The sequence below is a fragment of the Pithys albifrons genome, chromosome 8 (assembly GCF_047495875.1).
Source record: "Pithys albifrons albifrons isolate INPA30051 chromosome 8, PitAlb_v1, whole genome shotgun sequence".
NCBI classification, from domain to species: Eukaryota; Metazoa; Chordata; class Aves; order Passeriformes; family Thamnophilidae; genus Pithys; species Pithys albifrons.
Genome location: NC_092465.1, coordinates 40,769,865 through 40,839,266, shown reverse-complemented (window position 1 = coordinate 40,839,266; position 69,402 = coordinate 40,769,865). Strand labels below are relative to the sequence as shown.

At 52.6% G+C, this 69,402-nt stretch overlaps 2 protein-coding genes and 1 long non-coding RNA gene across 5 annotated transcripts; 1 reads left to right on the top strand and 2 right to left on the bottom strand.

The window, feature by feature from the left end:
• Window positions 1–4,890: 4,890 nt before the first annotated feature.
• Window positions 4,891–8,384, bottom strand: LOC139675071 (uncharacterized). Of its 2 annotated transcripts, XR_011698417.1 has the most exons (3): window positions 8,204–8,384; window positions 5,711–7,989; window positions 4,891–5,636 (listed from the first exon to the last, which is right to left on the bottom strand). It is a non-coding gene; the product is annotated as an uncharacterized lncRNA (long non-coding RNA). The 2 variants fall into 2 exon arrangements; XR_011698416.1 differs by having other exon boundaries at window positions 4,891–7,989.
• Window positions 8,385–15,177: 6,793 nt separating this feature from the next.
• On the bottom strand, window positions 15,178–45,340 carry NDUFA10 (NADH:ubiquinone oxidoreductase subunit A10). Of its 2 annotated transcripts, none has more exons than XM_071562377.1 (10): window positions 45,215–45,340; window positions 43,943–44,111; window positions 43,124–43,339; window positions 42,464–42,550; window positions 40,638–40,759; window positions 39,803–39,882; window positions 36,348–36,402; window positions 31,921–32,006; window positions 24,918–25,026; window positions 15,178–15,577 (listed from the first exon to the last, which is right to left on the bottom strand). In XM_071562377.1, exons 1-10 carry the CDS (start codon window positions 45,302–45,304, stop codon window positions 15,509–15,511), a joined length of 1,083 nt encoding a protein of 360 aa, XP_071418478.1. In that variant the 5' UTR covers window positions 45,305–45,340; the 3' UTR covers window positions 15,178–15,508. The 2 variants fall into 2 exon arrangements, with proteins under 2 accessions (XP_071418478.1, XP_071418479.1); XM_071562378.1 differs by lacking the exon at window positions 45,215–45,340 and adding an exon at window positions 45,024–45,046.
• Window positions 45,341–48,519: 3,179 nt separating this feature from the next.
• LOC139675150 (uncharacterized) lies at window positions 48,520–69,296 on the top strand. The gene is made up of 10 exons (XM_071562432.1): window positions 48,520–48,602; window positions 51,349–51,536; window positions 58,920–59,038; window positions 61,019–61,108; window positions 62,618–62,708; window positions 62,805–62,947; window positions 63,082–63,272; window positions 63,616–63,725; window positions 64,481–64,622; window positions 65,587–69,296. Exons 1-10 carry the CDS (start codon window positions 48,562–48,564, stop codon window positions 67,490–67,492), a joined length of 3,021 nt encoding a protein of 1,006 aa, XP_071418533.1. The 5' UTR covers window positions 48,520–48,561; the 3' UTR covers window positions 67,493–69,296.
• Window positions 69,297–69,402: the final 106 nt, after the last annotated feature.

Here is a 69,402-nt window from a genome sequence, read left to right as displayed (position 1 = left end):
TGGAAGCTGTGGGGTAGGAGAGACTTTGTGGACATCTCTCTTCATGGGGCTCCTCCTCTACATCTGTCCACATTTCCCTTTCATTTTCCTTCCCACCATGCCATTAAGAACATTCCTAACATGTGCCAGCCTGGAATGTGTTGTAATGACCGTTTTTTTCTTCTGTTTCAGTTTAAACAATTGTTTTTATTGAGCTCCTAAAATGCAACCAAGCCCATCAGGAACAGATTTGAAGAGGAAAAGTTGAGTTCAGACTCTGGTAAACTTCCATTAGGGCTCAGGGCAGGAGGGCAGCCGTGGCTTCAACTGCCCTTCCTTGTGCCAGGCAGAAGCCTGGCAGATTTCTCTCTCTAGGAAGAAGGAGAAGGGGGTTCCTGGGCACTTGGGAACTTGCCTTGCTCAAGGTCTCGTTCATTTTTGTGTTTTTCTGGGGGCTGCTGGCCCCAAGGGGCTCAGCCTGTGGTCTGAGTGAGAGCTACTGGGTGAACTGGGAGAGTGATCCTTCTCCAGAGTCAGCAAAAGCCAGTGTCACATGTGAGGCTCCTTCCAGGGAGAAACTTGTGGATTCCTCATCCATGGCAGTGTCCAAGGCAAGGCTGGACAGGGCTTGGAGCAACCTGGGCTGGTGGAAGGTGGCCCTGCCCATGGCAGGGGGTGGGTCTGGATGGGCTTTAAAGGTCCCTTCCACCCAAACTATCCCAGGATTCTGAAATTTCTATGGCATTTCCCCACCTCAGTGCCTGAGGCTAACCTAAGGCTGCAGACCCTGGGTTTAATTCCCACCAAACAGGCTTGAGGTGGGACCCAAATCCCTGTGAAGGAGCTGGAGGCACCTGCACCATTCCGGGAAAGGTGAGGCTGAGGACACACTCGGGGTATCCCCACAACTCCCTGCCCAACCCATCGGAGGATCTCTGCAGGATAAAAATACCTGGGAAATGACACATGGAAAACACAAACCTGGCACAGGTGGGCACTCCGCCTGGATGTTTCACTGCCCTGGCAGTGCCAGCAGGCAGAGATGAGCCCTGAGCAGCAGTCCCAGCCCCTGGAGCCCAGCAGAGACTCCCACTGCCCTGGAGCCGCAGGCAATTGAGGTGGGGCTGCATTTCCATCCTAATACCATCAACATTTTTCCCAACTGCTGCAATGAGGATGAATCCTTCTGTTTCCTTGGATTAGGTCAGCCCAGAGGCTCTGCTGAAGCACCAGAGAGCTGAGCTGGGCAGAAAGGGGAGAGCTTTCTCTGCTGAGAGAAACTGCAGCAGCAGCACAGAGGGGAGAGGTGCTCTGACATATTTTGGGGATTAGCACGGGTTGAGATGGAGTCCCAGCCCTGTGACATCCTTAATCCAGATTAGGCATCTCCCTGGGGGAAAATCCCAAGGAACCACCCCACTTTTCAGCTCCATAGCGGGATTTTTTTTTCCTCCTTGCCCTGTTTGGGTGAGAAATAACAGTCTGTAATCAGGACAGAGCAGCTTCTACTGCATTTCACAGCTCAGCCTGCAGTTGCCTGGATGCCCCCGGGGGATGGGGAGGTGCCCTACATGGCTCTCACTGGGGGCTTCTCTCTTTGCCCCTTAAACAGGAGTGGTTACTCATGCCGGGCTCTGCCAGCCCCAGTTCCAGCTTGGGGGACTACACTTTCTGTGCTGCAAACATCAGCCCAGCTGTGCTGCCAGAGCTCTCCTCACCTCACATTCCCCACTCCTGCCCATTTTCCAGAGCCTGTACTGGACCAAGCACTCCTGCCCTGCCAGGAGACAGGTCCCACCTCCCAGAGGATGAGCTGGGAAGGTAAATCTCGTGTGTTTTTCTTTGCTTCAGATGAGCACTCCCCTCATTTCCCCTGGAAAGCGAGCACACGTGGGGCTATTTTTACCCTGGTTTATTTTTAGTCTGTCTTTGCTGCGCCGCCTCTCACGTGGCTGCGCTCAGAGGGACGGCAGCGGCTGCAAGGGCACATCCTCCCTCTGCAGCAGGCAGGGCTGGGAGCAAAGCTGCTGCCAGGAATCACAGCACAGAATCCCTCAGCCCAGCCCTGCTGCCCACACCACCCCATGCCAGAGGTGCCCCCACCCAAACATGCTCCCATCCCACCGGTGCTGCCCCTCAGGACACACCGGGCAGAGCCTTCTCCCTGGTCCTGCCTTATTGAGGGGCTGGAGCGGGGCCAGAGAAGAGCAACGAGGCTGGAGAAGGGACTGGAGCACAAGTGCTGTGGGGAGAGGCTGAGGGAGCTGGGGCTGTTTAGCCTGGAGAAGAGGAGGCTCAGAGGTGACCTCAGCACTGTCTAGAACTGCCTGAAGGGAAGTTCTGGCCAGGTGGGGGTTGGTCTCTTCTCCCAGGCACTCAGCAATAGGACAAGGGGGCACGATGGGCTCAAGCTCTGCCAGGGCAAATTGAAGTTGGAGAGCAGAAAAGACTTCTTTGCAGAGAGAGTGCTCAGGCATTGGAATGGGCTGCCCAGAGAGGGGGTGGATTCCCCATCCCTGGAGGTTTTTCAACTGAGCTTGGCCGTGGCACTGAGTGCCAGGATCTGGTAAAGGGACTGGAGTTGGACCAAGGGTTGGACTTGATGATCCCGGAGGTCTCTTCCAACCCAATCCATTCTATGATTCTATGATTCAAACAAGGCAGGCAGCTGGGAGAGGGGATGGGAGGACCAGGAGCTGCTTTGGCCAGGGATGGGAACAGCCCTGGCCAGGGAGGACAGTGCAGCCCGGGGATGTTTGTGTTTGGGATGAGCAATGGGCAAAGGTCTGGGCTTCCCTCCTTAGGGGAAATGTAAACACAGCCTGAGCCTTGGTGTTTTTCCCAGGGGGGAATCGCTGCTTCCCAGCAGCACGAGAAGCCTCCCCAGGGCCTGTGTGGTCCAGGCAGAGCAGCTGGGCTGGGAGAGGCGCTTGGGACTGCGGATGGGGAGGGGGAAGCGGAGGCAGAGGGGGTTGGACCTCACTCAAGAGACTCTTGTGTCCCAGAGTTGCCTCTCACCCTGCCATCAGCTCCCAGAGCATCTTCCCAAGGCTCCTGCTGACTTCCAGAAGGGAAAACATGGCCTCTCCACCCCACTATCCTGGAGAAGATCTCCATGCCATGGTACCCACAGTGCCACTCTGCCCCAGTGCCCACCTGCAGCATGCACTGGCAAGTCCCCTGTTACCATGGCAATGCTGTCAAGGTTCAGTTCCTTTCCTCCATCCTTCCCATTGATCCTCCATACCTCAGGAAGGGCTGGGATGCAGCTCTGCCCTGGTCACATCACATGAAGTCCTTGCTGGGGGATAACAGCGTTGGATCTCCTGTCACCACGGAGGGAAAGTGGAATCTGTGAGCAGGTACTGAGAAATCCTCTGCTGTCTCTTCTCATTAGACTTAATCACAGGGAAAAACCCAAAAGGCCTGAAGCATTTTTGTTAAGTGACAGGGATTTTTTTTGTGTGTGTGTGTTATTATTTCAGAGGACAAGCTCCCCATGCAGAGGGAACAGCAGTGAGTGCAGCTCCTGGTCACTGCTGGGCCCCCACCCCTAACCCACCTCTCTGGAGGCAGCAGGGCAGAGCCCCCAGCACCACCTTTCCATGGATGGCCCTGCCCTGCGAGTGCAGCCCCCCCGCCCCCATCCCCAGCCTCCTGGGCAACCAGGAAGCCCCTCAGGAACCTCTCCCTGGGGCCACAGTCCCTTTTCAGCCAGGTGCTGTTTCATGGAATCACGGCATCATTAAGGCTGCCAAAAGCCCTGTGCTAAGATCATTAAGGCCAAGCACCAACCCAGCCCTGCCAAGTCCAGGTGGCACATCTATCCATCTTTTGGGCACTTCCAGGAGTGGGGACTCCACCACTGGCCTGGGCAGCCCCTTCCAAACCCTGACAGCCCTTCTGGTGAAGAACTTTTCCCCAATATCCAACTTGCCCCTGCCCTGGCCCAGCCTGAGGCCATTCCCTCTCCTCCTGTCCCTGTTCCCTGAGAAAGTCCCCCCTGAGCCTCCCTTTTCCTGGTGGCCTCCATCCAGCTTCTCCATAGCAACATCTAGACATTCAATATAGATGCATCCCGACGCTGCCTTTGCTAAATGCCACCTCTCCCTACCACAGAGAAGCATTTTCAGGGACAATCCTAGCTTGATCCCAGCCTGGGTTGTTCATGTTCATGCAATGACAGCAGCTCACCTTTAGCTGCCATTTCCAGGCCCTGACATTGCCCCAATCCTTGGGTACCCCAGTCCTTTCATCCTGCAGATTGATAGGACAGGGGTGAGAGACCTAAACAGGCTCCAAGAAAGCTGGAGAGGGACTTTGAACATGGGCATGGAGTGACAGGACAAGAGAGAATGGTTCCCACTGACAGAGGGCAGGGTTAGATGGGACATTGGGAGGAAATTCATCCCTGCATTAAACAGAGAGCTCAGTCCTTTGGAGCCCCTTCTCCCAGCTGGAATCCATCATGGAATGGGGAGTGGGTGCCTGGAGGGCTGTCCTGCCCCAGGGGAGCCCTGCTTGGGGTTGTTCTCCTTGCCCTCCTTGATTTACCAGAGTGGTGCTTTGGCTGGGGCTGCTGCTGAGCTGATGTTGGGACACGGTTCCAGGAAAGGCAAAGCCATTAATCAAAGTGCTCCCAGCTCCCAGTTCAAGGTAGGTGAAGTACCAATAAATATCGAACAAAGCAAGTGAATCAGACTCCAAAGTAGCTTCATAAATAAAAGACTATTAAAAAAAAATCTGCAGATGCCCGTGCCAACCCTTCTAGAGACCCAGTCCAGGTCTCAATCACAGCTGAGAGTGCCCAGCTCCCCCCTCCCAGGCTGACATCCCAGAGGAGGAAGGTCCAAGGCACACCGTGGGCTGCACAGACCTGGGTCAATGGAAAGGGAAGTGCTGACTGGCAAAGAAACGAGCTGCTAATTTATTGAAATGCTTTGGAAAATAATTGCATTTGGAAGCCTTCAGCTGTCCTGGGTTTGTGCCCTCGTCCAGGACTGGGACTTCAAGAGATGCGACATAAAACGGAGTGGAAAAGCAAAGAGATCTTTGAAGTTGGGGCAGAAGAGCATGCAATCAAATGGAGCCAAACTTCCCCACCCCACACAGGCAGATCTCTGCAGACCCTGTAGACGAGCAAACAGGGAACAAATCAGGTCTGTTTGTTTTCACGGGGGTGAGAAACACCTCCTAACCTGGCAGCATCTCCTGTTCCTTCAGACAACTCCCTCCCAGCAAGCAGGACACAGGGATGGGACCCTGGGAGGGCAGTGACCGCTCCATCTGCTCTCCTGGCATGTGGGGTGGGTCACAGCCCACAGGGAGGTCCTGCCCCACGGCTTTCTCCGATTTCAGGGCTCACCAGTTGTCACCAACAACCTCCCCAGTGGGCTCCTGCTGTCCTCCATCCAGAGTGGGAGGAGGGGGCTGGACTAGGGAGGGCTGTGGAGGTGCTGAGGTGAACTCCAGCAGAGCTCTGGTCTCTGAAGTGCCTTGGTCAGAGCTGTTTTTGCCAGAGCTATTTTGGCAGCATCCTTGTGGATCTGGAAGATCCTTGTGGCACAAGCTATGGAGGAACAGGTTGCTTTCAGCTTTCTTCTGCAGCAGTGACAAGGAACATGTGATTCCTACTGTGGTTACAAAGTGTTAGGGGGCTGCAAGACAAAAAAAGAAAAATGAAGCAAACAAAACAAAGCCCCAAAGATCAAAGGAGGAGTTGCAGTTTTACCTGGATGCTTCTGAGTCATTTGCTTCTGATGGCGGTGAGTGAGTTTTGACAGGTTTGGGTCCTGGAACACCAAAGAGAGGAGAGCAGAGCCCAAAGGCAATGATGGTGTCTCGTGGGTGACACACATGGAGCTGTCCTTGTGTGGCATTTCCCAGGTGAGTTGATGGGGACATTGTCACTCCTGGGGAAAGGGCTCCTCATGCTGGTGCCATGGCTGGTCCTCCAGCCATTACAGAAGGGTTTGGAAGAGACCTTAGAGACCATCTGCTCCCACCCCTGCCATGGGCAGGGACACATTCCACTGCTCTACATTGCTCCAAGTCCCATCCAGCCTGGCCTTGGACATTCCAGAGATGGGGAACAGACACAGCCTGATGAAAAGCCAAGGGGAGAGAGCAGCCCTGGGAAGGCTGAGGAGAGAGAGACCACAATCCCAGACTCACCATCCCCTGCCCCTGCTCTGCCAGGGCTTCCCAAGAGCTCTCACAGCACTTGCACTGAGGGAAGGCAGGGGACAGGCAGGGTCACTACTCCAGCAGCACAAAGAGGGGCTCAGAGCCCTTCCCAGCAGAGCTGCTTGGCCTCCCTCCCCCTCCAAGTGGGTCTACTCGGTGCCACCATCCCCATCTTCCTCTTGGGCCATCCCCTGGATGAAGGTCTTTGCACAAAGCAGAGTAATTGCCCTGCCTTGGAGGGCTCTTGTGAAAATCAGCACATTGAGCAGAGAGCATCTCTGAGGTCCCTGGTGCCCAGTGGATGGGGCCATCCTGGTCCCAGGGACAGAGCTCGTATTCAGGCCCTGCAAACAACGGGGCATTCAGCAGCAATGAAGGGACAGTAAATTCAGAAAGGATGAAAAAAAAGGCATCTTTTCACACAATTTGCCTCAAGGAACTCAGTGTCATATGATGGGGCCAAGGGCAGAGACTTGTGGGATCAAACAACTGCTGAGCCAACCGTGGGGACAGGATTATCCAGAGCAAGAAACAAATGACATGAGACATGGGAAGACTCAAGGAGGGAGGCACATGTAAGCACCAGAATCCACTTGGGCTGTTCTGTCCATGGAGGATCACACTGGAGAAGACTTCCCAAGGAGACACCACCTTTTCTGGGAATGGTTTTTAGGGAACAGCCTGGGTGAGGGCTATAGGACTTCCTGCAACTTTTCCTGAGAATCCTGGCACCAGCTGATGAGCCAGGAAGAATCCTTTGCTAGCCACAGTGGCAACCAGCACTCTCACCACAAGGGTCGCTCTCAGGATCCTCTCCTTCCAGCCACACCTGGAAGATTTTCCTTGCACCCACCTCATATTGTTACTGGGAAGATCTTGGCTCCTCGTCTCTGCACCTGCTCTGCAAGGAGCTGCAGCCATCACTCCAACCATAGAAACATGGAATGGTTTGGGTTAGAAGGACCTTAAAGCCCATCTCATTCCAACCCCCTGCCACGGGCAGGGACACTTCACATGATCCCAGGTTGCTCCAAGACCCATCCAACCTTGCCTGGGACACTTCCAGGGTTGGAGTCCACAATCTCTCTGTGCAGCCAGGTGCTGAATCAGGTGGGAGGGCACTTGCAGCTCCAGCCCAAATCCCACCTCTTTGGATGGCACCAGCAGGGCTGGCTCAAGGTCAAGGCCTGGTTCAGTCCTTCCCTAATGCCATAAATGGACCTGCAGCATAGTAGGGTTGATTGTCAAAACCAGGAGGAGGTGGGAAAACATGAAGACAGGAATACACAGTCAGTTAGGATGAAACTTGGCCTTGGGAAGCTCAACCCTCCTTCTCTGTACCATTTTATATCAAAGGTTTGATCTCTTGCTTGAGGTGCAATGCTGAGATTTCTTCAATAGAAGTATAGTTGGCAAGAGGGATAGAGAGTTGTGCTGGGAACTTGGAATAAAACATGTTGTTTCCTTTCAAACTGCAGAGGGAGAAGGCAGGGAAAGGTTTAGAGTAGAGGAAGAGCAGGTGCAGTAAAATATTACCTCCAAAACCAAAAATGCCAATAAAAGCCTCAAAACACCTTCAATTATTGAAGTTTCTCCATTAGTATTCACAGTATGTTAATTGTTCCCTTGGGTACCAGGGATGCAGACTTGAGAGCACAACCTGGAGAGGATTTGGGATGCTGCTGGAACTTTCCTTGATGGATTGAGCCATCCCAGCACGTTCCCAGGCTGAGGCTTTCCAGGCTGCACCATCTGCTGCTGCAGAGCTGGGGAAGCGACGGGAGGTCCCACCATCCAACTCTGCAGGTCGTTCTTCCTTCCAGGCTGGTCAGATAAATGTTTTGAGAGGACACATTAAATCCGTGGCTGTTTTCTCCAGAGAACTATCAGGCTGATTTTATTTGGCCAGAGCACGGTCCCGGGGTCAGCCGGTCAGCTTCCATTAGGGCTGGGATGTGCGTCAGTGCACAGAAAGCTCTTGGCTCTGCCACTGCTCCTCGGATTGCTTTGGGAGGGATCTGAGCATGAACTCACTCACTTGGCCTGGCTGAGGGTGATGGGGCTGCGGCTGCAGCGGCTCCAGTGGGCTCCAAATCAAGTGGCTTTCCTGGGAAGGGCAGCTCCATCACGGCACTGCCCGGTCTCCCTGTTCCCTTGTCCCACCGGGATGCACCACTCCCTCTCCCTGTTCCCTTGTCCCACCGGGATGCACCACTCCCTCTCCCTGTTCCCTTGTCCCACCGGGATGCACCACTCCCTCTCCCTGTTCCCTTGTCCCACCGGGATGCACCATTCCCTCTCCCTGTTCCCTTGTCCCACCGGGATGCTCTGTGCCTCTCCCTGTTCCCTTCTCCCACTCCTCAGAGCCCAGGGTGACTCAGCTCTCCCAGGGATGGGCAAGGGGCCACACCAACACCTCCTGGCAAATGTGGGACCCATGCCACTGCTCCCCAGCCCTCTGCTGCCCTGGAGGGCTCTAAAGGGGAGAGCACATCTCAGATAACACTGCAGAGTGGGAGGATTTCTCTCCCTGTCTTCAGAGCACATGTTTGTCTCTGCAGCTCCTCTGGATGCTGAGCCTAATCCACTCAGACCAGTTCCAAGTGCGTCTGCCTTGCATCCCATCGGCAGCGAGGGCTTAGCAGGAGCACCTCCCACCTTCCTTTGGGTTTAATTTATCAAAGATAATTAAGCTGCCCCTGGTTGAGGCATCCCAGACAAGCTGCTGCAGTCCTGCTCTTCCAGAGCAGCTTCTCCAGGATGGGGAGGGCTTGGCACCATCAGCCAGGCAGACCCTCTGCCTGGAAATCCAGCACAGCCTGGGCTGCTCAGGACCATCTCTGGTTCTTGCTAGAGAGAGATGCAAAGTAAATGCAAACAAGTGCTAAGGGTATTCTCCAAGGAATGTAGGGAGCTGGAGCAGGAGAGGTTCTGCAGGGAAACACAGAGCTGTGCTTTGATCTGCTCAAGGGTAACAGTGGCTCCCCAAAACGATGGGATCACCAGGTCCTTGCTGCACCAGCCAGTACCTTCCCACATGCAGCTCAGCTGAACTCCCTCTCCGACTTCTTCTTCAACTTCTGGTTGAAGTTTCAGGCCCTGCAGTAACTTGCACATGGTGTTTTGGGAAGCCTGGGAATGGCAACGTGCACCGGAGCCTTTGAGGCGCCGCAGGGCACACACCCCTCAGGCTCCAGCAATGCCAGGGGTGCCCCGGGATACATCCCAGCGGGAAGGACAAGCAGAGTGGAGCTGACAGCAATCCTGGAGTGCTGAGGTGGTTTCCCACCCCCAGGCTCTCCCTTGCAGGGGTTAATCCCAGCCCCAACACACAACCTCTGCCTTTGTGTGGGCACAGCATCGCACCCCAAACCACACACGGAGCTGCAGCCACAGGCAGCAGGAGCAGCCTCCCTGCTCACTCCCAGACACAGCGGCTGCTAACGCAGTTCAAAGTTCTCCTCGGTACAAAAACGGGCTTGGAGGGTAATTTGTTGCAGCTTGAAAGCAGCTGAAGTTAATTACAGAGCAATGAAATATCACACTTTAATATTACTTCATTGCCCTTGGCTGGGCTGCCATGAAATGCTGATCTGCTGCAAGATGTGGACCCGAGTGCTTTCCAATCTCCAGAGAACATCCCAGCTCAGCACGACAGGCAGGTCATGGGATGCAGGACCCACAGGAGCCCAGGAGAAAGGGTGCACAGTGGGGCACCCATCACACTGGGATGTCCAGTGCATCCCTAACCCCTGTGGGGGGCAGCCACGGAGCCTCCAGCTCTGTGCTTTGACCTCAGCTCCCCTGTGGGATCCAAGCATCTCCCAGGTGATTCTGTAAGCCATGAGCAATCCTGGTGCCTGGCCCAGTGGTCATCCCTGGAAATCCCCTGGCTGCAGGCCAGCAGCTGGCCAGGTGAGCACTTTACTCACATGTTCCTTGAGCAGAAGTTTGAGGCCAAGGGCATTGCAGGTGTCTCCTCTGTCCTCTGCAGGCCTGGGGAAGTTTGCTGAGAAGATGGAGAGCAGGGGCCTTGTCCTGTCTGGAGTCTGAGATGGGTCTGTAAAGCAGATGAGCTGCCCTGCTTGCTGGTCACCCCAGGGAAGTTGCTCAGTGCCCCTCCTGCTCCAATGCCACCTGGGTGCTTTTTCCTGCTTGGAAAACACACGCAATAAAGGCAGACAGGGAACACCAGCCTGGACACAGAGGCCAAAGCATCTGGAAAGAGAATCTGAGTAGCCCACACAAGGGACAGAGGTGGCCCAAGGATGGGCACAGCCCCCACGTGGTGCAGGGCACCTCAAAGCCGAGAGTGGGGGAATCCCTGAGTCCTCCTTAGTGTCGGCAGCCGAGAGAGTGTTAAAAGCACAGATGTGAGAGCCCTTCCCTTGGCCACCACAGCCTTCCCCGGGAGCCCCGTCCTCGCTGCCATCCTCCCGCGGGGCTCTCCGAGGAACAGGCTGCATTGCCACCTAATGGGACGTGCTGGGAAAGCCGCGAGCATCCCACTGGAAGGCAGCGCGATGCCGAAGGCTCTGCGGGAGGTGCGGGTGCCTCAGGCAGCATTCCTGCACCGTAGAGATGGTCTGGTCGTGGTCAGGACGAGCCCGGCGCCGCAACACAACCCAGCGCAGGGGCACAGCAGAGAGGGGCAGGAGTGGGGCTGTGCCCTCGGAGCTGTGCCAGGGACCCGACTCTGTTCCGGACACACAGGGAACAAGGTTTAGTGGTTTTCAGAATGGTTTTCCCCCCCACTGTCCCCGCGGCTCGCAGGCTCCTGCCAGCGCAGCACGTGGGGCATCTCCGAGGAGGAGGATGTGCAGTCCAGCGAAACGCAGCCCCGTGCGTAAGTGCTGCTGCTGCTGGCAGGCAGACAGACACCCAGGGCAAAGCCACATCCACAGGCACTCCAGAGGCCTCCATGGGGTGGGAGGAAGGGTGGTGGTGGTGCCATGAGAGCACAGGGCCGGGTGGGCAGAGAGGGATGCACTGTGCCACAGCCACAGATCTGAACACGGCCTGCCACCCCCCTGCTCTCCATCACCACCTGGAGGGCAACAGGACACCCACCCATCATGGTCTGTCATGGGGAACTGCTGGAAGCAGCAAGGGTTCCATCTCTTGAATTAATGTACTGATAAAGTCACAAATGCCCTGCCAGAAAAGTCTGCTCACATCCCTGGTCCTGCCTGGATCACCACTCTACAACCCAGACTATGACCAGGAGTGGCAATTGGAGCACCAGCTTTGAGGTCTTGCTCCAGCTGAGCCTCTCACCTCTCCCTGCAGGGTTCTTTGCTCAGAACAAACACCCTGCAGAGCAGCCAGAGGGGGCTTGAGACTGAGCCCATGGTGGTTTTGGATCCCCTTCCTCACTGAAGGTGCAGTCCCTGCCAGCCTGACCTCCAGGATTACTTCAGCTGGCCACAGAGAACAACAGGAGCCTGTGTTTCACCCATATCCAAAGACAAAAGCAGAAAGATTTCATCAAGTTCCTTCCTGCTTCAGCCCTGGGTCTCTCCTGGAAGCAGAGAATCCAGAACTCAAAAAGCAGCAAATGGAGTCTCTGTCCCAGTGGCAAATCCCACTCCAGGTGCTGACAAACTCACCTCTTATGGGCTCAAAACAATCAACCCTGTCCCCCAAACACCCCAAGGCCACGTGTTCCCCCTCTGTGCCAGAGCCATGTGAGCAGTGAGAGGACAATCCCTGCTGGAGGGAAGGACCAGAAACCCACAGAAACCCAAACCATTGCTGTGCCACAACTTTCATCCCCCAGCCAGGACACACTCTCCTGTTTGGAACACCAGCAACTCTCCATCCAGCCAGATCCAGCAGCAACCCTGCCTTGGCCACACACTCACGTTTCTCCACCTCACACCTCAGTGCAGAGGGCTGGTAACACTCACCTGGAGGCACAGCAGCCCATGTACCTTTATCCCCATGTAGCACCACTGTCTGGGATTGTGTCTCCAGGCCATGCTCCCTGATCCAGGAGCAGGTGGAGGAATGAGGTGTGGTGTCTGCCAGTCCCAGGGGGAATCGCAGTGGCCGCCCCGTGTTCCAGTGCCGGCTGTCTTTGAAGAGCTGTTCTGAGCTAATTGAGACAAAGCTTTCTCAGGATTGAAGTATCATCTGAACCTGCAGCTTTTAGTTGGAAGGGTGGAGAACCAGCAGGAGTGGTCCCATCAGATAGCAGGAGCCAGGCTGGGCTCCAGCACCTGCCAAGGAATTACCCAGCACCGGCAGGCACCGCTCGTTTTGATCTCGCTGTGAACGTGGGTTTGGCCAAAAAAGAGACTTAGAGCTGGGAATGGGAGCAGAACCTGTGAGTTCCATGGCATCCTGCCACCCAAGATGCTCAGAAGCAGGAGCTCAGCAGGGCCATGGGAAGCAGCGCTGTCAGATGGGCTCAGTATTGACCAAAGTGGATGGGAGCTCCCAAGGCCACACATTCCCACAGAGCTTTGCCCAATATCATGGAATCAGGGGATCGTTTGGGTTGGGAGTGACCTTTAAGGTTCTTCTAGTCCAACGTGCCCTGCCATAGGCAGGGACACCTTCCACTAGCCCAGCTTGCTCCAAGCCCTGTCCAACCTGGCCTTGGACACTCCCAGGGATGGAGCAGCCAGAGCTTCTCTGGGCACCCTGTGCCAGGGCCTGTCCACCCTCATGACACCTCCTGTCATCTCCACAAATGCAAGTCAACAGAAAGCCATCCCATGGAAGCAAGTCCATCCTTTTCCTTGATCTTTGGACCTCCTTCTCCTCCCAGACTTCCCTGAAGGCAGATGGCTTTTGGGGTTCTCCATAAACGCTCAGCTCACCAGACCTGCACAGGCACATTTTTGGGGATCAGCCCATCACCACTTTCTCTCTGCTCTGGTTGCCTCCACTCCTGCACAAGTGATTCGTTTTGCCCAGTCTTTTGTAAACAGCACTGGAAGCCAGCTGGAATTTGCTGTGCACCAAAATTGCACTTGCTCAGCAAGCTCTTCCACAGAAGGGATTCATTCCAACCCCTGCCTGTGATGGGGTCACAGCAGAACTGAAGCAGCACGGATGATATCCAAGCCTCACTGCTATTTATGTTGCTGCCCCATTCCTGGAGGTGTCCAAGGCCAGGTTGGACAGGGCTTGGAGCAAGCTGGGCTAGTGGAAGGTGTCCCTGCTCATGGCAGGGGCTGGGATGGGATGGACTTTAAGGTCCCTGTCAAGCCAAACCATTCTGGGATTCAGTGCTTAAAACATCAAAGCTTCACCTTGAAGGAGGAAGAGGAACTTTGATCTCATAACTGCAGCCCTGGGCCAGATGTCACTGCTAAGGAGCACAAGGAGGGCAGGGAGAGGTGAGGAACCACCTCCTCAAGGTGAAGCTCAGCCACCCACAGGCACCTGCAGCAGAGAGGGTGCCCCTGGCACACCCCAGATGGTCTCAGCTGTGTTCTGAGTGCTGAGGAGGAAGCAGCACCAAGCAGGGGCCATGACAGGCAAACTTGGATCTGGGACAAGAGGCCAGGCTGCAGATGGCACCACACGTGCACCTACACGGAAGCATGGAGAGGACTTGAGCTGTGTTCACTTTTCCAAGCTGAGGAAGGACTGGAGATGGAGTCATCCAACTGGCACAGCACAGCCTCCAAAAACCCAGAATCTTTACAGCTGCTCTGCTAAGAGATTTTTTTTTTACTTGTTGGAGTGGGAAGGAGGGAAGAGAAAAACACAGCTAGCAGTCCTTCCTACAGCGAGGGGGGAGAAAGTGATTTCCTTCCCAGATTCAGGATATAAACAGTTTTACTTGTGAAGCAGAGCTAAAACCTGAATAAAATAAAAAAAGGATGCTCAAGATGCATTCTGTCATACCACACAAGCCAACACTGCTTCTCCTGACTGGAGTTCAAGCTTTGTGCATCCAAAGCTCAGCTCAGCTCCAGGGTGCTGCTGGAGCAGCAGGGAAGGCTCTGGAGCTGCTCTGCAGCCCAGGGAGCCCCACTGGGGTGAACGCAACAGCTGCCCCAGCTCTCCCCACAGCACAGAACACCCTTCCAGGAGCTGTGCCATCAGGCTGAACACACCCTGCCAATTCATTCCAGCCCCTGGAGAACATGGCAATGCCCAGATGGAGGACATCTGCACAAACAGAGCCCCAGGACTCCAAAAGGCTCCTAAAACCACAGCAGGTGTTTTTTCCATCCCACACTCCCTGCTGGGGGATGGAGCTGGGCAGGGGAAGGGAAGGGAAGCTCACACTGCTCACGATCTCAGTGTGCAGGAGAAGAGAACAGCAGCACAGGCTGGCAGTCCTCAGGGGTTAAGGTACTCCCTCCTAGAGGGGACATGGGATAAGCCATAAAACATGGAAACAAAGAGCTACAGGATCAGCAAAAAGAGCCACATTTCCATCCCACTGCTCATTCATCTCAGTTCTAAAACCAAGCCCCCCAAGGCTCTCATTAAAGGACTCTTTTCATCCTGGTTTTGGTAGGGGAAGGGGGATGAGCACAACTTGGCTGCTTCATTCCAAGGCACTGCCCCAAATTCTGGGATGGCTGGCAGCACTGTTCCTCAGTGACTGAAGCAGTTAGCCCCTTGCTGGAAATGCAAAATTAACTGCAGCCTAAATCTGGACAGCTTTGCTTGGACCAGTGCCAAGGTGCCTCATTTCTGTGACTAAATAATGCCAAATGAATCATTTCCTTAAAGAAACCCCCCAACCTGGACTTTCAGGGACTTGCAAAAATAATAAGTACACTTGTCTTCTATACCCAGCAAACATTTTGCTCTAGAGTAGAATGAAAAGGGAGAAGCTGAGTACAACCACTGGCAATTATTTGGGATATTTTTTATACTTTTAAGCCCAGATATTCTGCTGCAAAAATTGAAATCACTTATTTCCATCTCTCAGTGAGCTTTGCTGGGGTCCAGTAAGTGCCTTTCAGCACATGTTGTTGTTCCTAATGAACCCAATAAAACACCATGCATGGCAGAGCAAGAAATTAACTTTACAAGAGCCAGGAGGATACAGGTTTAATTTCTCTTGATTCAGCAGAACAACAATAATCCTGGATAACAATATGCCACAGTCTTGAGGAAGAGAAAGCTCAGCTCTGATGTTCAGCCTGCCCCAGACCACTTTGCTATCACACTGACTATCCAACATCCAAAGCCAGAGCACCCTGAGCTCAGCAGGGAAAAACAAACCAGGATCAAGTGGTTTTCCTTCGAGGAGTCAATTCCCTGGAGGTGGAGATGGAAGATGACTGAGCCAGGGTTTTCTTTGGGCTGCTGTGGAGCAGTGGACTGGACTTGGCTCCTCTTCACCCAAGCTCTGTGTTCCCAAGGGTTATTTCAGCCAGATCCACTTGTCCCCAACGTCAGCGTTGTAACCCTGCTTGTACTTGCGCCCAGGGAGCTGCAAAAGCAGAGAGCTCAGTCACAAACATTTGCCACTCCCCACAGAGGCTTTGAAGTGCCTCGTGGTACCTGCAGCACATGAGACATGTTTTTACATCATCATCATCCTAATAAAACTTACAGAAAAAGCAGTGCTGAGCTGTGCAGCTGAAGGGGGGACCCACAAAAACCACTTTGCCCACAATAAATGGGGCCACTAATCTCACATATTCCACCTGGATTCATCCAGCTCCTCCCCAGTTTAAGACAGGCTCCTCTCACTGCAGCAGAGGAATCAAACCAGTCAGTAGAACCTCATTCCAAAATAGGCACACACATTACTGAATACATGAAATACTTCATGCATGAGATACTGAGTTAATTATGACATTAAATTAAACCGTTCAAATGGCATTGCAGATTTAGCCTTCAAGAGCTGAACTCAACTTCATTAAGGCAAAAGCGGTATCTGACTCTCTCCATAGGCAAAGCCAGAAACCACTATTGGGAGGAAAACCCCAAAGTTTTTGAACCTTCTACCCAAATTTCAGTGGTACCTGGGCCCCAAGCAACAACCCCCGAGTCCCAGTGTTGAGGCAGCTCCCTCTGGTAAGTGCTGAGCACGACGACCTGGAATGCCAGAGATGGTTTGATCCCAGCTCCAAAAGCAGAGGATCTATCTCCAGAACCTGCATTCCTCCCTCCAGGAATGAAAAGAGACAGAACACACATTCACCTCTGAGCTCCAGCACTGGACTGGAGAAGCAAACCCCCACAAACCAAGCAAATTAGTTCTGTGAGAAAGCCTGAAGCAAGCAGAGATGCTGTAACCAAACTCTGCCTTTAAAAATAAGCTATCTGCTGGCAGCTCTTGCAATAATTAAGCACAGATCATCTGCTCTGTCTCTACACAAACACTGGTTTCACACAGGACCCCTGACTTGCCCTGATAATTTTTCCTTTCCAAGAAAACCTGTAAGAATATCCTCTTGCAGAGAGCTACCCCTGCAGAGAGAAGCAAGACCCAATCCTGATAAAATCTATGCTCATTCCACAAAACCCCAGCTATTTAATCAAAAATGAAGCCTGTTGTTTTGAGGAAGTGTGTTTTTTTACTTGGAGATCAAAAAGTAAGACACTTCTTTCCCTAAAAGTCAAGCTAAGAGGAGACTTCACCTCCTTACTGAGACATTCCCCACCCTGCCTTATCCCAAGCATTTGTGATCAGTTTTTCTGAGGTTTTCAAATTAAATGTCTTGTCTAAATATCAGCAAAACCCACACAGTCCTGTTGAGAGTTCCCCTGCTGAGCAAAGAGGACATGGGAGATGAAAATCCCTGATTACAGTCCCTGCCCCTCGGGTTTCCAGCAGTGAGCCAGGAGGACACCAGACCTGCTGTGCCCAGCCTGGGACACAAACACAGCTCTCCCCGGTCCTCTCCAGGCACCACATAATTGGCCCTTTGATACTTGAAGAGATTCCCAGATAACTAGATTATTAAAGCAACAGGAGATCTCTGGGAAAAGACAGTTTACAGTTTTGTTTCTGGGTAAATCTGCCCTCTTTAAAAAGCTCCAATATCAATCCAAACAGAATTCCAATTCATTGTCCAAAACAAATTCCCTGTTTGCCTCTGCTAAAGACATGTAAAACATCAAAGCAAATAGAAAGTATTGATCCACACCTCCATCCCTCACAGTGGGCCTTGGCAAAGGCAGGGGAGTTTGGGGATATGTCACAGCCAACCTGCCAAAATAGCCAAAAAAGGGCAAGGAGGCAGAGTAGACAAATGCCACATTACCTGGGAAGCAGGATGATGTGAACTGATGTTCTGTGCATGAAGAACACAGATGACTTCCCAAAAATGGGCTCTTCAAATCCCACATTTTACAGCTGGGATTGCAGTAAAGCAGCTGCACCCCCAGAGCAAGGTGGGTTTGTGCTGACCAGTGCAGAGAGGAATGGCAGGAACACCAGGGAGGATCTGGGGATGCCAGGCAAGGGATAAGATGTGCTGCTTCTGGGTAAGCTGGTGCTCCAAACTGCATCCAGCTGAAATGCCAGGCTTGGCCTGGCACGGAGGGCAGGGATGGGAACAGGCTGAGGCTGCTGGGGCTGCAGCCAGACTGCCCAGCCCAGAGAGAGGAAAAAGCTCTATGGAAATTGCCAGTAGCTGAGAGAACAGAAAGGGACTGAATATTCACCAAATCCCCTGGAAGTGTCCCAAGTCAGGTTGGATGGGGCTTGGAGCAACCTGGGCTGGTGGAAGGTGTCCCTGCCCATGGCAGGGGTGAAACGAGAAGGGCTTTGAGGTCCCTTCCCACCTAACCCATTCCATGATTCTCCAACAACAGAGACCCCAGCAGACAATCCCAAGGGCTCCCCCACAGCCCTGCAGCAGGAGAGAAGGCTGAGCTCACAGAAATCCTCTACTTGTTTAAATCACAGACCATTCTGAGCTGGAAGGGACCCACAAATATCATCGAGTCCAACTCTTAAGTCAATGGCCCACAGAGGGGATTGAACCCATGACCTTGGCATTGTTACATCCAAGTTTTAACCAACTGAGCTAATCACCAGGGCACTGCCAAGGAACAGCTTTTTCCACTTGGTGGGAATTAGTAAGACAGAGGCTGGAGCCTTGGCCTGCTGCATTGCCCTGAGCAGGACCCAGAGGCTGGCAGTGGGCATTGCTGCAGGGAGGGTGGGATACACCCACCACACAGGGCAGGAAACCCTGGAAAGCAGCTGGACTCAAGGGCAGGGCCGGGCTCCATGGCATCAAACTGCTCCACTTGAAAGGAGCACCAGCAGAAGAGATGAAAACAAGACCCTCTCATCAGTTAAATTAAGAACCTGCCACAGAAGTGTCTGTCAAAACTATAAACATGATGAAAAGCCCTATAAAGTGGTGGAAGCCGTGGAGCAGCAGCAGGCAGCTCCAGCCAGCTGTTTGTCATACAGCTCCTCCTGATAATCCCACCCCATGCACGTGCAGGTAGAGCTCTGGAGAGTTTTAACAACCTCAGGAGGTTGTTTAGAGTCTGTCTTGTTTTGCAGCGTTTCAGGAACAAAAAGAATTACCGATTTTGCCTTCTATTCCTGTGCTGCTTTGTGCTAATGGCTGGGCTGCAGCTCCAGGAGATCTATAAATAGCCTGTTTTGAGCAGCGCTGATCAAAGAGCACTTAAAGCAGAGTCATTACTCTGCGAGCTCGGGCTCATTCATCAATACCCAAAGCTCATCCTTCAGTGGCTGTTTGTAACAACCATAATAACAGCCCCTTCCATCATTGCTGTTGGCACAGGACTGCTTTCTCCAGCACAAATCCTGACTGCCAGAGGCCTGTCAGCATGGTGGGCACAGGGTTAAAAACTGAGGGAACCCAGGAAATGGAGCTTCGTATGTATTGGCTGGGTCCTGGAGGGGTTTGGCTTCTCAGCGCTCTCCACAACCACCCAAAAGGAGGTTCTAGCCAGGTGGGGGCAGTTTCTTCTGCCCAGTTACAAGAGGAAAATGGGCTCAAGTTGCGCCAGGAGAGGTTTGGGTTGGTTTTGGGAAAAGCTTCTTCCTGGAAAGGGCTGTCCAGCCCTGGCACAGCTGCCCAGGGCAGAGGTGGAGTGCCCATCCCTGGGGGGATTTCAAAGCCCTGCAGGTGTGGCAGTTGAGGACATGGGGCAGTGCTGAGCTTACAGTTGGCCTGGATGATCTCCAAGGTCTTCTCCAACCTCACTGATTCCTGTTCTAGAGCAACAGCTGGGTGTGATGCCCCCCAAACACACAAAGGGGTGTATGAGCTGGTTTCCAAAGGCCTGGCACACAGAGATGTCTGTTATGCCCCCCAAACACACAGGTAAGGGGTGTATGAGCTGGTTTCCAAAGGCCCGACACACAGAGATGTCTGTTATGCCCCCCAAGCACACAGGTAAGGGGTGTATGAGCTGGTTGCCACAGGCCTGGCACACAGGGATGTCTGTTCCAGCTTCAGTCAAACCAAATCCTTAATGCTGTGAACAGTCACTGCAGCCCAAGGAACAAGAGTACCCAAAAGCTTTACTGAATTGAGGTTAAAACAATTCCAGCCTGTTGGAATTATTCAATGAATGTTGTCCTGCCTTCATTCACTCATTAAAAAAGACAGACAATAGAAATCCTCTGGAAAGAGAAGTGTCCATGAGGAGCACAAGTTATCCACTACAGAGTGCAAATCTCCTGCAGAAAAAAGCAAGTAACAATATCCAAGTCACACCAGCACAGTTAAACATCTCAAACTGACATTATTTCACACTTCAAGATCCATGGAGATGTTACCCCTCTATTAAATTATATTTCAATTAATTTTAATTTAATAGAGCTCTGCCCTGGGGATCACATTCATCCATGGGTATGGGAATGAGAGGGGCTGGGGAAAGGGAGGGTTTGCTCCCAGAGAAAGTGTCTCCATTCACAGGGCTCAGGGACAAACTGCCAAGGAGAAATGGATTATTGTAATGCCAGTGGGATTTGACTGCCTTTTTGATTTACACAGGACTGGGGAAGGTGGGAAGAGAAATACGCCCCATGCCTATTCCCCCCTTTTTCCAGGTACCCTTCAGGAACAACTGTCATTCCCAGATTTTAGTTACTCCTCAAGTTATTCTGGCCTTACTGACACCCAGCCAGGCAACATCTTGTTACTTTAGAAAGGGCTAAAAATACTTTTGCACAGGTAAAACAGAAAAAAAGCCTTAACTTAAGCCTGTCCTAATTTATGGTGTGTCTCATTCCTTCCTGGATTCAAGAGCAGACGGGGCTGGGCATTACAGCTGTCAAACACTTCCTTTAAAATAAGAATTAAGGAAAGGAGATCTTGATCCTAAAAATCCCAAAACCTTAATCAAGCCAAGAAAAAATGGCAGGAGAGAGAAAGCAGAAGGTTGAATCAAAGACAGCAGCTATGGCAACGATCACAAACATGGAGAGCAAAGATATCCTGAGCTCCCTGTTTCTGCAGAGGCAGGAGCTGATCCTGCTGTTCATCCAGACTCAGCTTCCTGAAAGCTCAGCTATTTCTTCTGGAGTTCTAGTGGGAGAACTGTGTGTAAGAAGGAGACTCGGCACTCTCAGAGGAGTTGGGAGAGCTAAATGACTTCCTAACACTCCTTTTGCCACGAGTCCCTTCAGCCCCTGGAACCACAGCTGCCAAAAACACTCAGGGCTGCACCTCACAAGCCACTTGCACCACCTCAAACCTGGGAAAGTCTTCCCTTAATGCCTGGGACAGCTGAGCTGGTACAGCTGCTGTGCAAGGAGCCAGAATGCACCTCAGAGCAGCACCAAGGTCTGTGATCAGCTCAAGCTTTCCTCACCTCATGGGCAGCATCTCTGTATTCCAAAAGCAGTCTTCCACTAGGGAAAAAGGTGTGGGGAAAACACACTGAGAGCCCTCTCTTACCTCTCTGTGGCATAGGACAAGTGGGAATGGCTTCCCACTGCCAGAGGGCAGGGTTAGGATGGGACATTGGGAAGGAATTCCTCCCTGTGAGGGAGGGGAGGGGCTGGGATGGAATTCCCAGAGGAACTGTGGCTGCTCTATCCCTGGAGGTGTCCAAGGCCAGGTTGGAGCAACCTGGGACAGTGGAAGGTGTCCCTGCCCATGACAGGGGGTGGAATGAGATGGTCTTCAAGGTCCCTTGCAACCCAAACCATCCCATGATTCTGTGACTCCACAAATTCCAGCAACCAGCTGCACTTTGATGTGCACAGAAAAGCACAGGCACATCAAAGGAGCTGCTTTTCCCTCCCAGGAGATGCGGCAGGGCTTGCCAACAGCACTGGGAGTGTGAAGAACACACCAGCACGTTATTGAAGTACTCTGGCTCCATTAAACACAGCCATTTGTTTGCATCTGCACTGCAAACACATCTGCCTGAGTGCTCAGCTCCGTAGGGACTGCGTGCACTTGGAAGAAGGCAGAGAGATGCAGCAGTTGTTAAGGAATAAAAAAAAAGGGCAGTCAAGTCTTTACTAGCCTGACAGTTCCTAAAATAATGTTGCTTTGCTGAGGAATGAACATGCTTATCTCCCATCTCCAGATCCCAACCAAGAGGTTACTGTTCCCTTGCCAGGAGAGCATCCTCAGAAGGCTGTGAATGCCTGAGCAGAACGGCTGGACCCTGCCAGAGGACTTGATGGTGTGAGAAGGCTGCAGAAAACCACCTCCTCACACATGAAAAGAACCTTACAGAAGAAATTTAGAGGATGTACATAAAGAAAAGTGAGTTTCTAGTATTCAGAGCTGTATGTGGCCACCTCATTATTCTGTGCAAAAGCACACACACTACAATCTCAAACCCTGACAAGGGTTTCCTCCTCCTCCTCCTCGGTTGCTTCTAATGAGTATTTTGAACAAAGCTTCTGCCTGGGATTTGTAAATCCCTCAAAGCACCGTTATTAGGCAGCAGGAATTGTGTGCATGCCCCTCTGAACAGCACAGCAGCTCCCTGCTATTGGCACCACCAAGGATTTGAGAGTGGTTACACAGGGAAAAATCCCCTACGCAAATCATTGTATTTATGTGGTAAACATCATTACAGCAACTTTCAAAGCACACCTTTCCCACAAGGAAAAGTTCAAGTTCTGTAATTATCCCCTAATTAAAGTCTTTGCTTACAAGTCAGGTGAGCCTAAAACCCCTTATCTCCAAGTGCCAAAGAGGCAGCAAGAGCTTTACCAGCCCCACATGGACATGGGCAAGGCAGGGGCTTGCAGTGTCCTCTCTGCAGTCCCAAAATGGGGATGGTCCAGAAGCTTCCCCTGCCAGGTGGGTCTCCTGCTGTGTCCCAGAGTTCAAACTCAGACCTTCATTTGCTAAATGAAGTCAGAAGGAAAAACCCCAGACCTTCAAAGTTTCAACACAAAGAATTTAATCCCTAGAACATAAAACAGCAGGTGGGGCTGGCTTTGTGCTTCCCCTTCCAGGAGCTCATGGAAAACAGGAAAACTCAGCATCTTTTGCATTGTGCACCATCCCTACAGAGCCCCCTCACCATTCCTCAAGGATTACGAGTGCCTAAGATGGAAGAAAAAGACGATGAGTATTGCCTAAATTTAACAGAACACTTCCTAAATGTGCAACTCCTCCTTATTCCAAGGGACATTATCACTTTCCACAGCACTTTCCTGAATCAGGGCCTACAATCATGCCTGCAGAAGGGAGATTGTATTTTGCAATGTTTTATTTTTCTTTTTTTTTTTGCTCAGCTTCGGCTGCCAATTAACTGGCAAGGAGCAGAGCAAACCAAGAGCACAGCTCTCCCTCCCAGGTATCCACATTCCTGCTCCTGAGCATCCCTGAGCTACATCTGCAAGGCAAGTCGCAGCTTTCCCTGGCAGGCAGGTCTTTGATGAGCCAGGCCATTCTCAGTCTCTTGCCAGCACAAAGAGAGACGTGCTGTTGTGCAGCCAGAGAAGAAAAAGCTTTCAGAAGCGTTACCCCTGGTTCTCAGCACACAGCTCCGAGGTCACACCTTGCTGTGTGTCAGGCAGCCTCAGTAATTCCCAGCTCCACTGCAAAGAGACAGCTCAGCCCCCAAAACCCCTCTCATCTCGGGGAAGAAAGACACTGTCAGGGCATTGTGTGCCACAGACAAGTCATGCAGCAGAGCCTTCTCAGATCTGTGCTGCACAGCCACGGGCTGCTCTTGGAGTGAGGGACTCCAAAATCCTTGGGCTGAGCTTGAGGCTTTGGATTTAAAAACGTGATAGCACAGAAGATGAAATTCTGAGAGCAATTTCTCTGCTGGACCAGGATGTTTTCAGACCCATAAAATAACCTCAGCTGCTTTAACCTTTAGCTTTAGCCCCTTTTACAAGCTGGAAAGGTCACATCTCAAATGAGGCAGAACAGGGTGAGCCCAGGAGCCTCTTCACTGCAGTTAGCTGAGGAGGAACAGATTATGTGGAATATTCTGCCTACTCCAGGAGAAAACATTGGTGGTTCAGAGTTTCCAAACAAGTCCATAAATCTGTACCTTACATTTTCATTTCAGTAATAGACTGTATATACTAACAGGAAGAGAAAAATGACAGTGTTTTGATTATGCAAATAATGGTTTCTAAGAATTTAGATTGTATATTCCTCCCTTTGTCTTCAGCAATTGCTTGGAAAATAAAACGATGCAGTGGCATAGAAGAGATTTCAACCCAACTGGAAAACAGATTACAACTTGTAACTTCAGCCTGGCCAATAATTATTAATTCCCACCAGCTCCACAGCCTGTCTAATGAGCATTTTCAATAGCTGTGCCCTGGGAAAGCCGTGCCAGGTAACCCAGCACAGGCAGCACCAGGGCAGGGGGCTCAGAGGGATGGGAGCCCCTGTCTCCAGACCCAGCAAGGCAGGAGCTAATTCCAGCCCTGTGTGGGAGCCTGCAGGAGGTGCAGCAGAGTGTGGGGCCACACCAGGCTCTGGCTGGGTGCCCACAGGCAGAAACACACTATTTAAAGCACCAACAGTTTGCTGCAGCGATGCAACATTCCTTCCTGCTCCAAAGAAACACCTCCTCCCGCAGCACTGGGAAAGAAGGCGCCGCAGGTTTCCAAGTCTTGTGGTTGACTCAGTGGATTATCTCAGAGGTCAGAGACTAATCAGGGCAGGAGAAACAAAACCAAATGAAAACCCCTTATCCTTTAGTCCACATCTAAAGACCAAAAAAAAATTAAGAAATCAAGAAAATCAGCTTATGAAACGAACCATTTGCTTTGTTATTCTTCTTCGGGGAAAGTGAGACTTCAAAAAGGGGGGATTTGGGCAAAATCCTGACTTTGCTCTTAGGGATGTGCACCCTTGTGCAGGAGAGTGGCAGGCAGGCTGTGCCCAGGGCAGGGCGAGTGTCCCGGGGGTAGAATCATAGAATGGATTGGGTTGGAAAAGACCTCCGAGATCATCAAGTCCAACCACTGGGCCAACTCCAGTCCCTTTACCAGATCATGGCACTCAGTGCCACGGCCAAGCTCAGTTGAAAAACCTCCAGGGATGGGGAATCCACCTCCTCTCTGAGCAGCCCACTCCAGTGCCTGATTACTCTCTCTGGAAAGAAGTTTTTCCTGCTCTCCAACTTCAATTTCCCCTGGCAGAGCTTGAGCCCATCGTGCCCCCTTGTCCTATTGCTGAGTGCCTGGGAGAAGAGACCAACCCCCACCTGGCCAGAACTTCCCTTCAGGCAGTTCTAGACAGTGCTGAGGTCACCTCTGAGCCTCCTCTTCTCCAGGCTAAACACCCCCAGCTCCCTCAGCCTCTCCCCACAGCACTTGTGCTCCAGTCCCTTCTCCAGCCTCGTTGCTCTTCTCTGGCCCCGCTCTCCCCCAGCTCACTCACCGCTCGGTACTCGTAGTAGATCTTGTCAAACTCGATGCCGCCAATGGTGATCTCTGGAATGAAGCGAGGGATGGCTGCAAAGTCCAGCAGTGCATCTTTGTCCTGAACACTGCAAGGAAGGAGGAAAAGCAACAGGAGCAGTTAGTTCACAGCCTGGATTTTGGCTAAATACTGTTGTCCATCCCTAGAAGTGTCCAAAGCCAGGCTGGACAGGGCTTGGAGCAACCTGGGATAGTGGAAGGTGTCCCTGCTGGAACCTGGTGAACTTCAATGTTCCAAACTGTCCTGGAATTCTATGAATAAAGAACTACTTTGCTGTTAAATAACCCTTCCAAAGGTTTTGGCTATTTTCCAGTTGTGACAAACCCTTATCCTTTTCCTCACACATACACACTGTGTTTTTCCCCCCTCATCCTTGCCTCCAGTTTGCTTCTGCCCCAACTTCTCCACTCCTTCCTCCATGTTTTTCCTCCTTGATGCCCCATCATTCCTGAGAGCCTTTTCCACGAGGCACTTCTGGCTTTTTTGCTTTATACAAGCAAGGTAAACACAGAGTTTTTACTGAATCCCACACAGACTATCCTGCTAAATTCCCACCCTAAATGGATCAGTAGTGAGGCACTGGCAGGGTTTGGAAGCAGGCAGTGCCTCTGGCACTGAGAAAACCAGGACAAACTGGCTGCAGCAGCTGCAATGACAGACAGCAGGATCCACCAAAAATCCACACTGCACAGCACAGGCACTTTCAGACATCCCAAATTTGAAATGCCTGAGAAACTGCTAGAAAGGCTCCTGCTGCCTATGGTGTCACACACAGGCCCACAGTGCCACCTGGACGTGGCTGAGGAAAACACATCCACTTCCACCAACACCCACCAAACCCCAAACCCACCACGAGAAACTCTGCAAATTGCGCTGCTTTCAGCGAACTGCAGTTCTTAGCAAATACTGACATGCACATCGAGAACGTGTCCTGAGCAAAGCAAAGCTCACCATCTTCACGCAATTCATTTTTGCCCCTGAATCACAAATTTTGGGACCTTACCTCAGAGTTTCCATAAAAATAGTCTGGTTTGCCAACGTACCCTGACATTCACACTGCACATTATCCTACTACAGACAAACTGGTAAGGAAACACCGTAGTCCAGTAAGAGCTGAGATGGCAGAAGATCAGCATAAATGACCAGGTTCAACATTTCAGATGTTTCCTGTAAACTGTGACTTTGTTTATCTTCACCTGCATTAAATGTGTATTTCACGTGCTGGGAGCCACAAAAACGAGCCCAGGCCCTGATGAAGCAAAACCTCACACACAGAAAGAAACCAGGTCTGGTAGTCACCCAGTGTCCAGTTCCTCCCTTCTTTCTCAAATCTCTTCCCCAAATAGCAAGTCGTAGAGGGCAATTCCCAGGCACAATTTATTTCAGTTAACAACCAAGATGGCAAACCTGTTGCTCCTCCAACCTCTGTGCTCTCCCTGCACAAGAGCAGCAAGCAAAGCTAATAATGATGGCTTCTCCAGGCTCTGCTCTGCTTCTCCAGAAATAACCTGGAGCCATGACTGAAAGCACACCCAAAGACACCTGCCACAACAATGTCCAACCACAAACCGCAGGCTCTTGCCAGGACTAATTCCGTGCTTGGCAGGAAGCATTTAAAGGCACCTTTTATTGTTTCCCCAGTTTTCTCTCTCCCCTCCCAGCAGAAAATTATCAGTATTGGCTCTTTTTCCACACTTTCCTGAGCCAGCTTTCATCATGCAGCACTTTTACCTACGAGAGGATGTCACATTTCAAAGGTAACTGAGCAGGTGAGTGAGAGTGTGGCCCCAGTAATGGAAGAACTGTAGATTTTAGCTCACAGAATCCTATTAACGAGGGTGTTTCCCACAGGAATCACAGCTGGAAGCATCCTACAGCACCTATTCCACACCTAATTCACACTCTGTCCAGCATGAGCAGGTGTTGAGGAATCAGGACTGACACATTCCTGCTTCTTTTTAGAGTGGGAATTCCTAAATGCATTTTCCAGTGAGCCTGCATTGACAACACACAAGTAAACTGAGGGTTTACTTTCCATCAGTGGATAAAGCACAGTCCCACAATGAGCATCAGAAAGCCTGATGAACCTTGCCAAGGGTGCAAAGTGGGATAAGGGAAGCAAACTGCTCAGAAAAAAATAAATAAGCCATTCAACCCCACAAACCACCTGAGTTTGAATACCCTGGTCCCTGATTTTTCAACACCTAGTGTTGGCATAGTCCCAAAAACCTCAAGTAACCTCCCTTCCAAGCCCAAAGCACTCACTGGCCTAAGAGGGGGCAACACAAAACCATTTTGAGTTCAATTCTGTGTTGATTCACAAAAGTAATTTTCCTCCCTCTGCCAAAGGGTCTCTGATTCCCTCATTTGTCCAGGTAGGAGAGTCATGGTCAAGGTGTTATAGTTTGAGCTGGCACAATGCCAACTGCCTGATACCCAGTCAAAAAGTCCACTCCCAGAGCAGGAGAGTGAGGGAGAACAGCAGAAACGAGGCTTTAGACACAGTGAGGTTTTCATATTTATACAGAGGAGAGCTTAACACAGAATATGAAATAGCACATAGTGACAGAAAACAACAACAGGCTCACCGAGGTCACCCCAGCTAACAGGTGAAACTCCAAGCCAAGCAAACCCCCTCCCCAAAGGAAACCTCCCAGCAAGAGGGAAAGAGGAATTAACAGGAATGTGCCCACGTCCGTCCCCGGGTAAACAGACGTGCCGACCGGCAGCAGGGCCTGATATCAGCAGTCAGGGAGCGGGAACCGTCCTGGTCAGAAGCATGGACCGAAGAGAAGAGAGACTCCTCCCACCTTGCTTGTTATACTCCCCGACACTTCCTGATGATGTCAGATGATATGAAATACCTCTATGGCTGCTTAAGTCAGATGATACCTGTCCCCTCTAATCTGTGTCACAACCTTTGAGGCCTGCTAAAAACTGAGGCCTAAATGGGGACCTGTGCTGACTAAAGCCAAAACTACTACACAAGGTGAGCCACAGCCACTCCCCTGGTGAGCAACACTCACCACCAACACCAAGAACACAAAGAAATGATTTCCAAGAAAACCAGGCCTGCAGGAAAAGGGGAGAAGGGGCAACAAGCAGCTCTTCAGACCTATAAAAGCTGCTGCAAAGAAAGAACTACAACTGAAGTAAGAAGCCAAACTGGACAGGGCTTGCAGCAACCTGGGCTAGTGGAAGGTGTCCCTGCCCAAGGCAGGAGGTGGAAGGAGAACGAAGGGTCTCTCCCCCTCACTCTCAGGTTCTCTGCTTCACCAAATCCTGAAGGAGCTACAGAGATGGAACAGATTTAGCTGTGGGCTTGTCTGATGCAACAAGTCCAAAGCAGGAAGTTCCCCCTGCAGCTGGTTAAGTAACACAGTCAGTATCACACAACCCACAGCCCCTCATCCCAAAACAGGATTTATTCTGCAGTGTTGTTGTAGTTTGGGATTATTATGTAAATTCTCTCCCCTGCCACTTAACTGCCCAGGCCAGCGGTTAACAAAAGAAGCAGTTAACTGTTGATCGCTGGGGTGGGGGCAGGTTTGTCTCTTTTGGGTTTTTTTTGGATATTCTCCCCAGTCTTGGCTCGGCGGAACGGGGGAGTGGGGGCTCCAAGGAGGCAGGCTGCCCTGCTGGTTACTGCTGGGGTTTTCCTGGCTGTCTTGCCGCTGCCTACTTCGGACTACTTTTCGTGCCGCGCTGCTGCTGCTGCCTGCCTTGGATTTGCTGCTGGTTGCTCGTACCTTTCTGCTTCTTGGACGGGGAACACAGGGGGAAGAGACTGAGTCCATCTGAAAGCTCACTGCTCGTCTGTCTCGCTGGAGAGGGACTGAAACTCACTCTGCAGCCAGCCGGGCTGTGGCATGGACACTTAAGTATAACCTTTTCTCCCGGAGGAAAACCTGCTGGGTTTTGTTGTTGTTTTGGGTTTTTTTTCTTTCTCTTGTGGTGTTGGGGAAGTGGGTTGCACTAGTCTGTTTACACACATATATATATATATATCAGTTATCCTTCTTGTATTAAAATTCCTTTTCTTAAATTTGATAAAGAGTGGTGTGATTATCGTGGAGGAGGCCCCTCCCCTGCTTGTGGGTAAAACATTTTGGTTTTTTTCCCCTCAAACCGAGACAAGTGTCTGTGGACAGACTGATTTCACTGGGAAGGACAGAGGTAAAATAGTGGCTGAGACAGTGCAGTGACAGCAGAGGAACTCCTTGAGACATCTGACAAGCCAGAATGGTTTGTGTTGGACTCTGCACTCAGAAGAAGGAAAAGTTGAAGAGCATCCTCTGGGAGATCCCTCCAGCTCCCTGACACAGAAACAGCCATTTTTACCTTTTCCCAAGAGATCCCACAGCCACACCAGAGCAAGGGAGAGCCCTTAAGGGCAAGGCAGGGAGATAAATGGGGTCATTATGCAGCTGATTTCACCTGGGTGAGGCTCACCGGTTTGATTAGCTGACTTACTTGCATTAATTAGTCAGAGGCCCTGCTGGGTTTTCTGTGCATTAGACCCTCTGTATGATCAGAAAAAAAGTTCTCTTCCCCCCTGCCCATCGATCCCTGTCCCCCAGACATGCTGGTACAACCTGAAGGTGGGAGAGAATAGCAGGGCTGACACAGCCCAAGGCAGCCCCAATACCTGGGAGGTCAGCAAAGGAAGCTGTTGCAGATGGAAAACCAAGCAGTAGAATTCAGATTAGATACTGGGCATTAGGGGAAACTTCTTCACTGGAAGGGTGGCCAGGCACTGGCACAGCTGCCCAGGGCACTGGGGGAGTCGCTGCCCCTCAAAGTATTCAAAAACCGTGAGGATGTGGCACTTGGGGACACGGTCAGTGGCCTTGGCAGTGCTGGGGGAATGGTTGGGTCAATGATCCCAGAGGGCTTTTCCAACCTAACTGATCCTAAATATCAGCTGGAGCCTCACACAAACACCCACCAGAGGGCAGCACGTGCCAGCATCCAAACAGGCACCAGGAACAACCTGGAAAACTGCTTTCCACAGGAAAAATTAATGTAGGCATTGGACACCTGTAAACCTGAGAAAGGCTGGGCACCACCAGCTCCCTGCTCCCTGGGCACTGGAAAAAGTGAGGAAAGCATCAGCCTTAAGGTTCATGGACTAGCACCTGGAATCGGCATTGGAGGCTCCAGGATGCAGTTCCAACAAGGAGTACACACAGCAGGCTCCCTGCACTTCTGAAGGTAACATGAGACAAGATTATGCCCAAACCTGCACATTTTTACAAGAGGCCCTTCCTGAGCTGCCCAATATTTTGCAGGTGAAGCTTCAAAAGCCAACATCAGGAGTTGGACTCGATGACCCTTGCAGGTCCCTTCCAACTCAGGACATTCTGTAATTTAAAGAAGCAGTTCATAGAATCGATTGGGTTGGAAGAGACCTCCGAGATCAGCAAGTCCAACCCTTGGTCCAACTCCAGTCCCTTTACCAGATCATGGCACTCAGTGCCACGGCCAAGCTCAGCTGAAAAACCTCCAGGGATGGGGAATCCACCCCCTCTCTGGGCAGCCCATTCCAATGCCTGAGCACTCTCTCGGCAAAGTTTTTTCTGCTCTCCAACTTCAATTTCCCCTGGCAGAGCTTGAGCCCATCGTGCCCCCTTGTCCTATTGCTGAGTGCCTGGGAGAAGAGACCAACCCCCACCTGGCCAGAACTTCCCTTCAGGCAGTTCCAGACAGTGCTGAGGTCACCTCTGAGCCTCCTCTTCTCCAGGCTAAACACCCCCAGCTCCCTCAGCCTCTCCCCACAGCACTTGTGCTCCAGTCCCTTCTCCAGCCTCGTTGCTCTTCTCTGGACCTGCTCCAGCCCCTCAATCTCTTGCCTCAACTGAGGGGCCCAGAACTGAACACAACACTCAAGGTGTGGCCTCCCCAAGGCAGAGTCCAGGGGAAGGGTCACTGCCCTGGGCCTGCTGGCCATGCTATTTTTGATGCAGGACAGGACACCTCACTGCACTGCATCTTCAAACAGCCACATGCTGCCAGAAGAAGAAATAATTCAGTATTATCTACAATTACAAGAGCCTTGCACAGGAGACCCTCTCACCCTCCTTCAGGGTTCAGTGGAAAACTGAGTCCTGAAAGCAATTTATTCCCTTCTACAGCAGCACAGTTGAATTTTCACACAGCCCCTGAACACCCTGCTCTGATTGAATGCTTTGCTCTAACTCCCTCCTACACACTGCAATTAGCAATCCTTTCTCAATACCTGCACTGGTGTGGAGCTACAGGAAAATAAGCAACTTATTTTCTCTTTCAAAAGAAATCTGATTGTAATACTTTGGCAGGGTCTAAGTCATCAGATGTGACACTCCAATTACTACACGAAGAAACCTCATCTTAGATACCTGAAATGCACCCAAAGCATGACTTGTTCCCCTCAGGCACCCCCAACACTGCTCTGCTGCAGCCTCTCTTCACCCCTTGGCAGAAAACACAGAAAAGGAACATTATTTCTCATTTCAGAAGGCATTTGTAGTAACAGTAACGTAACAGGCAAAGCATATCAGAAGCCTGAAAAAGTTCCAACTTAACTGCTCCAATGCCTGTCACAATAAAGGCAGAAATTCAGGGGCAGGTACTCACTTTTAAAAAAATCCCTGTGTTTCTATTGACCTGTGAGACAACCAGAAATGAATGAAAATAACTCATAAATTTTGTCTTAAAAATGTAACTGCACTTGCTACCTGCACATTCAGTCTGAAGTTTGATCTCTTCACACCCAGCTAGGCACATCTTTAGCAAAACCCATCCTTACACTTGGCTGGAGTCTCTTGTCTCATCCACCAGCAGCCAAATGCCATACCATGGTCCAGTGCCAAGCTCCAATACTGCAAAATGCAAAGCTCCCTTTACAAGCTCAAGGCTTTGGCCATTTTCCCCAAGATCTGATGCCAAGGAATGTTCAGTGACAGGATGGCATCATACTTACTGGAGTCTCAAGTGATGGAAAGACACATCATCCTGCTCCAGCCATGGCCCCTTGTCAAACTTGAGGTACTCGATGTCCTCGATGACCTGGAAGCAGGAGAGAAACGTCACACCTAACAGGATGTTCTGATCAAACCACCTAAAATTATTTACATAATCCAAACAGATTATTAAACAAATGAAAAAGGCTTCACTGCTAGAGATGTACTAACAAGGTGAATGTTTAGAGATAATGTTACCATCTCCCAGTCCTGTTTTGGGAGCTCATGGTCCTGCCACCAGCACTGGGCAGGCACAGCTCTGAAGATCCTGGTGCTTTCAGCCCTGGATGGCAGGGAATAAACTGGCAGGGAGGTGCCTTATTTCCAAATCCTTACTGATCCTAGACATTCTTCCTCAATCTGCTGTTGGGACTGAAAAGCAAAGGAGTACAACCCCACCTGTGAGGGAGAATGAGGAGAAAATGGCACTAAGTCTGAATTTAACCCCTTTTGTTACGTTCCATGGGACACCTGCTTGTTGTTGGGTTTGTTTCCAAGCAGGCTCAGGGGCTCACTCACTGGCACAGGGGGCATCTGCCTCTGGGGCTGGGGGGCTCACCCCACAGAGACAAAGCACCTTTCAGGCTGGGAGACTCCCACAGACCTGCAGCAGCTGCACTGGTGGCTCCACAGGCTCAGGATTTCACTGTCCATCAGGACCCACCCAGGCATGGATGAGCCCTGAGCACACAGGAGAGGGAACAGCCATGGCTCAGAGCCCTTCACACAAGGGAGGCCAGCTGAGCAAATCCTTCCTTCAGCATCCCCACACTCACCAATCCCAGCTTGGAGCTTCATTTACAGCCTGGCTCCACCAGAGCACACAAATCTGTGCTGGCCCACCAGGTCATTGCTCATCACACATGGCTGGCTGAGCTGCAGGGTAGCTGAGCTGGGGGCAGCAGAAGCACTGCAGGTGCATCATGAGGTGGGACAGAGCCCTGCAGCAGCTTGGGAAGGAGTGGACTGTTACACCTGAGCTGGGGGCAGTGAGGTGGGACAGAACCCTGCAGCAGCTTGGGAAGGAGTGGATTGTCACACCTGAGCTGGGGGCAGTGAGGTGGAGACAGAGCCCAGCAGTAGCTTGGGAAGGAGTGGATTGTCACACCTCAGATGGGGTCAGTGACGTGGGACAGAGCCCTGCAGCAGCTTGGGAAGGAGTGGATTGTCACACCTCAGATGGGGTCAGTGACGTGGGACAGAGCCCTGCAGCAGCTTGGGAAGGAGTGGACTGTTACACCTCCAAACATCCCTTTAAGAGGCCTTTTCCACAAGGAAAAGACAAAGCTCTGAGGTCAGGACCAAAATCCTGATGACACGTTGTCAATCCACTGACAAGTCAGTAATGAAGTGAGAGAATAATAAATTAAAATCCTTGTATTCCTTACATTAAATCCACTATAATTATTCCCTTTATTTATTAAAGACTAATTTTGCAGGCAAAGCTTTAAAAAAATACATTGACATGACACCACCAAAGTATAATTGGAGTCCAGGCAAGTTTAGATAGATCATAAACTCAGTCAAGGGTGGAAAAGCCCTCTAAGGTCATCAAATCCAACCATTCCCCCAGCACTGCCAAGGCCCCCACTAAGCCATGTCCCCAAGTGCCACATCCACATGTTTTTGGAACACTTCCAGGGATGGGGATTCCCCCACTGCCCTGGGCAGCTGTGCCAGTGCCTGACCACCCTTTTAGGGAAGAAATTGCTTCTAATATCCAATGTAAGTAATGTCTAAGCATTTTCAATGCCTTACAGAGGGGCAGTTGGCCCAGACACTGCAGGTGTGAGCACAGAAAACCTACTTTTCACCCAAAGGCAATGACAAGTTAGTTCAAACAGCCACTACCGATTTTAATTATCTATTTGAAGAGCTGAACTTCCACCATACTCCCCTTGGCCTACACAAATGCAACTCCTTGTCTGCTCCATAGCAAAGCTTTGGAAACTCCTGATGACAGGACTGATCACAGAGTTGCTACAAAGGGGCTCAGAATATGTTCCAGAGGAAAAAGATCTGCATCCAAATTAGTTTTTTCACATTGTTGTTATCCTATCAGGAGATCTCTCCCCCAGCAGCTCATTAGCAACGGTATCAGCTTCCCAACCAGACAGAAGAGCAGCTTTTTAATTTATGAGGAATGCCCTGGCACCCCCTGGGAATTAGCAGCAAATATCCAGGGCTTGCAAAATAAAACTAACTTTGTATTCCCAGTTTTCTCCTCATGTAAAACCAGTCCGGGCCACCCTAATGAAGCTCATTTCAGCACTAATTACGCTGTTAGCCACCACTATCCATGTTAATCACAACGTGAAACCCCAACTGACCTTTTCAAAAGACACTTAAAAAACCATTTCTAAGCTGTGTGCCTGCCATGAGCAAATCAAAAGTTATTACACTCTAAGACCATAAAAACTGAAGCTCCCAAATCCCCAATAATCTGTAGATTGAAGCAAGCTAATGAACATTGCTGCCCACCAAGGGGATGCCCCTGTGTAAACACACACCTTCCAAGCCAAAGCCAAATCCCTCCTGCCAACCCTGATTTCCAAATTCCTGTTGTGCCACTCCAAAGGTGACCTGAATCTGAACAGAAAAGGGGTGGAAAGAGCTTTATTCTTTGAAGCAGAACAAGTACCAGTATCTGTCAGCAACAATGACAGCAACCACATCATGGCCTTGATAATCTCAGGGGTCTTTTCCACCCTTAATGATCTTGTACTTCAACTTCCAATGATAATCCTTCCTCTAGTCCAGATTTGTCCAACCAAATTAAGAACTCCTCCAGTACATCTGATGACCCTATTTACAGGGATGACTCAAGATTGCTGAGCTTGGGAGACTCCCTGCTTGAACAGTTAAGAGCTTTAAACCCTGATTTAAGGGATTACAATCAAATCTCCAGCAATGGGGTTTGCCACAAAAAAAATCCAGGCAGGAAACAAGCTGCTTTACCCTGACCACTTTAAGACATGTCCAGGGAGAAAATAGTCAGATAACCCCCATCCCAACCCTCCTTTACTTCTACCAAGCATCCCTGGATCCCTTCTGGAAACACCATGGTTCTCAAACCTTGCCCTTGCTTTTATGCTGCCACTCAGAAAAAATAACTACAACTGCTCTATATTCTCACCCACACCACAGCCTTGGTTTCTGTTCCTTTCAGCCCTATTTTTTATATTTTTTTCTATTTATCTTCTGTCACACTAAAGGACTTACTGAAGGTAAGGGGTCAATTTTTAGGACACCAAAAGTCCTTTTGTGCTTCACAGAGCCACATAGTCAGAATTTTGAAGGACATCATGGCCAGAAACAGTGACTTGTGCCTGATGAAGGCTCATCTAAATATTAAAATGAACACTCTGCATATGCTAATAAGATTAATGAAGTACACGCTACAGTTCCACCAAGATCATGTGGTACAAACACAGAATGTGTCTAAGGAGGGTAGAAATTTCCCCTAGTTAGGATGAAGACCCAGAAAACCCTTGGAGACAGTCCATGGGCTGCTCTTCTGTCCCTCCTCCCAGACAGGGATGACTCCTTGGCAAGCTTCCATGGAGGATTCTTATCATCCAGGTTAACATAATGTTATTGTTACTATTAGAGCTCCATCCCTAGAACTGAAACAGACCCACTACAAACCTGTTCAGAATCACAAAAATCTTACTGTTGCTCTTTCCATCAAGGAACAGCAGCTAAAGAGGAAAATTAATGATGAAGAAGGAAAAGGCTCCTGTGATCCCACCAGTGACCCCCCACGAGCAGGAATGTTTGCTGAAATAAGGCAAAAAATATTAGATTTGCTCCAAAAAGAGCAACACAGCTGAGCAGAAGGAAGCAGTGGTCTTGTGTCAATTCTGTCTCATAAAAAGAGATTATTTTTAGCAATGAGAGGGCATGTTTTGGCTTGGCCCAGGGTTACCATAGTCTCACAAAATCAACTGGAGGAAAAAAATTGCCTGCTCATACAGCTGGATAAGGCAAGGTTTCAAAACCTGGAGCAGCTCTGAGTGCCCAGCTCTTTGCTAGGACCAAATCATGACCAGTTTCTTGGAAACCAACAGCTGATTTATCACACAGGAACCTGGGCAGCTCTGAGTACCCAGCTCTTTGCTAGGACCAAATCATGACCAGTTTTTGGAAACCAACAACTGTTTTGTCACACAGGAACCTGGGCACCAACCTGGGCCATGGGAAGCTGCACAAGAGCAAAAGCCAAAGGACACAGGCCTTGGTAGGCAAAGCCTCAGCCAGGCAGGTCTGGGCAAAAGGGATGGATGGGGATGAGACTTGCACTGTCCTGATACAGTGGCACCGATGGAAAGACTCGAGTTCAGCCCCTGGACAGAATGCAGAGAGTCCCCACTTGCAGCAAACTCACCTTCTCCACGTCCTCGACCTCGGCCGCCGCGTACTGCAGAACTTCGCTGTCCTCACTGCAGAGAGGGACACACTGAGCCCCCTGTCCACGCTCTGCCCACCCTTCCCCAGCCCCAGAGGGAACAGAAACCAAGTTAAAAGGCATAAACACCAAGCCACAATCATCACAGCTGGACAGAATGCTCACAGGAACTCCTGTCACACCTGTAAGCTGCTTCCTTCCTGGTGGAATTTTTTTTTATGGAATCTCCATCATTTCAGTTAAAAAAAATAAAAATCACACCTATACATCTGTTTTCATTTAATTAATGTGGCTCCCTGCCAGTTACAACTGCCCAATCTATTTGAAGCTAAGTGAAATTTTCAACCAGTCTAACCCAAAACTCCAGCAGACTTTCCTTTTTATAAGTACATTATTACCTGCGAGTAATTTTTACGAGAATAACATTCATTAATTACTGTGTATTGAGAACTGAACTGATACAAATGCAGGCAGCAGGATCTGTAAGTGTAAAAACATTTAAAAAGGGAATGTTTCTTTGTTACAAGACTTTTCCTGATCACCCAGCAGCCTGCAGACCAAAGGCACTCACAGAGCAGGCCACGACAGGAGCTCCCACATGAACATGTTTGATATAACCCAGGTTCAGCTGACCTGAGTAACAGCTGTTCCCAAACCTGCTTCACACCTTTCCTTTAGAAAATAAGATGTCCAGTGTGCAACTATATCAAACAACATACAGCAAAGCTGAAGAGCAAGGAGGAAAATTTCACAGAATCCCAGAATGGTTTGGGTTCAATGGGACTTTAAAGCCCATCCAGTGCCACCCCCTGCCATGGGCAGGGACACCTCCCACCAGCCCAGGGTGCTCCAAGCCCTGTCCAACCTGGCCTGGGACACTTCCAGGGATGGGGCAGCCACAGCTTCTCTTCAACATCAGCCCAAGGCAGAGGCCAGACTTGAGCAGAGCCTTATAGTGGCAATTGCATTAACAACACAGATCAAACCACTCAGTCCATGCCTTGATTTGACTCTGCAGATTATCAAGCTTCATTAGGAGAAAACAGCTGCTCAGTGACTCTGCAGATTATCAGGGCTTTCCTTAAGAGAAAACAGCTGCTCAGGGGAAGCAGTGCTGGATATGAAAGGGAGCATTAGCAATCTTTAGGCTTTGTTCCAGGAAAAGAGAAAAATCAAACAAAACCCAAAGGCTGTCTGTTCCAAATCACCAGGCAGCACCTGCCACAGCACCCAGCTCACAAATCACTGCCCATAAAAACATTAAAGACATTCATAAACATGTCAGGCTAGAAAGGAACACCCATTTTAAAGCACATACCCACTATAGAACACTTCAAGCAGTTAAACAGAACAAGGTAACAGCTCTGCCCACTAAAAACCTGCATGTCAAGAGAACAAGCAAACTTAGGCATGAACATGAAAAGTGTGCTGGAGTTTGCTCAACAGTGTAATTCCTCTTTTTGGCCTGTTTGAACCAGATTTGGGGCACTCTGAAGAGTCAGGGAATCTGTCTAGGCAGACCAAGAAGTGACAGCCAGGCACAAACACACCTCTACCAGCAAACAGTTAAAGGCAGCAGTGGCTCCTGTACTATCCAAGGCAGGAGCCTTCCTGAGGTCCAGGGATGCACACAGCTGGTTTCACACATTCCCAGCTCTGCCCCATCAAGGGGACAGCAACAGAGATCGATGTGACAGGTCCCTGTGAGCCCATCCCTGACAGGATGCCAAGCAGACGGTGTTTGCCTAACGAGTGCACTGACCACGCACAGAGCCGGGGCAGGGAGTTGAAATCACAGCAGGGTTTGGGATTCAGCCTCACTGAGCACCACCAGCCCTGTCTGAGGCTCCATGTGACCCAAAGCACAGGTAGCATTATCCTCTTGGCCAATAAACATGAGCAGTTCTGCCCTTAGGGGCACGGCAGTCCCAGGGCTTACTGCCCATCTCTCCCTCTCCATCCATCCTGACCGCCCATCTCTCCCTCTCCATCCATCCTGACCGCCCATCTCTCCCTCTCCATCCATCCTGACCGCCCATCTCTCCCTCTCCATCCATCCTGACCGCCCATCTCTCCCTCTCCATCCATCCTGACCGCCCATCTCTCCCTCTCCATCCATCCTGACCGCCCATCTCTCCCTCTCCATCCATCCTGACCGCCCATCTCTCCCTCTCCATCCATCCTGACCGCCCATCTCTCCCTCTCCATCCATCCTGACCGCCCATCTCTCCCTCTCCATCCATCCTGACCGCCCATCTCTCCCTCTCCATCCATCCTGACCGCCCATCTCTCCCTCTCCATCCATCCTGACCGCCCATCTCTCCCTGGCTATGGGGACACTCTGGCAGGCAGCTGACCCTGCACATCACACCAACACCCTTACTGCCCATCTCCCCATCCCTCCCTCCCTCCCATCCCTCCCTCTGTCCCATCCCTCCCTGGCTGTGGGGACATTCTGGGATGCAGCTGACCCTGCACATCACACCAACAGCTCCTGCCTGCACCAATGACAAGCTCAATGTCAAAGTTACCCAGTTCAGTTGCTCACAGAGCCATTGCACTGATCTACCCCACGGAGGCCACAAAATACCCACAGATCCACCTGGATTTCAGTGTAACTCAGTAATCAGCCCCATGCACACCATTCCAGACAGTTCTGATGGCTCAATGACCTTACAGAGTTTCCTCTCCAGAATTCCATTGGGCTATGGGGGACCAAGGCTGCCTTCAGATTTTTAGGACAGCTTTATCTCTTTTGTAAGAGCTGGGATAGCTGGCAAACTATCTCAAGTTTACAGGAAACACATTTTTGCTTCCCAGCTTGAGAAAACCAGGGAAGCCCAAAGAGTGACAAGGGGGAATGGCTTCTCACTGCCAGAGGGCAGGGTTAGATGGGAATTCCTGGCTGGGAGGGTGGGCAGGCCCTGGCACAGGGTGCTGTGGCTGCCCCTGGATCCCTGGAAGTGTCCAAGGCCAGGTTGGACAGGGCTTGGAGCAACCTGGGATAGGGGAAGGTGTCCCTGCCCATGGCAGGGGGTGGAATAAGGTGGTCCTTTCCAGTCAAAACCATTCTGGGATTTATGACAACAGAAAGGAGTTTTTGAGAGAGAAAAATTCCAAAACTCTCCAAAAAGGCCTAAGAAAAGCTTATATTGCATCACACTCTCCTCAGGTCCCACAGATACAAACACACATCACTCCCAAATCCATTTTTAAATTTTCCAACCTTGGCACAGGCTTCTCTGATGCCAGAGATAACTATACCCATTATCATGCCATGAATGCAACATCCCAGCATTAGGACAGAATATTAGAGCCCCCGGCACAAGGAGGATTCCTCAGGGGACCTGATTTCCTGACACTGGCAGTGATTTTAGGATTTGCACACATTTTTACTCAAAGACATAAGAGACAAAACCTTTTGGTTTGCTGACCTGATCTCTGGAAGGAAGGTTTTCTTGTAGGCATCCTCAATGTTCTGGAGATAGGAAGGAGACACCTTTTTCTCATATGGCTAAGAACAAACAGAAAACAATGTTGTGGAATTAATTTTCTTTCTTTTCCCTCCAGCACAGGCTCCAGCTTAAGCAGAAGGGCTGCTCCACCACCTGCCAAAGCCCACTCTGGATAAGCAGTTGAACATCCAAGTGAACCACATCATTCTTGAGACTTTCATTAATGTTTGGAGGCATTTGGAGTGCTCAGAATTCCTTATGTGGCATTGACTATCTAGAGCAGCCCACAGAAAGATCAGCTTTCCAAGGAATGATCCATCCTTGCTACCTGCACATCCAGGGAAGCTTTATATGATCAACCCATTGGTTTTGAGTAAGGCAAACATCACTTAATCCTCACAACACCTTGAAGAACAGTCACAAGCACATGTCCAAATACCACAGGAGGAGAAAACCAGCCCAAACCTAAAACTTAATTTAGGACAGTCACTCCCCAAAAGCACCTTAGAGCTTTGCTGGCCCAACACTGGTTCCAAGAGCAGCTGAATTTTATAGAATTTCTCATTACAGAAATGAGAACATATTGATGCAGTCTAAAAAAAAAAAGCTGTTTATTTTTTTTTCAAAACAAGCATATGAAGATACCCACACGGATCTGACACTAAGAGGACAATCAGCTCTTGAGGCAGAATTCTGCAGCACATCCCACAGGACTCACACAACAGGGTGAGATTATAACAGACATTAACAGGCAGCAATAGAGAGAGGTAAGTAATAATAGAGGTAACTAAGTAAAAATAAGAGTCAAAATTACCTCGCCTTTCTCCTGAATCCTCTTCTGCACCTCTGGGACAGGGACATCGATATAAATGACCAGGTGAGGTGGCAGGAATTCACAAATGCTGATGTCTTTGATCTCCTTGTAGTGATCAAGGCCTGTATGAAACACGAATAAATCACATTCCCCATCTCTTTGCAATCTCCTCTTCTTGGCTCACAGAGCAAGTTCCTCAAATAAGATTCAAGAAGTTCACAGAATAAACAACAGCCAGATCAAAAGTGAATTAAACCGCACTGAGATCTAAGCATCTGAACCCAGCTGTACCAAGCAGAAGGTTTACTTCTGACTCAGGTTCAGCTGAATCTGATCCTTTCCCCATCATTTGGGCACAGTAAGCAGCAGTGCCTCTAATCCAGATGTTTGCTCTCCAAGGATTTCAATACAATCCATTCCTTGGCACTGGAATTTTCTATTAAATTGTGGGTTTCTGGGCTTGGCTGCCTCACCAAAGCAGAGCAGCAGGACACAGGTCATTAAAACCAGCTCTGAAGGACATCCAGCAACTTAGAGCAAGGGTTAAAAAACAAATACACCTCCTAAATCTGTGTCAAACCAAACAGCAGAAACACGAGGCAGTTGGGAAAACAGTTGCCTTTGCTCAGGGGTAGCCAAGCACCAGATTTACTAAGAACAGGCAGCAACAGCTCAGGAGCTCAGAGCCCATAACCCCAAACCACAGAATCACTCCGGTTAGAAGGAACATCCACAGCACATCTGGTTCAACCCCTCTGCTCAGAGCAGAGTATTTCCAGGAGAGACATCCCAGGCAATCTGCTCCAGGGTTTGACTCCCTTCACAGTAAGAAAGGGTTGGGTTTTTTTTTCCCTTTCAAATGAAATTTTTTATATTTTAATTAGTGCCCTTTGTCTTTTGAGAGAGCAGACTGGCTCCACCCAGCAGTGCCCCCCATCCTTCCCCTCCTTGAGTTTAGACACACACCCTCCTGAGCCTTGCCCAGCTCTCTCAGCCTCTCCTCACACACTGGACATTCAGTTCCTCAGTGACCTTCATGCCCCTTTGCTATACTGACCCCCCCCACCCCCCCCGCAATTAAATGCCTCCCTGACATCCGATCCCATCAGATCTCGGAAGCTCAGCAGGGTCAGCCCCGGATTAGTACTTAGATGGGAGACCTCCTGGGAAATGCCGGGTGCTGTAGGTTCTAGTCCTGAGGACTTCACTGGCACTGTCCAAGCTCGCTCGGCCGTGGCAGATGAACCTCAGGACTGAAACGGTGGGGCCAGTTCTGCGCACACTGAGCCTCACCTAAAAATCTACTGCGCAGGCTGGAAGGACACACCCACGTGGGGAGAGCCCTTCCCAAATCTTCGTTCGCGAAGCTGAGCCACACACACACATACTGACCCCAGTAAATTCCCTTCTCCATCCTCTCCAAGTAACAGTGCTGGGGCCCTGGCACAGGGTGCCCAGAGAAGCCCCACCCCTGAAAGTGTCCCAGGCCAGGCTGGACAGGGCTTGGAGCACCCTGGGCTGGTGGGAGGCGTCCCTGCCCATGGCAGGGGGTAGGACTGGATGGGCTTGGAGATTCCTTGCAACTCAAACCATTCCAAGATTCTATGAATGCACAGAATACGTGTTCTGTAACATCTCAGCAGCATCAAAGCCTTGAAGAAAAACTGGAAATGCCCTTGATGCACAAAACAGCAACACATGAACAACAGATTATCTAAAGGGATCCCCACTTCCAGCAGGCACTTTTCTTTCTTTTTCAGAAGGTGAACTCCCACACTTCTGAGAGGTTTTGGCCAAACAGCCTCCTCTGGCATGGCAGAACTCACATCTCTTGTGGATGTATCCCTGCTTGAACATGGCATCCAGGAACACGAAGTCGCTGAAGGGAGAGCGCTCCAGCACCACCCCCTGACCTGCAAGGGAGAGCAGAGCCCAGGCTGGAACAGCAGCAGCTTCCAGGCCCCTCCCCACCCAAACCACTCTGTTCTAAGATGGGATAGGAATTCCTCTCACCAGAAGACACTCAAATTACAACAAAACCACCACAAAACTGCATTTAATGAACCCAAAATAATTATTTAATGAAACAAAAGAGACTGAACAGTCACCACCAGGAAGTAGGCTGGGGGAGAGTACAGCTCACAGTTTGCCTGGAGTGTCTTTTGGAAAATAACCACCAGGCACTGCCAAATGGGAAATAATTAAATTGGTGACTGGTGTGTCACCAAGAAACAAGGTGGTTTTCTAAATGGGCTGTTACCCTGTGCTAACTAAGGGAGGGATATGTGAATTTTAACAAAATAAGTACATTTTATTTTCAAATGCAGAGGGCAGCAAAGCACTTGGGCTTCTCCCGAGGTGGGAGGGACCCACAGGGACCACAGAGTCCCACTGCTGGCCCTGCACAGGACACCCCAAGGACTCCCCACATGTCTGAGGGCAGTTTAGTCAGGCCTCAGAGCCAGGTTAGGCTGAGCAGAGCCCACCTGTGCTGAGCAGGTGCTCCAGGGCATCAGCATACTGCAGCACACGGTTGCCAAACAGCCAGGCCTGCAGCCTGTAGGAGTGGCCATCGGGGCTCTTGGGGTCTGTGTAGAACCTCTCCATGTTGCAGAAGCCGTTGAACTTCTCTGGGAGCAGCGACCCATCCCCACAGGTCCTGTTCAGGTAGTGGATGTCGGCCTCGGGGAAGTACTTCATGCCTGAGGGAACCCAACCCCGGGAACACCAAAGGGTGAGCTGGATTGGACACACAACTGCTCTCAAACAGCCCCCAGACCTCTGGTCTGTCACCCCAGAGAGCAACAAACCCCAGCTTGAAGCACTTGCCTCCTTTCACCTCCAGAGTGAGGGCTGGGCACACCCCTGGTGCCATCAGAGCCTCCCTGTACATCCACAGGGAGAATCCAGCCTCTCCAGGAGCTCTCTGAGCACCCTGACCCCAGCAGGGCTGGGATTTCCCTCCCAACCAATCCAACCACACAGGTGTGCCCACCTGGCAGACACCCTGACCCCAGCAGGGCTGGGATTTCCCTCCCAACCAACCCCACCCACACAGGTGTGCCCACCTGGCAGACACCCTGACCCCAGCAGGACTGGGATGTCCCTCCCAACCAACCCCACCCACACAGCTGTGGCCACCTGGCAGACACCCTCACTCCAGCATCACCTACAAACCCTCCCTGCTTCCCAGCTAATGAAGCTCATCAGGAATAGCTGCTCTGGGGGACTTTCCTTGCACAAGGACCGCAACTGCACAGTTAAACTCCATCAGCTGTCAGAGAAACAGCTGCAGTGAGACACACCCAGTTTCTGTGCCAGTTCCTCTGCCAGCTTGCCCTTCCCAGAGCACAAGTTCCCCTCCACGGTGAAGATTTTGCTGTAGTTGTTGAACCTCTTGGTGGTTCTGTCTCCCAACATGTAGGCCAGCCATCCATACTGCAAGTGCTGCTCGGGGCTGCTGTGAATTCTTGCCTGGAGGAAAACACAACAAAACCATCAGCACATTTGGGGGGGGTTTAGCTGAAGGTGCAGCTTTCCCAGACCTTTTCATACCCCTAATACAGGAAATTTTTACACAATACTCACAGCACTGGCAGTTCTGCTTAGAAACAGAAGTTGTTGGGATGGGGAGCTGTTTGGGAAACTAAAGGCTGAGAAGACAGAAAGCATGGAACAGTTTCCAGGGTGCTTCCAAGAGGGCCTGCTCTGCCAGAGACCCTGAGATGAGCTCAGCTGGTTAAAACTTGGCTGTAATAATGCCAAGGTCATGGGTTCAATCCCCTGTGTGGGCCATTGACTTAGGAGTTGGACTCGATGATCCTTGTGGGTCCCTTCCAACTCAGAATAGTCTGGGATTCTGTGATAAGCTCTGCCCTGACCCCACAGCCACCCAAACTCCCCAGACACACGAGGTGCCCTGAGCTTTCAAGGGAGCTCCTGCATGAGGCTTTTCCTTGGATCACTCTGTTTAATTTTGGGCACACAGCAGCACCAAACCCTCTCTTCAGGGGAGCTACAGCTTCATTTCAACACAGCTTAGTGGGTAAAAGCTCAGGCTTGATGATCCCGAAGGCCTTTCCCAGTCTGAAGGATTCCACGACACAAAACACACACCAGGGCCTTCCTGAACCTCCCAAAGCCCGACAGGCACCGACCAAACCTCCTGCAGCAGCGCCGGGACCTCGCGTTTCGTTCCCATTGCACACTGAGCCTCACGCCGAAGGCTCCGGGTCAGCACAGCCCACCTGCGGGTCCCGCCTCGCCTCGGAGCCTCTCCCGGCCGTGTCCCACAGGGAATAGCCCATCCTGAGGGGCAGCAGCACAACAAATTCCCCCACCCCGAGGGGCCTCCCCCGGTCCCGGCCCGACCCCAGCTCCGCTCACCGCGGGCAGTACGGCGCTCCCCCGGCCCCCGGGGATCCCTAACCCCGCTCACCATGGCACTCCCCCGGCCCCCGGGGCTCCCCTAACCCCGCTCACCGCGGGCAGTACGGCGCTCCCCCGGCCCCCGGGGTTCCCTAACCCCGCTCACCATGGCACTCCCCCGGCCCCCGGGACTCCCCAACCCCGCTCACCGCGGGCAGTACGGCACTGCCCCGGCCCCCGGGGCTTCCCGTCCGCCCCCAGGCCGCGGCCCGGCCGAGCCGGGACACCCACAAGGACATGGCGTCGGCAGCGGCGCGCGGCGATGACGTCACGGAGGAGAAGCGGCTCCCCGGGGGGAAAAGGCGCGGAAAGACACGCCCCTTGTGAACACGCCCCTTCTAGCGCAGACCACGCCCCTCGATCACAGGCCACGCCCCCGTGTCGTGTGGGGTTTGGCGGGAACGGAGAAAATGGGGAATGGAACAGGGATCGGGGCAGACAGTGGGACAGGGATCGGGGCAGACAATGGGACAGGGAATGGGACAGACAGTGGGACAGGGACTGGGACAGGAAATGGGACAGGGATCGGGGCAGACAATGGGACAGGGAATGGGGCAGGGAAAGGGATAGGGGCAGGGAATGGGACAGGGATCGGGACAGGGAATGGGGCAGGGAACAGGTGAGACAGGGAACGGGACAGGGAACAGAAGTCTTTGTGCCTGTCCTGCTCCAGGTGGGAGGTGGACAGGAGGATTTGTGCCTGTCCTGCTCCAGGTGGGAGGTGGACAGGAGGATTTGTGCCTGTCCTGCTCCAGGGGGGAGGTGGACAGGAGGATTTGTGCCTGTCCTGCTCCAGGTGGGAGGTGGACAGGAGGATTTGTGCCTGTCCTGCTCCAGGGGGGAGGTGGACAGGAGGATTTGTGCCTGTCCTGCTCCAGGTGGGAGGTGGACAGGAGGATTTGTGCCTGTCCTGCTCCAGGGGGGAGGTGGACAGGAGGATTTGTGCCTGTCCTGCTCCAGGTGGGAGGTGGACAGGAGGATTTGTGCCTGTCCTGCTCCAGGGGGGAGGTGGACAGGAGGATTTGTGCCTGTCCTGCTCCAGGTGGGAGGTGGACAGGAGGATTTGTGCCTGTCCTGCTCCAGGGGGGAGGTGGACAGGAGGATTTGTGCCTGTCCTGCTCCAGGTGGGAGGTGGACAGGAGGATTTGTGCCTGTCCTGCTCCAGGGGGGAGGTGGACAGGAGGATTTGTGCCTGTCCTGCTCCAGTGGGGAGGTGGACAGGAGAACTGCCGAGGTCCTTTCCCACCTGTGAGGCCATGTACAAGGGGATGAGCAATCCCAGGGAGAAAACAGGCACAGCTGCATGGCCTGGCCTCTTGTTCACTCCAGACACAGCTTTTGGGGGCCTGGAGCTTAGGTAGGACATTGCTCCTGCATCCCAAAGTGCCAGAGACACCCCTGGAGGGTTCCTGGGATTTAGACTTGGAACATGTGCAGCGCTCCAACCCTGGCTCTGCCTGGCAGGAAATGCCTTAGAAAACCTCTTTACTTAAAGCTGCTCTAGGTCTTAACCCCTCTATTCCCAGTGGGTGGAAAGAGGTAGATCAGGTGGATTTTCCCAGCGGAAAGCTGGCAGTGGAGGTTGGAGAGCAGTGTGGAGCAGCCTTGGAAAGGCATTGGGGTTTGGAGGAGCTGGGGAGGAGGAGTCTGGGGGAGGGCTCTGGGAGCGAAGAGGGTCTGGGGGGCTTTGGCCAAACGTGGGACCACGTGTGTCTTCATGTGGGTGTGGCACTTGGGGACATAGATTAGTGGGACATTGGCAGTGATGAGGGAAATGTTGGACTCGATGGTCTTAGAGGTCCTTTCCAATCCAAGTTATTCTGTGGTTCCCAAATCCGGGGGTGTCCCATGGGCTGTGGAAACTGCTTCCCACAGTCCTGCCTGCCTCTGGAACCCCCAAGAGCAGCCTGGACCACCTTCCTCCCGCAGCTCCTCTTCTCCACTTGATGGAGACAGGAGTGCAATTCCAGGCCGGAGCTGGGTCTTTGCCTGCCTTATGTAAAATCAGGGCCACATTCCTGGGGCTGGGAAGGTCACAACTAAACATTTTGCTCACTTCCTATCAAAGTGACACCATCCCTGCTGACCTGGCACGTTTTTCATCCCATTAGCAGCTTCTGCTTTGCCCCTTGGCAAGGAGCAATCGAGTTTCATTTCAAGGATTTATCCCTGGAATTTGCAAATGGCTTCAAAAACCCGACCAGACAACCCCCACAGGATGTGACTGGGTCTGGATTTCTTTAACAGCTCTGTCTGCAGCTACCCCAGGTTACTCCAAGCCCTGTCCAGCCTGGCCTGGGACAATTCCAGGGATGGGGCAGCCACAGCTTCTCTGCCCAACCTGTGCCAGGGCCTGCCCACCCTCGTTAATTAAATGGAACACTGCATTTGGTGATGGATCCACATCCAGGAGATGATGTCCAAGGGGTCTTAGAGGATGGAGCAGGAAAATAGCAAGTCCTGTAAGAGTGGTGCAGGTGGGAATTGCACTCCCACATGTCCACACAACACACTAGAGCGATGTCTTGTCCCTGGAAAGGTCAAGGGAGGGGAACAGTTTTTAAGAGAAAGCATTTATGCTGACAAGCAAATCACAGCTGGATATGTCCACTCTTTGTGTCCCTGGTTGCCCGTCCGTGTCATCCCTGTTTTCACCATATCAGCTGGATGTGGTTTTTGGGGGAAGAGCAAAAGCTTTGGACAGCATTAACCCAGGGAATTGCAAAGTGACAGGCAACAGGCTGGCTGTTCCTGGAGAGAGATCAGTGGGAAGGTCAGGCTCTGGAATGATGGCCCATGGACATGGTGTTTCCCAGGATTTTCTGGCCCATGGACAATATTTCCCAGTCCCCTGGGTATATTTGCCCACAGACACTGTGTTTCCCAGGATTTGGTGTCCCCTAGGGAGGGTGTCCCCTGGAGGGTGGATGTCCCACATACACGTTGTTGCCCAGGATTTGGTGGCCCATGGACACAATGTTTCCCAGGATGTGATGTCCCCTGGTGATGGTGTCCCATGGACATGATGTTTCCCAGGACTTGGCATCCCCTAGGGAGGATGTCCCATGGGCATGGTGTTTCCCAGGATTTGATGTCCCCTAGGGAGGATGTCCCATGGGCATGGTGTTTCCCAGGATTTGGTGTCCCCTAGGGAGGATGTCCCATGGGCACTGTGTTTCCCAGGATTTGGTGTCCCCTAGGGGGGATGTCCCACGGGCACGGTGTTTCCCAGGATTTAGTGTCCCCTAGGAAGGATGTCCCATGGACACTGCGTTTCCCAGGATTTAGTGTCCCCTAGGAAGGATGTCCCATGAGCACGGTGTTTCCCAGGATTTGAAGTCCCTTGTCCCCAGGACCGGGTACTGGGGGCGTGTCCAGGGGCGTGTCCAGGGCGTGTCCCCTCCGTGTCCCCCGAGCCCCGCCCCGGGCGCGGTCCCGCTGCTGCTCCCGGTGCTGCTCCCGGTCCGCTCCCGATCTCGCTCCCGGAGCCCGCGGGATGTACGCAGGGAGGAAGAGGAAGAAGCCGGTGCCCAAGAGGTGGGTGCGGGGGGGTGTCCCCGCGGCCGGTCCCAGCCCGGAGCAGCCGCTCCGGTGGGAGCGCTGGGCACGCTTGGGTGGGTTGCTGGGTTTTAATTGGGTTAATTGGAGCTGAGGCTGTGCGGGCTCTGGCACGCTGATGGGAAGAGGGGAATGCCAGGGATGCTCGTCCTGAATCCCAGCGAGGAGCCCGCGGCGGAGTTTGGGCTGCTCGGCGCTGCGTTGCGTTTCGGCGCCTGCCGAAATCAAATGTGCGGCAATGCTAATTACCAAAACATCTCGATTCCTTAATAATTAATCAGCACGCTGCTCCGTAGCTGTTGCATAACGTCCCCCCCGGTGTGGCCCGGGTGTTCCCTGGCTCCCTCATTCCTTCTCCCCGCACCAGCGCCCGAGTCCCGCCAGCTGTTCCACCGCCGATTTGCAGCTGTATGGGAAGCCAGGGTGGGTATATATTTTTGGGACGCCGTGAGGGAGATGGATGAGCTGTGAGCCCAAGCCTGGGATGAAGGAGGGAATATTGACATTATAAACCTGTGGTGAGAAGGTGACCCAGAGCCTCTCTGGGGTGTTTATTTGGGAGTCTTACTGTGCAAACATGAAGGTTGGTTGTTCTGCTTCAAACCTGTCTCCTGTTCACCTTTGAGCAGCGATCCCAGCCCTCTGGGACACCGAATTGAGGGTTTGGGCTGGATTTGTGTGGCTCAGGGAGCAGGAGAAGGTGTCTCTTTGGAGAAGAAGCAGCTCCCTGGTTCTGCAGGGTGAGCCTTGGGAATGGGAACAGATTATTTTTCTCTGTGCCAGGTCAGATCCTGGAGGGGGATTCTGGTGGGAGAGGTCAGGTGGAGCAGGGCTGGGGACAAGCAGGATGTGCAGCCAGCAGGATGGGATGGGGAAGATGGAGTGAGGGACTTCTCTGGCCCCTTTGCAGTTTCCTCAGGGCTTTTTACTTATTTAAAAAATAGATTAGTGATAAAAATTAAGAGATGATACATCAGCTCAGGCAAACTCTGCTGTGGGGAATAATATCTCATGGTACTTGCCAGCTTGCAAAAGGGATAAACTCCCTGCTGGGTTTCCCGTTCAAAGGGCAGCTGGGGAAAAACAAACCACAGCAACAGCAGCAGCAGCAGCACAGCCTTTGCCCTGCTGGGAGCAGAGCCTTCCCTACACCTCCTCTCGGGGCTCACCAGCTCACCATGAGCCCCATGGCACAGCTTGGGTGCCAGCACTGCCTGGGACACCTTGAGGGGCTGGAGCTCTGCCCTGCAAAGAGAGGGCACCGGGGATAGAGGTGGTCCAAAGGGAAGGGAATGGAAACAGATGATAAATGTCTAGACCAGCCTTTACTGTTTCCATGAGCCATCGTCCTCATGGTCCTCCCCCTCTCCAGGGTGGACCCTGCTTGCTACAGCTGGGGATGTGCAAGAGCAGAGAGGTTGGGGTGTCCTCCCTCAGCCTTGGGGTGACACCTCTGGCTGTGTCCCCCCATGTGCCTCAGCCAGAGGATTTTCAAGTGCTTGGCCAGACTATCCAAGAGATCCCATTACACCTGTGTGCTTTACCCACTCCTGTGCTCATCTCCAGTCTCCTCTTCTTTCTGGCTGTTTAGGGCTGGATTTGTTGAGTGAGTGAGCAGAGGACTTTAAAGGATGTCTGAGAAAACTCAGATCAATTTTCTTCACCCCTTTCCTGTGCATGACCGTGATTTCAAAAGTGCTTAAGCCCCTGGAGAACACAAAAGCCCTGGTGCCAGCATGTTTGCCCAGCTTGTATGGACAGGTTTGGTGCTGAGTTGTACCAGCTGTCCTGTGTGAGGGTCTGGCCCTCCTGATGCTGCTGTTACAAACCAGCATGATTGAGCTGGCCTGGGGAAATGCTACAATTTTCCAGTCACCCTTAGAAGACCCGTTGGTCACTCTCTTGAGCTGGAAATTCAACAGGCACATCTCTGCAGTTCATTTAATGCTCATTTCCTCTCATGTCACAGTCAGAAGCAGCCAGCCAAATGAGATTGGAGAGTGGTGGCAGAGGAGAGAGCTTAAATTGCTGCTAAACACTGGCAGATCCTGTTATCCCAAGCTCCTTCGTGAAGTGAGGATGTCTGGGAGTGTGGTTTGTGGTTAGACAAATTCCAGCAAACACAGTGAGGTGTGTGTTAAGGGATGCAGATACAGACAGGGGGGTTTGAAGGGTTTTAATTCAAGCTAGGAAATTCCAATTGGCATGAAGGAACAAAGCAGACAAGGTGACATCCAAGGCCCGTTAAAGTTGCTAACTGAGTTGCTGCTGTGCTGGGGTTTTGGATGGAGTGTGTGAAGTAACTGCAGCTGATAGAGATTGCACCTTGTGTTGGCTTAAGGCACAGGAGAGCTGCTCGTGTGGACACTGTTCCTTCCGCAGGCTGAGGGTTGGTCCCAGGGCCTCAGTCTGGCATCAGGTGCTGGTTTAGTGTAGAAATACCCATCTGAAAGTATCAGGAATCAGAATATTGGAAGAAAATGGGGGGTTTTGCATCTGTTTTCTTTTTTTTTTTTTCTAAAGGGAACTGTTTTCTAAGTGCTGTGCCCTAAACCACCCGATGTGGTATCTCTTTGTCCAAGTCATAATATTCCAAAGACACTTTAAAGCTCATCCAGTTCCAACCCCCTGCCTTGGGCAGGGACACCTTTCACTAGCCCGGGTTGCTCCAACCTGGCCTGTTGGATAATCCCAGTCTGATTAAACTCTGCCTTGCCTGTGCCAGCCCCAAACCACCACCTGCTGAGGGTGGGAAGTCCAACCCCTCCAAGCGGCACCGCGACCGCCTCAACCAGGAGCTGAGCAAGCTGACGGGGCTGCTGCCCTTCCCTGAGGATGTGTGCTCCAGGCTGGACAAACTCTCCATCCTGCGGCTGGCTGTTGGATACCTCAAGGTCAAGAGCTACCTCATGGGTGAGTGTTCATGTTGTTAAGGAGGAAAAGCCCCTGGGGTCAGTCCCCACTGCACAGCTCACACCCCTCCCTGAGGTTTGAGGTGGAAGGTTGTGTTTCCTGAGGATGGGATGATGGTGAGGTGTGGGATCAGACCCCAGGATGTTGATACAGCAGTGTTGCACCTGTAGCTGCCATGCTGGCCTGAAAATGCCCTGGAAAAGTTGGGAGGAAAATACCTGATCTCCCAAAATGAGGAGGAGCTGGAAGTGGTTTCCTCGTGGGACATCTGCCCCTCAAGACACATGTTTTGTCTGTGTCCACTCTGGAATAAATCACTGGGGAGGTAATTCTGAAAGGAAAGCCTCTTTGTTTTCTGGAAGGAAGGAGCCACCTTCATTTTTGGATGTTGCACATCCAAATCCGGTTCTGTTTGGTCAGTTGTGTGTGCCTGGTGTTCTGGAAAAGCAACATCCTTGGGACAGGGAGACCATCTAGTTCAGCCCTGGAAACTGAGGGTTGGAGAGCAGGTGGGTGAGTGATGAGGGAGGGTCTGGGCAGAGCATGTGGAGGGCAGGGAGGCATCAGCAGCTCCCTGTGCTCAGAGGCTCCTATTGTGTCCTCTGTCCCCTGCAGACTGAATAGACTTGGCTTTTGCCTTATGCCCAGCCCTCTGGGGCTCTGCCAGGGCTCTCTGCAGTTGGGATGCTGGTCTCCAGGAGGAGGCCCCAGTGCCAAGCTCTCCAGATGGGACTGTGCCTCCTAGCAGGAGCTGGTTCCCACTGGATGTGCTCAGCATGCACTTCCCTGCACGAGAGCTACTCTGGAAAAGCGATTGGAATTGCAGGGATTCCTGTTCCCCCACCCTGCCAGGCCAATTACTCCCATTTGGCCACTTGCCTGTGATTCCCAGCCCCAGCCCCTTGCTCTGCCCCTGTGTGCCCTGAAGTTCATCGAGTTTGACTTCAGCTCATCCCCCTGATCCATCGAGGTCAGCCTGGATGAAGTCCCCTGTCAGCTGCAGGGCAGTGCAGCCTGTTCCTGGCTGCTCCTGCTCCTGGTGTGTCCCCTCAGGCATTTTGGGGGCCATGGTGCAGCCCCTTGTGCTGTGCTTTCTGCCCCAGTTTTGCTGCCCTCTGCTCCGTGCGGGCCCCTCTCCTGCGGTGACAGAGCCGTGGCATGGCCTGGTGAGCATCCCTGTCCCCTCTCCATCCTCAGCCCAAGTGTGGCCCTATCTCCAGGCAGGAGATGGATGGCTATTTTGATAGACTCCTAATTGCCTTATCTCCAGCCAATTGATAGGCCAATTGCATGTGGGCTCACAGGGTGATGCCCCGAGGCTCCTTCCTCTCTTGTGCTGCATTTCTCCTGCTCACTCCAGCCTGGTGGAGCTTCCCTGTGTTGTCTGCATCATGCCTGGCTGCTGACATGAGGACAAGGCTGAGGGAGGGGGTTCCAACCTTCTCCAGCTTCTCTGGTGTTTATGACATGTGGGTACCATGTGCCTCTGGCTTGGGAACTGACCTGTGTAATGGGGTGTAGGAAATAAGGCATCGGGGTCTGGGGCAGAGTTTGGGGTGGCACAGAGTGGAAGCCAACCCTGGGGCAGAGTTTGGAGTGGCACAGAGTGGAAGGCAACCCTGGGGCAGGGTTTGGGGTGGCACAGAGTGGAAGACAACCCTGGGGCAGAGAGTGGAGGGCAACCCTGAGGCAGGGTTTGGAGTGGCACAGAGTGGAAGGCAACCCACAGTGGGTTGGATGAAGGTATCAGTGCCTGCTTACTTGGTGAATGCCAGGGAGAGGGATTTGTCTGGTTATCTGGGGGGGATCCTGGTTTCCATTGCAGGGGAATGACTTACTGCATCATATTTTAAATCTGCTTTGCTTTTAAATAGTCTCTCTTCTGTCTGTGCTTTAATGAGAAACCAGAAAATCAGTAGTTTGCAGGAAGTGCCAAGGTTCAGGGATAGAGAGAGAAGCCCTCAGAGCTCCCTGTGTGCCTCCCCAGGCTGATGTGGGGCACACACATCTGCTGTAAGGCCTCTGTCCCCTGGTGCAAATGCTGCAGGTGTTGCACAGCTCTGGAGGCTCAGTTTCTCTGTACAAAATAAAGGGGGAAAAAAGGGAAATTTCGTTTTTGAGTTGGGTGTTCAGGAAATTTATTTGGATTAGCCATGACCCCCTCCTTCCCTGGGGTTGGGTGGGACTGGACCCTGAGGTTGTTTGCTAAGCAGGTGGTTTTGGCTGTGTCCCCTGGGTCGACTCTTCCCCTTAGGCAGGAGGAGCAACAGAACCAGGAGTCCAGGCTTCCCTCTTGCTTTGCTTTTGGCATGCACTTGTCACCAGCTGTGGGTGATGCCCTGGGGGCTCCTCTGCTGGGGACCTGCCAGAGTTGAGCAGTCCTGTTTGCTCCTCTCACTGGGATGAGGCTCCTCCACCCTCCCAGGGCCAGAGCCTGCTTTGAGCATCGCTGAACTTCCACAGAATCATAGAACTGTTTGGGCTGGAAGGGAACATAAAGATCATCCACTCCCAAATCCATCTTACCCAGGGTTATATGGATAAAACATGGCAAGGCAGGGGCTCAGGGCTTGGTGTCTTCTGAGCTTTGTTCATCAGATCCAGCCTTTGAGTGCTGGTGGATGGCAGTGACAACTCTGGTGCTATCCAAACCTGCCTTGGAGGCACTTTAAAGGTTTTGTCACTCACATAAAAAGTGACTGAACCTCACTGCCAGCCTTGTGCTGAGCTCCTGTCTGCAGACCAATTTGCAGTGGTTGCTATTTGGACCTGTGTCTGGCAGTCTCCCAGACAAATGTGGAGTGACTTTGCTGATCCCTGTCTCTTTGAGAGCAAGTGCCCAAGGAGAAAAGCTTGTCTGCTGCTGCCTGCCTGGTGCTCTGGGCTCTGTGTGGTGTGACAGGAGCCCCACTGGCTGCAAACACTGAGAGCTCCTGATAGCTTGGGTGGGTTTTAGTGCTGAGTGGCTTGGAAAAGCTCCAGCCAGCTGGAGAGCTGTGCTGGGGTGCGTTTCCTATGGATCCTGTGGCAAAGGAGGCAGATGCTGGGCTTGCAGATGTGACTCTGCCAAGGGTGAGCAGGAAAATGGGGCTTAAAATACTCTGTAAGGTGAAGAGAGTGCTTAGGGAACGTGCTGCCATGCCCTCTTCCTGGGTTACCAGAGAGGATCATGGAGTCCTGGAAGGGTTTAGGTTGGAAGGGACCTTAAGGATCATCCCATTCTACCCCCTGCCATGGGCAGAGACACCTTCCACAAACCCAGGCTGCTCCAAGCCCTGTCCAGCCTGGCCTTGGACACTCCCAGGGATGGGGCAGCCACAGCTTCTCTGGGCACCCTGTGCCAGGGCCTGCCCACCCTCAGAGGGAAGGATTCCTTCCCAATATCCCATCTAACCCTGCCCTCTCTCAGAACCAATGGAAAACCCTCTCCTGCTTCAGGACCACGCTCTGCAGTCTGGCAAAGCTTGAGATGGCTCCCAGCTCCCACCAAACAGGAAAGAGTGGGGTCCCTCCCCATCACCCCCTGCCCACACCCAGCCCAGTGCCACCCTGGGGCAGGAAATGCTGTTTGCCATGTGTGGTCCACATGTGTGCCCTCCTTCTGTTTCATCTCCTGCCAAACCTCTCCCAAACACATCTGGGCTGCTGCCCCAGCGTGAGGGAGGGCAGGCTGGGGTCCTGCACGGGCTGTGACACGTGGCAAGGCTGTCCCCTCCACACCTGGCTGCCCACGAGGATGTGCTGGGTGGAATATTTCTGCCACCACTGGAGTTCCAGTCCTGGTGGGTCTCCATGCACCTACCCATGGAGGAGGGCAGGATGAATCCTCCCAGTCCTGTGCAGGACATCCCTCACCCCTGCACAGGTGCAGTTAGGAAGGTTCGATCCAAGATCCCTATCTGTGCCAGAGACAGGGACAGGGAAACCCACTGCAGCTGGTCCTGCTTGGCTTGGGAGGGCTGCCCAGGTCCTTGCCCATCCCTGCTGCTGGTGTCCCCAGCTTCCTTCCCATGCTCTGCTGCAGGGCAGCTGGCACAGCTCTCACTGAGTAATCTCTCTGCAATTAGCATTCAATTAGCTTTTTTATTCACCTCCTCATGTTTTGTTGCTACCATGGGCCAGAGCTGCAGGGATCTGGGCGTGAAGTAATTGATGCAGCAAAAGAAGTCAAGTTTAAATCTGTCCCTGGGGGAGATCCTGCAGGGTTGTGTGGCATGGACATTTGCATAAGCATGTTGGAGTGGCTGGCATGGACCTCAGGAGTCCACAGCTCTCCTGGGCATTTCTGTACTCCTTGGAAAATGCTGGGTGACTTTTTCTAATGGATTTATAATCTGTGGGTTTGGCTTTTGTCTGTTTTACTTGGATGGCATGAGCCTGCTCTGCTTGGCACCATGCCTTTGTTAAACAGCTGGGGCAAAGGTGGGGGCTGATTTGACAGGGTTTGGGAGCAGATCCAGGAGGAAAACGGTTGTGCATGGCTTGGTGTTGGTGGAGGAGCTGGGAGCTCCTGGGTTTTTGGTGCCAGGCACCTCTGGAGCCTGTTCAAAGGGAAGAGGGTGAAGCCTGTCACCTCCCACCAGTGTCACCCAGTCCATGAGAGCAAAACCAACTCTGGGATTGGTTCCAATAGCCCTTTTTTTCTAGTGCCAAATCCATGCCAGAGGCAAGGGATGTGTTTTAGCCTTGCTGTGTTTTCCTTTGTGAATGTGACAAGCAAAAAGTGGAGAAATTGGGTTGCTTTGCTCCTTTTCCCTTCTTTCTCCCACTTGAGGACTTTTGTTCATTGCAGGGCTTAGAAAGTCTTTTGCAGAGGCAGGAAAGCCAACCCAAGGGGGAATGAAAATGTTACTGATCCTGTCTGGCATCTTCCCTGGCTGAATGAAAGCCTTTCAGTCTTTGGGGCTCACACCAGTAGCAGGAAAACTCCTCCAGGGCCCTGACTGGTGCTGGCGTTCAGGACAGAGCTGGATTTCCCCCTCCTGTCTCAAAAGTTACACACAGAGAGGCTCTATCCAAGCACTTTGGAAACAGAAATTACCACCAATTTGCCTCAGCAAATGCCTGAAACTTTTCTAGTAACTGCAAATGACTTTTCCCATGGTCTTTTTCATAGAATTACGGAATTATTAAGGTTGGAAAAGACTTCTGTGATCATCAAGTCCAACCACTAAGCCAGGACTGCCAAGCCCACCACTAAACCATATCCCCAGACACCACATCCTCATGTTAATTCCCATGAACTCTCAAGGATGCACAGCAGGAGACTGGAAAAACTGGGCACAAACTGCAAAAGTGCATCATCCTTTCATCTGCAGCTATTTCTGTTGCTGTGGGTACGTTATAGCTTGGACACATGTTGGACCTGTTTCCTGGTGGGTTCTGTGAGCCCACAGCAGCTCTCCCTGCAGATGCTGCTGTGTGGGCACTGGGAGAGAGCTGGAGACCATATGTGCTGGGGATGTGCATCCTCCCAAAATGCCCTTTTGGAGCTTTCTTTTGGAAGAACTTGCTTCCCTTTGAAATCCCCTGCCAGCCTGCCTCAGTTCAGTGCTTTGGAGAGGAGGCAGCCCTTCAAAAGGAATCACAGATAAAAAAAGACTCGATGTTTCGTTGTGTAAATTGAAGCCATACCCGTGTCCAGATGGGCCTGGGATGTTCCAGCGTGGGGATCACATGGCATCACGTAAGGAGGCTCTTGGCTTAGTGACTCCTCATCTTTCCCAGGGGTCTCAGATCCCCTGGTCTGTCTGATCCGTCCTTGAGGGCACAGGATGGGAAAGGGCAGGAGATGTGACTCATGGAGAAGGTGGAGATGCTGCTTGAGCATCTCTAAGGAGCACTCAAGTTTTTTGGAGGGCTGAAGTATCCCAGCTCTGTCAGCCACAAAGATAGAGGCTAATTCTGCTTCGTGGACTCAGAGCATCCTCTCCACTGCTCTGTGGCACCTTGGACAAGACCTTCAGCCAATTACTTTTGTCCAGCCTGCATGGGCAGGTGCTTGTTGCCCCTCAGGCTCCACCTGTAAATACATCCCAGGGGTATTTTGCCCCCAAACTGGTTTTTAATACAAACATGCCAATCCACCTGGGGAATGCCTGTGCATATTGATGGTTTGATGGGAAACAAAGTGTCTCATATCAGCAGTTTCATGTGAAACTTTGATAGGTTCTGAATTATTTTGGCTTTGAACTCACTGTAACCAGGGAACAAACCTTTAGAACCTTTCAGTGGTGAAGTGAGACCTTCGACCGTGGGGAAAATGAAATACATGGTCAGCCTCAGGGTGGTTTGAGGTTCTTCCTCACTTCCTACTGCCCCCCCAAATTCAGAGGATCTTTTCCCTTTGGATCTGCCCATGTGGCACCCCAGGGCAGGCAGTGATCTCTGCTGGGATGTGGATCCCACAGGATAGGTGAGCTTTGTCCGACCTCAGGGTGCTGCAGAAGCTGTGATGGTGGCAGAGGTGGGTGGTTCCTACATGTGGGCTGCTTTGAGCTCTGTCTGTGGGATTTGTTTGTTGAGTGGCACCAAAACATGCCTTGAAATTGTCCTGAGTTTGGACTGAGCTTTTTCGGTGATAGTCAGCAGATGAAGTGCCAGTGTGGGGGTGTCCCTGGGAGCTGCTGTCCTCATTTCTGCTCCCTGAACAACCGGTTTCTGCGTGTCCCATGATGCTCAAGGTCCTGCGACCAGGGCAGGAGGAGGTTTCATGTTGGTTGCACCCAAGGGTGTTGCCTTGAAGGCATCTGGGGATGAAGCATGAGGCAGCACGTGAATCAGCCTGTGGAGGTCATGGCAGCGAGTCCTGACAGCTGAGAGCTGCTCAGATGTCCTGGGAGTGTCTTGAACACCAGCTCTGCTTCTGAGCAGCCAAAGGTGGAAGGGAGGAAAAAAAAAAGGGTGATTTGGTGGCATCTTGGGTGGTTTGGGAAGGTTTACCTCCATTCTTCCTCAGCCCTGAAGGGCAGGGGAGCAGAGAGAGCACCCCACTGAGGGGGCTTGAAGCCAACTCCAGCTCTATCAGGCTCTAACCTGAGGAGTTATTGCTGAATTGGGTGGTGTTTCCCAGCCAGGCCATCCCAGAACACTTACCTCGCCTCCATCCTTTGCACCTCTGCCTCAGACCTTGGCAAAGTGAGCTTTCCCAGAAATGGGATCAGGCAGGGAAAATAACCTCTGGGAGGAAACCTTGGGGAAGTTGGACATGGCTCTGTCAGTGGGCTCCGTGCCAGTTCCCTCTGGTCTCACCTCCCTCCAGGCTGGGTGCTCAGGCATCGGATGGCGTGGTGTGGCTGTCCCAGCAGCCCTGGGGTGGGCAGCAGGAGGGGCAGGCTCCTGGCTCTCCCCTTCCACGCTGATTTCTTGCCTCCTCTCTTGCAGCCACGGCTCCAAAGGCTGGCAGTTCCGTGCTGGAGCAGCCCAGAGCCCCAGGAGGGAGCAGACGGACGGAGCCGCAGGTCGGCGGGGAGCTGCTTCCTGAGGGGGAACTGCTTCTCCAGGTATGGCACTGGAATTGGGTCCTCTGGGGTCTTCCAGCAGCTCTGGAGCATGTGAGCCCATCTGTGGAGCAAGGGGAGACCCTGCCTTGCCTGGAGCTGCTTCACTGTGATTCCTGCAGGCACTGAGCACCTTGGGACAGAGACCAGTGACACTGCCTGGTTGGGACAGATCCAGGTCCCCATCCCACACTTCCCTCTCATTCCCACTGCCATTTTCTGCCTCTTTGGTTACACTACAGCTCATGGGCTGAAGTTCCATGTCAACCAAGAGGTTCAGGGATATTGTAGGGTGGTGTAGGGGTTGATCCCTCATTAGTCTCCAGAGTAGTGTGTTCCTTATGTTATAGCACATGCCAAGAGTACAATGGTGACAGCTGTGGGATAAAACATCCCCCAGGAACTCTTTGCCTTACCTGGGGTGTTGTGTGAGCTCCAGATGGATATGTTCCCTATCTACCTGAGATGGGAAAAGCCCAGCTTCAGTTTGTAGGTTGTGGAGGAGAAAATAAGGGAAGATGGGTCTTGGGATGAGTGGTGGACAAAGTCAGTGGGCAGTGGGAGCTTTGTTTTGGAGAAAGGCTGGCAAGTGTCTGATGGAAGAGCTGTGAGTGAGCTTGTGAATCAGCTGCCCAGAATGCTGTTGTTTGGGCTGCCACTTATAAATGTGAGCTGGAAGGAACAGAGTCCCAGAGCAGTCTGGGCTGGAAGGGACCGTAGAGCTCCTCTTGTTCCACCCCCTGCCATGGGCAGGGACACCTCCCACCAGCCCAGGTTACTCCAAGCCCTGTCTAACCTGGCCTTGGACACTTCCAGGGATGGGGCAGCCACAGCTTCTCCATGGCCTCCCCACCCTCCCAGGGAAGAATTCCTTCCCAATATCCCCCCCTAACCCTGCCCTGGCAGTGGGAAGCCATTCCCCTTTGTCCTGTCCATACAGACCCTTTATAAAGTGCTTCTCCAGCTCTTGGAGGCTTTCTGGATCTTCAGTCCTCTTCTTCCCACCTCTCCAAACACCAGCAGATGGATGCTTGGCTCCTTGGGGTCTGACCTCAGTCCCTCCAGCCCCCAGCAGAAGGGACAGGGTGTGTGAGCAGACCCCCAGCACGAGCCTCCGTGTGCGATTTTGGTGAGACAGCAACTCCTGGGAGCTCAGGGGGACTTTTGGCCATGAGCCTTGGACCACACGGAGTGTCCCATGTGGTCCCAGCTGTCTGCAAGTGTGACAGTCACAGAGGAACAGCTGGAATACCACAACAGCCAGGAGGCAGCCTGTGGTTGCCCCAGTCCCAGGATGGAGCTGCTCCCGAGGCCTCTCCAGGGGTTTGAATTGGACCATCTGATGGCAATTTATTGAGCCAGCAGAGCACTGGCAGCCTCGGGTGGTTGGAGGCATCTGGAGAGCTTATGAGGTGTGAATGTGACAGAAATCCCCCAGGGAGCTGCCTGGTGGCTTCCCCGCCCCCCAGAGAGCATTTTAATCAGATGCTGTAATTTGAAGAAAACTCTGACTCAAGGCCCCTCGAGGGGCTGCAGCACACAAAGAAATGGGAGAAGTGCCCACCAGGCTGTGGATGAAGTGTCCATTTAGGGTGTTCCTTTCCTAATTTCTCTCCCTCTGTTCACTAATAAATTAAATATATTACAGACAAGAGCAGGGGGCAAGAGTTACTGTCTAATGCAGTGCTTTGCTTTTGGAGGAAATCAGCCTGAAATGGTCACCAGGTATGTCTGGATCTTCATCTTGCCTCTCCCTGCTCCCTCCTGGTGCAGGGGCTGCCCTGCAGTGAGAGACCTTCCACGATGGGTTTGGAGAAAGTGGTCAGTCCACCCTGGATCACTGCTCATGCTGGGAACAAAAAGAATTAAGTCTTGCATGGTTACCAGGCGCCTTCCTTCTTTGTGGGGTTCCTTGCTGATGAAGAAGGTCCCTTCCTGGGTTGAAGCTGGGAAGGGTAACTTGGGCTCAACTTCTGCTTTCAGGCACTCAATGGGTTTGTCATCGCTGTGACAGGGGATGGCCACATCTTCTACATCTCCCCTACAGTGCAGGACTACCTAGGCTTCCACCAGGTGGGTACCGCGCTTTCCTGGCATCCCAACAGATGCACTGCTGCTCTGGGGAGGAGGTGCTGATGGCCATGCTGCCAGGGTTATTTCTCCTCCCTTCCCAGCTCCCTTGGGTCCTTTCTGAGGTACATTCCCCAGTGAGTCGTGTTCTTTGGGGGCTGTGAAAGCCAGCTGAGCCAGGGCAGCTCTGTGCCCTCTTGCCATGGTGTGTCAGGGGGCTGAGAGGTATTCCTTGTATCATCCTGCTGGGCACATATGCCCTCATTTAGGAAATCTCACCAACAAGCAGTACCAGTGCCCTGAAGTAGCCTGAGTTACATGGGATGCCAAAGAAAAGCAGGTCTCTGCCCACATCACTCTCTTACCTCTCATTCCCCTGACATCCAGCTCCTTTGGCCAAAGGACTGGGGCAACAGGAGGGTTGTGAGGCTGCTAAACCCATTTCATTGCAGGGATTCCTGGAGCACCTGTGGAGACTGATGTTTGCTTCTTTTTCCTCTCTTTGCACCCTTTCCAAGCTCCCTGGGATCCTCATGGCTGGTGCCCCACCTCAAAACCACTGTCATGCAGGGAGACAACTTCTCAAAGTATGTCTGGTTAAGCAGACATACATCCAACATGTTCCTGAGGACAGGGACATGGCAGTCCAGCCTATGCTGTCCATGGGCTTGGCAGAACCTCTGGGATACAGATTTCCATGGGGTTTGAGTCAACAAAACCTCCCAGCCCCTTTTTTAAAACAGCAAACTCCCCTGTATAAGTCTAGGGGAAAAAAACTGTTTGGCTTGATCAAAAATTTTTGATGGAACTTGAAATTATTTTTTATATTGATCCTGGGGAATAGATTTGCAGAGAACCAGGGATGGCAGTGCAGGAGAGAGCTTGGGTGCTGCTGCTGGCCAACATTTTGTACCCCACAGGGAAATTCCCCTCAGACACCCTGCAGTCTGTGCTGTGTCTGAGTTTGGTCCTGAGGAGACACTGGAAGTCGGGTTTGCCCCACAGGTGGGGAGTGAAGCTTCTCAGGGAGCAGGGGAAGGAGCTGGAGTTTCAGCACTCCCATTAAGGATTGAGAGCCAGAGGCAGGGTGAAACATCTGAGATAACCCCAGGAGAACCTCAGCCTTGCCGTTGTGGGAAGAGGCTGGGAGAAGCTCAGCCTGACTATGGCCAGGGAGTGCCTGGGAAGCAGGGAGTGTGCCATTCTGAACAGCCAGGGTTACCTGGGCATCGCCCTTTCTACTGCTTCCAGAAACCTCTGAGCCATTCCTAAGATTTCCCCAGGCAAACCACTCTCTGCTGCCTTTCCCTCCCTCCTGAGCCATCCCTGAAAGCGCAGCCAGTCCTGGTCCTTGCTCTGTGGCTGACACACAAAGCTGGTGGTGTTTCCTGCTCTGTACCCTCCACTGCTGCCCTGGCAGCACACAGGAAGGAGAACCCTGCTCTGTGCCCTCCTGCAGACGCCTCTGCCAGGCTGTGCAGGAGCCCACACCGTTCCCTCGTGTCCTTGCAGTCGGATCTCATCTACCAGAGCGTGTACGAGCTGATCCACGCAGACGACCGCGCCGCCTTCCGCCGCCAGCTGCACAGGGCCCCGGCACATGGTGAATGCCCACTGCTCCAGGGAAATGTCCTGGGGGCACCAGGGTGAGCCCTGAGCCCGAGGGCTGCAAGGCTTCCCTTTCCCTTTGGTTTTCCAGCCTTTCCCACTGACCAGCCACTGCCGGGGGGATGCAGTGCCGTGTCCAGCCCCGAGCGTGTCCACCATGAGGAGGAATCCTCCATGGAGAGGAGCTTCACCTGCCGCTTCCGCTGCTTGCTGGATAACTCCTCAGGGTTCCTGGTAATGCAGCCCCATGCTGGGACACCTCTCTGCCCCCTCAGTGTGTTCCCTCCATCATCCCACAGGGATGGGAGCACAGGCAGTTTCCCCCACTCTGTTTGCTTCACACCCACACGTTCCAATCTCCTCCTAAGGCCTTGAATTTCCATGGGCGCCTGAAGTTCCTTCTCGGGCAGCAGAAGTCAGCTTTGGACAAGTCCCCAGTTGCTCTCTTTGCCATTGCAACACTCCTCCAGCCGCTCTCCATCCTGGAACTCCGCACCAAGACGCTGATCTTCCAGACAAAGCACAAGCTGGACTTCACTCCCATGGCCTGTGATTCTCGGTAGGCATCTCTCCTCTTCCCCGTGGCAAAATCCCCCGTGCTGGACAGAAAAGTAGACCCCGTGGGAGCAAGGAATGTCTGGCCCAGCTCCCATGGCAAGGTGCCTGATGCTTCTGTATCCACAGTAACCTGGGGAGCAGGTTAGCTGAGCACCAGCACTTCTTGTCTGCTGTGATTTCGCCCAGCACAGGGTGGTTTTGTGGAAGAGGGGATGCAGCTCAGTCCACCTGGGCAGTTGCACCATCCAAAGCGGGAGGCTTTGGCAGGGGTCCACGTATGGCTGGTGGGGTGCAACTGTGGGGGATCCATCCCTGGCATCACAGGGTTTCTATGCTGTTTACAGCGGGAAGGTTGTCCTGGGATACTCAGAAACGGAGCTGTGCAGGAGGGGCTCTGGGTACCAGTTCGTGCACGCAGCTGACATGATGCACTGCGCGGAGAACCACGTGAGGAGTGAGTGCTGGGGCTGGGCGGGTGGCTGTGCCTGTGGGGAGTTCTGGCCATGCCATTGCTCCTCAGAGCTGTGTGTGCCAGGGCTGGAGCAGTAGGGAGCTCTGCCACTGCTTCTCAGAGCTGTGTGTCCCAGGGCTGTGCCCATGGGGAGCTCTGGCCATGCCAGCCCCTGGTCCTCACAGCTGTGTGTCCCGTGGCTGTGCCTGTGGGGAGCTCTGGCCATGCCATTGCTCCTCAGAGCTGTGTGCCCCAGGGCTGTGCCCGTGGGGAGCTCTTGCCATGCCTGCACTGCTCCTCGGAGCTGTGTGCCCCAGGGCTGTGCCCATAGGGAGCTCTGGCTGTGCCTGCCATTGCTCCTTGGAGTTATGTGTCCCAGGGCTGTGCCCATGGGGAGCTCTGGCCATGCCATTGCTCCTCGGAGCTGTGTGTCCCAGGGCTGTCCCCGTGGGGAGCTCTGGCCATGCCACTGCTCCTCGGAGCTGTGTGTCCCAGGGCTGTGCCGATGGGGAGCTCTGGCCATGCCACTGCTCCTTGGAGTTGTGTGTCCCAGGGAGCTCTGGCCATGCCACTGCTCCTTGGAGCTCCCAGGGCTGGAGCCGTGGGATAAAGGCGCTTCCCCTGAGCAAGCCCTGCTCAGAGGGCTGGTACAGAGGCAGCATCCTGTATGTCCTGCTCGTGGGGACGAAGTGCTGCTCAGCCTCGTGGCGCCTGGCACGTGCCACCTGTGTGCCATGTGTGTCCTGTGTGTGCCCCAGTGATGCGGACGGGGGAGAGCGGGCTGACGGTGTTCCGGCTGCTGACCAAGCGCGCCGGCTGGGTGTGGGTTCAGGCCAACGCGCGCCTCGTCTACAAGGGCGGCCGCCCCGACTGCATCATTGCCCGCCAGAGAGCCCTGTCGTGAGTATCCTGCCCCTGCTCCCCTCCCTGGGGCTGCTCCAGCAGCAGGGAGGGCAGGCTGGTGATACTGGGCAGCATGTGTCCTCCTGTGGGAGGTGGGTGTGGGTGTGCTTCTGCCTGGGGTGAGCCCCGGGCAGGCAGCTGTGACAGGGTGGGTTCTACAGCTGCTGCACAAGTGAGGCTGAGCACTGTTGAGAGTTCAGAAAACACAGGATCGTTATGAACAGGAGTGACCAAATAGTGGAAACCCAAAGAGAAGGGAGGGAGAGAAGGAGGGAGACTAAAGCAATAAGCCCAAACATGCAAGCACCCCACTCACCAAAGAGTTACTCATGTAAGATTGTCTTACCAACTCAGAACACTCCCTTGAAGGCAGGGGCTACATCTTCTAGGCATTGGCACACAGCAGGCATCTCTCCTGTGTTTTGGGGGAAAAAAACATCAACACCAAGAGCACAAGCCCTCTCCCCTTTATTGAGCCTGGTAGAGACGTCTGCCTGGGGAGGTGTGGCCACCAGGCCCCCCTGAAAGAGGTCCCAGGCTCTGCTCTCTTTCTTCCTCCTTGCTCCCCCCCCCTCAGCTCTCCTCTGAAGGCTGTCAACTGATAGGAGAGATTCGAGTAACTTTAGTTTATGCAAGCTCTGTCTTCAAGGATGAACCTTCACTCTCTCAGCTTTTTTTCCCTAGAACTTGGCAGGAAAAGGATAAATCTTTTCACAGGTGGCATAAGCAAAAACACAGACCAAAATGTCAACAGTTTCAATTCTTGATACAGCAGCCGTTCCCCAAGACATGCAGACCTCTCTGTGAGCTCCCCAGAGCCCCAGTCCTCCACCAGCAGCCTCCACCCTGCTCTGCTGGAAAAGCCAGGGCAGGGCTGTGAACTCTTCTCTGCTATCAGAAGGGTGGTTTTGCCTGGCCCAGAGGAGGTGCTCATGCTGTTCCCATCTCTTTTTCCCCGAAGGAATGAAGAAGGGGAGGAACATCTGCGGAAAAGAAACCTGCAGCTGCCTTTCAGCTTTGCCACAGGGGAAGCAGTTTTATATGGGAATGACCTTCCTGGGTTCCTGGACTCCTTCCAAGCCAAGGAGGAGTTGCAGACACAGGCAAACTCCCACTCAAAGCAGCAGCTGGTGGACCCCAACTCTCTCCTCGGGGCCATGATGAAGCAGGATGTATCCATATACAACTCCCACGCTGATAACGTGCCTCAGTTCTCCTTGCCAGGTTTGATCTCTGAGCCTGATGGGCTGGGCAGGAGTGAGGACATTGGTGATGCCAAGGAGGACAGCAATGCCCTCCTGGTGGTTATTGAAACCCTCTTTGAGAAGAGTGAGGTGGATGGGAACATCTGCCAGGGCCTCAGCGTGGACCAGGCAGAGCTGCAGCAGTGGGAGGAGGCTCTGCTCAGCCTGGGGGCAGAGGAGGAGTCACCGGCTCAGGGGGCTGGCGAGAGGCCGAGCACCAAGGTGACATCCTGTGTGGAGCAGATGCTCCTCAGGGAGGATGCTGGGAAGAGCATGGACTTCCCACAGTGCAGTGCATCCCCCTGCAGTGAGGAAAGCAGCAATGTGGCTCATTTCCAGCGCTGCTGGGCAACTAATTCAGTGTTTCCAGCCCCATCCCAGCCCCAGGCCCTGGGTGCAGAGGGAGGCCAAGGGGCTGTGCTCTCTGGAGTCTCTGTTCCCTCTGAGGTGGGCTCTGCTCCACCAGAGCAGCAGGTCCTGTTTAACCCAGCCGGGCTGGTGGCAGGGACTGTGCTGCATGTCCCAGTCTCCAGCGGCAAATCCTCTGCAGCACTTCAGCAGGCAACCCAAGCACTTCAAGCAGAAGTTCCCCCCTCTGCTCCTGTAGATGACCCTGTTCCTGCTGCTCAGAGCCAGCCAGGGTGCCAGCTGGAGGGCTCCAGCTGCCCACTTCCAATGCACTCGAACACACTACTGACTTGGTGGCACCACGTCCTGCTCCAGACAAACCCAGCTTTGGGGCAGAACGCTCCTCCTGGAGGTTGCCCATCAGAGGCTTGGATGGCCATAGCTCCAAAACAGCTGGAAGCAGCAGGAACACACCTGGAGGCCCAAACTCTGCCAGATGGCAGCCCTGAGAGCCCCCCAGAGGCCGGGCTGTGGCTGCTAGCCCCCTCCCAACCTGCTCCTTGCCCTGCCCAGGGCTTGCAGGAGCCCTTGTTCTCAGGGGATGGGAGCCTCCACGAGGAGGAGGCTGCTCTGCCTGCACGAGCAGCAGCATCCTTGGGAGCCAGGCAGCTGCCAAGGGATGGTGGTTTCCCCAAACAGCCCCTGACACCCCACCTGGAGCCCAGCTTTTCCTGGGAAGGGGAGCAGGCCAAGTGGTTCTTGCAGCACCAGCTGTGGCTCCCCCATGCTGGGGCAGCCCCTCAGAGAAGCGATGGGGAAAGTCCAGTGCAACACAGTGTGCTCCCCCTGGGGTCCAGCACGGCTCCCAGCACCCAGCAGATGGGCCACGTTGTGCTGCCAGAGTGCCAGTATGGAAATAGCACTTTTAGGCACAAGAACAACTTCCCTAGGGATGCCTCTAATGTACCCCTTCCCCAGCAGCTGGGTGTGTTGCCTTGCCCCAGCGAAAGCCACCCTGGAGCACCCTGTTCCTCTCCAGGCTCGGCTTGGAGGTGCTCAGCACCTCTCCCAGTGAAGGTGGGTGCAGGAGCCCCCCAGTCCTCTCTGAGCTCCGTTTGGAGGTGCTCGGGAGCCCTCCCAGTGAAGGTGGGTGCAGGAGCACCCCTGTCCTCACAGCAGGGCCCTGTCTGCCTGGTGGGGCCGGGAGTGGGTGGGCAGCCCCTCTGTGCCTGTGGCATCCAGCCCAAGGTGAGGTGTGAGGGCTGCAGGACCTGAGGGGTGCCCTGGCTCATGGGCAGGGAGCAAGGGGAACTGCCAGAGCTGCAGGCACACCATCCTTTGTGGGTAACCTCTGTGGAAGCATGACTGTGAGCCAGGAGCCATGTTTTGGAAAGCCACCAGCAGCTGCAAGCTCTTCCATCCCTGGAAGTGGTGCCTCGTGCTTCCTGGTCACTCAGCATTTTGTCTTCCAGTGCTGTCAGGCAGCCTAAGGTGCAGTGGTTGGGACTTGTTTCCCATGAGAAATCTTTCAGGGGGATGCAGCCATGCCAGTGCAGAGGTTTGAGGGTTCTGGGGGTCCAAAGAAGAACACTGTGCTTGCTGGCCCATGTGCTTGGGGCAGCCTCTCGCAGGTGGACCTGCTGCCTCACAAGCAGATGGCTCTGAATTGCTGTTTCTTGTGGTCTCCTCAGCACCTCTGTGTGTGGACCACCTTTGCCACATTGGTGTTCAGTCCCCTGCATCATCTCCACCTGCCTGAGCCCCTCTCCTCGCTCCCTCCTGTGCTCTCAATTTCCTGCAGAGCCCCTGGTGACCCAATTAATTTAGAAATGGGACTTTACCAAGCACTTTGAGAAGCTCAGAAGCACTGGAAGGATCTTGGTGGGAGGTGGTGGTGGTGAGGCCAGAGGCATCTTAGTGGTTTGGGCTCTCCAGCAGCCCTCCTGGGGAATTTGGGAGAGGTGGCTACCAGGCTGTTGGGACCTTTCTGGGACGCAGAAGCTGCTCTTGGCTTTGTCACTGGCTTGTCCTCACCTTCCCCTCCTGCGCTTTGCGGCACCATCAGGCAGGGCAGTGATGGGGGTTGCTGCTGTGGCTTTTCCAAAGCTGTGAAAAAGAAGGGCAGGGAGGGATGCAGTGACTTCTGCAGACCCACTCTGTGCCCCTCAAACCGCTGTCCTGGAGCCCACCACAACCACTTCATTGAATTCCCCTTTATTTTCTGTATTTTTAACCTAAGATGTGAATTATCTTTTTTTGTTTTCCCCTTCATGGGGCAAATTCTCCAGGATCCACCAGGAAAACCCACAGAAGAAGCAGTGGTGGGGGTGGTCTCGATTTGTGACCACTCTGGAGTGCAGGATTGTGTCAGAGAGATCAGAGTGCTTGGGGACCTTCACACCTTCCCCCGTGCACCATCACCCTGAGCAGCACATCTGCCTCTCACACCAGTATTAAGCATTTATCAAGCAAATTAAACCAGGTAATTAGTGCAGGGCCAGCAGCAAGGCAGCATGTCCTGGTGTGAAGTGGCGTTGTCTCCCTGGATCTTTTCCTTTGTGTCCTGCTGTGCCTCGCTGTGCCAGGGCTGGTGTGGCTGGGGAAGGGTCAAGCTCCTCTCTGCAGGCTGGGGGCAGAGCGATGCTGAATCACACCAGAGCCCTCCAAAGGGGCCTGGAGGAGCACGTTGGATGGGGCAAGGAGTCAATTTGCCATGATCCAGACCCAAAAAGCAGCAGGATGGACTCTGCCCACCAACCTCTGTTACCCTGGCACCGGGAAGACATGAAACAGTGCACAGCGTGCCAAGGGCTCCCAGGCCTGTGGGAGATTCACCTCGGGCTGGGGGCACCCACCAGGCTCTGCTGTGGGGCCAAGACAGACCCCCTGGTGCTCTGTGACTGGTGTCTGATCTCTTTATACCTTGTGGCTGCTCACATTAAGTGTGTTTTGGTGGCAGCGCCTCATTTTCCGCTCTGTGGTTTCTGTGTGCTGCTGTTGGCAGCTGAGTGATGCTCAGGAGAGAAGAGAGTCCTGAGACGCTGTGTTTGGTCGTGTATTAAAAGGCAATTGGCTTTGTGTGGTGATGTTTGTTGTGACCTGAGACACTCTCTCTGTTTTCTTCTTGACTGAGCAAGTGTTGGGAAACTCCCGGTCCTGGTGCTGGGTGTGTGACACACTCCAGT

Excerpts from the sequence above, each read along its gene's own strand:
- NDUFA10 (XM_071562377.1), bottom strand. The coding sequence starts at position 45,304 with ATGTCCTTGTGGGTGTCCCGGCTCGGCCGGGCCGCGGCCTGGGGGCGG. Across the intron at positions 43,340-43,942 it reads GGAACTGGCACAGAAACTGG|GCATGAAGTACTTCCCCGAG; the intron begins GTGTGTCTCACT and ends GGGTTCCCTCAG. Across the intron at positions 40,760-42,463 it reads GGGATACATCCACAAGAGAT|GCCTTGATCACTACAAGGAG; the intron begins GTGAGTTCTGCC and ends TGTTTCATACAG.
- LOC139675150 (XM_071562432.1), top strand. The coding sequence starts at position 48,562 with ATGTACGCAGGGAGGAAGAGGAAGAAGCCGGTGCCCAAGAG. Across the intron at positions 63,273-63,615 it reads CCCATGGCCTGTGATTCTCG|CGGGAAGGTTGTCCTGGGAT; the intron begins GTAGGCATCTCT and ends TGCTGTTTACAG. Across the intron at positions 63,726-64,480 it reads CGCGGAGAACCACGTGAGGA|TGATGCGGACGGGGGAGAGC; the intron begins GTGAGTGCTGGG and ends TGTGTGCCCCAG.